The 69,060-nt window shown below is 56.4% G+C and overlaps 1 protein-coding gene across 1 annotated transcript; it reads left to right on the top strand.

Moving 5' to 3' along the window:
• The first annotated feature begins 11,834 nt into the window (after window positions 1–11,834).
• Window positions 11,835–54,447, top strand: GRM4 (glutamate metabotropic receptor 4). Its single transcript, XM_074163504.1, has 10 exons — window positions 11,835–12,353; window positions 20,622–20,838; window positions 32,236–32,371; window positions 34,857–35,011; window positions 35,318–35,458; window positions 41,402–41,602; window positions 42,474–42,610; window positions 43,187–44,122; window positions 50,390–50,636; window positions 53,847–54,447. The coding sequence occupies exons 1-10, from the start codon at window positions 11,835–11,837 to the stop codon at window positions 53,894–53,896; spliced, it is 2,739 nt and encodes a 912-aa protein (XP_074019605.1). The 3' UTR covers window positions 53,897–54,447.
• Window positions 54,448–69,060: the final 14,613 nt, after the last annotated feature.

Genomic DNA, 69,060 nt, shown 5'->3' with positions numbered 1-69,060 from the left:
ATGCCAGCAGCATCGTCCTGAGCCAGGATTCCAAATCTTAATTGGGTTTTGGCATTCTTGAGTGCTCTGATGATATTTTGGCTTCTGGCTGATGGTGGGGAGAGATGCAGGAGAAGGGGAGATGTGCAGTCCATGAGGCTTGGAGAAAAGAAGAGAGACTCTACCAGCTGCACCTGTGGCAGCAAGAGCATCCCCCAAATCCCTGGGACTCTGGTCGCCAAGGCTGGGTGTGGAGCGGTTGGATAATGACTATTTTCCACCAGAGCCAGGGGAGCAGTGAGCACCAAGCTTCCCCGGGCGAGCAGGCTGTTGGAGCAATTCAGGCAATGCTTCAGCCCAAACTTCTGCATAATTTAGCCCAGACGCCTTCCCCCAGCGATTCCTCGGGACCAGAGCAGGATGGACTGGTGTCAGCCTGGTATAGCCCTGCCCCGGTGCTGTGGGAGCCCAAGCTGTGAGCAGGATGCCCTCCTTTCTCCTCGAAAGCAGAGCACATGTCTCAGAAATCCCCTGGGGAGCCGAGGTCTTGAGCTCAGGGTGCCTCCGAGAGCTGCTTTTGGTGAAGGGATTTGTGCCCAGCTTATCCTACAGGGGCTGGACCCCCCTCAGCCCTGGCTCGTGGGTGATCCACGAGTGTGGGGCCCTGGCTGGTGCCTCTGGTGTGCCAGAGGCTCTTTCAGGCTTGGGACGGGGTTGGGGGGCTCCTGTCCTCCCAGGGGCTCAGTGGCCCTAGGCACCGATGGGTGCAGACCCCCCTCCTGCCTATGAATCTCTGCCCTACATCATGTCAGGCCAAATAGCCCCCTCGGGTCACCTGGTGGTCCCGGCTGTGGGTCCTTGGTTGGGTCTCGAGGGGCTCTTCCAACCCTATTGCAGTGTTTCAGCTGCTGCCCACAGTGGCGGCAAGGTGGTTCCTTGATGTTTGGACACCCCCCACCCCAGCCGCTCTGCTCCCTTTGCAGAAGGGCCCTGGGGCAAGTCCTCTCCCCCCTGAGAGCCTTTTGGAAATAACCAATGGAGCCCCCAAGATGGGCAGCTGCCACGTGAAAGCCACTGCCCTGGAGCCCTGAGTGGGGACTGGAGGTTGCCCCTGGTGGGGCAGGTCACAGCTAAGAGCTGGGCTGTCACCATCCTCCATCCTTGTGTCCCCCCCGCATTGGCTGCAGTCCTTTTGCTTCCATTCCTTGCATAGGTGCTGGGGTGGATGAGGGTTGCACACCCTGTGTGTGTGCATGGGGGGGCTGGATGGGGCTGTCCCCCTCCCGGGGCTGCCCTCCTCTGCATCGGAGCAGAATAACGAGGAGAACCACTCTGGCTCTTGCTGTAAATGAAATCACTGCAACAGCCTGGTCTCTCTGCAGGAGACAGTGCTCTGGGCATGATCCCGTGAGCATCTGAATCCATGGGAATACCGCCACTTATCGTAATGGCCGGAGGGCAGCCGGCCAGCTTTTCAGGGGAGCACATCTCGCTGGAGAGCACGTGGCTCCTGCAAAGGCCTGAGCTGGGAGCCGGGCAGCCCTGAGTGCTTCTGGAAAACCAGTTCATTTCCAGCCTCTTAAACAGGGGCTGGGTGACAGGGCGGTGATTGCAGCACCGAGCCCTTCACAGCAGCACCCTTCCTGCCCGGGACCTGGCTCACCCCACACCGGGGCTGGTATTCTGCTATTCTGAGCAAGCACAAACCAACCCGTAGGGAAGATGAGGCTGGAAATGCGTGTTGGAAAGGCTGTGCTTTGCTTTTTGGTGCTCGGAGGGGCAGGTGGAGCTGCAGAGAGCCCTCCCCGCAGCAAGGTCCCCCCCAACTCGGGGTCCCTCCATCGGCTGGGTGCTCTCGCAGCCCCGGCGTGCAGGCAGGTGTACTCCCTAATCGCTCCGGTGACCGATTATCTCGCAGTCATTATCGTGATGGATTGGAGCAGTTAATGTGTCAATGGCCATTACTAGGGGGCTGTGTTTTCTCTGGATTAATGAATCGACACACCACGACGGGCTCCTCGGAGCTGCCGGGGCCTGGAGGGGTGGTTTAATAGCAAAGGAAGGCAATGCATGAGCCGTGGGCACGCGTGCGGGGTGGCGTGTTGGCACCGTTTTATGGGAGGCTGAAGGCTTTTTGGGTGACAGCTTGGGGCAACGAACCTCATCGGTGCCCTGGGGAGGTGTTCTCACCATGGCGAGGGGAAATTTGGGACTGGCTGTTAGCGCACGTGGTGGGAACTGCCTCTCAGCAGCCTGGCGTGGGGGGACCCTTCCTGTGCCCCCCCCGCCCACGCAGGGTGCTCCTTGCAGGGTCTTGCAGGGCTTGGCAAAGGCTGGTGCGTTTGCACCCATGGGAGCTGTCGTGGGCCTTCGCTTCTGCGAATGCTGAAATTAGAGGATGTGACCTGCCAGAACCGCGGGGTCTGGAGGCCCAGATGTCTGTCAGTCCTGCTGCTGCTGCGCTGACGGCCGCAACGATGGCTGTAGGTGATGGGCAGGGAGAGAGGGCCAAGTATGAGCAAAATATGTCTGGATGCTAAAGGACCAGGAGGGGAGAGGTGCTGGGGGCTGCGGGGCAGGAGAGGGGCCAGGTCCATCCCCCTTCCCGCTGGCCGGTTCTTTTGCAGCCCTTCGTGCCCGGCGCTGCTCGGCGGAGGGGGCTTGCGGGGCTGCAGCCGTTCCCCCCCGCGCCGGGAACCGGGGAGGGGAAGCAGCCGGGGGCGGGTGCGGGGGTCCCCCGCCGTCTCCCCGCCGAGGGTGCGCTAGTGCTTTAAAAGGCTGGCAAAGCCGGCGGCGGGCTTCCCAGCGCTTCTTCATGCAAAACTTCCCCGGCCCTCCTCCTCCTCCTCTTCCTCCTCCTTCTCCTCCTCCTCCTCCTCCTCCTCGTCGCGGCTGCGGTGCGGGTCCCGCCCGGCTGCGGCTCGCTCGGCTCCCCGGGCCGGGGCCGGGGGGGGGGGGGTCGGGGTGGCAGGCGGGCTGCCCCCGCCGCATGCCGCAGGGCCCCCCCGGGGTGCCGGCGCCCCGCCGGGGCCGGAGGAGGATCTCGGTACCGGGCAGCGGCCGGAGACGGGGTCGGCGGCGCCGCCAACTTCGCGCTGCCCGCGGGTAAGTGCGGGACGGCGCGGGAGGGGGCGCGGAGCATCCCCGGGACGCCCGGTCCCCCCCCCAAACCTTACCGGAGGGGCTGGGGTGCCCCTTCCTCCCCCTCCCCGCAGCCCCACTGTTTCCCCCCCGCCCCCGCAACGATCCAGCAATTTTTCCGCCTTTTTTTTTTTTAGGGGGGGCTGCGACAGCGAGGGCTGCAGGAGGGAGCACCCCTCAAGGTCCAGCCCGTTCCCCCCGCCCCCGGCTGCCCCCCACCCTCCCGCGGCAGCTCCTCGGCTCCCCCTTCTCCCGCTCATTGCATTATTTATAGTTGTGGGGCTGCGGAGCGCTGCCGCTCGCCTCCCCGCTGCATCCCGCCGTGGGGGGCACTTGGGGGGGGGGACACCCCCTGCCCCAGTCCCCAAGCTCGCCACCTTTGTCCCTAGGGGTGCCTATGGCCCCGGCGTGGGCTGCGGGAGGGGAGCTGGGGGGCTCGTCGGGCTGGGAAGGGGCTTGGGGCAGGAGGCACCGGCCAGGGGCTGGTGGCTGTGGCCGAGCCGCAGGCGGGTGGGTGCCCTCGCCTCGCCTCGCCGCAGCAGGCAGGGCCCGCAGAGCTCGCCGCAGGGCAGGGCAGGGGGAGAGAGAGCCGGGGCTTTGCCCAGGTCAGCGGGCAAGGGGCTGCCCCTTCGAGCTTGGAGGGGTTTTGGGGGGTAAGACCCTTCCCCGAAGCTCTGGAGGCATCCCCGGTTTGGGGCAGGGAGCCCCGCTCCCTGTGCAGACAGAGGCTCCCGGGTTTGTTTTCCTCTCCGAAGCGCTCTCCCGATCCTCATCGCTTTTTGGGAGAGCAGATCCGTGCGGCTTCGGGAGCTGCCGGGGAAGTTGGCAGCCGTGGGAAAAAAACGGAGAACTCTCCCACCGTCTGCCTGGGGGCAGCCCTGCTGTCTTCCTCCTCGTCCTCCTCCTCGTCGTCCTCCTCCTCCCAGTGTGATGAGTTTGCCGTGCTCTGCCAGCTGGGTTATTTTCCTGTGGGCTGCTTTGGGCTTTGAGGGGGATGCCCGCTGCCTTCAGCGGCGGCTGCGACGGAGACGCTGCGGAGTGAGTCATTGCCATCGCTGCCGCTGCCGGGTGACCTGTGGCTTGGGGCTTGACGGGAGGGATGGCACGAAGCGAGGCTGGGGTGACCGGAGGAGCTCACCGGTGCTGGCCGCTCGCCTGAGGCAGGGCCCGGGGAGGGAGGGAACTGAACCGATCTGTTGAATGCAGCGAGGAGCTCAGGAAAATGCCAAGAGAAGAGCCAGAAGAAAAAGCTCATTTCCTTCCCTCCCTCCTCTCTCTGTAAGCCGGGCTTTATCTGCACCAGGGCAGCAGGCAGGGGGTGCGGGGGGACGTGCTGGGCACGGGTCTGGCTGGGGGGACAGCTGGGGTGAGACCCCCCCCCTCTCTGTAGTATATCGAGAGCCGTGGTCTGATGGGATGTGCAGAAATTCTGGCTGCTCCTGGCCAGCCTGGCCGAGCTGGGGGGATGCAGCACCAGGGGCTGCGGGGAGGGTGGGCTGTCTTTGGGAGGGTCCCTGCGGGCAGCAGTGGGCTCCAGCTGCCCCCGGCTTGGGGAGGGCAGCAGGCACTGGGCTGGTGGTGCTGAGCTGCACCCCCGGGGTGTCGAGGCAGCGGAGGGGGAGCTTCAAGAGGATTTCACAGCGAGAACTGAAGCTTGGGTGCAGCCGTGGTCCAGCCCCGCATCCCAGGGGCCAGCATCGCCCTGCGGAGGAGCCTGCCGGCTCCCCGAAAAAGGGTGTCACGTGCTTCAACTTTGGCATCAGGCAGGAGGAGGATGGATTTGTCAGCTCAGCCACCCCCTTCCAGCTCTTCCCAGAAAGGCAACGGCTTGAAGATGTGGCAGGTCCTAATTATAACATAGGCGAACCCGCTCCCGCTGCCCTCCCCGGCTTCGCGCCCGCTGCGGGCACTGTCTCTTCCTCTCAGGCTTCATGTCTAATGGAGGGGTTTCCTCTGCGGGGTGGTCGGGTTCCCCGTGCCCTGCACAAAACCCAGCTCAGGACAGGGGTCTCTGCCCCTGCTGGGGCTTTCCCAGGCTGGGTACGGGCAGGGGCTTGTGCTGCCAGACCCCAGTCTTGGGGTGTAGGTGTGATGGGGAGCAGAAATGCCAGGCAGTGCCGCGGGCACCGCCGGGGACCGGCAGTCACGCCGTGCTCTTGCTCCGAGCCAGCGCCGTCCCAATTTACAGAAGGTGATCAAAAATTAATTGCGGGATTTTGCCACACGTGGCAGGAGCGGGGATGAGCGCCGGCTCCTTCCCTCTCTCCCTCCCTTCCTCCCTCCCTCCGGCCTCTCCCGGCTGGAGCTCTGTGTGTTGGCTGCCGGCAGAGACCCCGCGCCGCCTCCCGCAAGGTGAGCCACTGCCATCTCCGCTTGTTCCGTGGCCGGATCCCGCTCGCCTTCCCCTCGTCATGCCATCAAATCCTTCACAGTGAGGGATTAGCGCTGGGCTGCTTGGCAGCAGGGAGGGGGAAGGAGAAAGAGCTTGCCTACAGTTAAGGAGATATATATATATCTATCTATAACGTGATAAATATTCCCTGGGTCGGATCCGCACCCAGTGGGAGCCTTTTCCTTTGAACTTCAGCATCCTTCGGGGGATGCTCCAGAGAAGCGAGGAGGGTGGTGATATCTGTTTGTTTTTTTTTTTTCCCGAGCCGGGCGCTGGTGGGATCTGGTTGCGGAGAGGTCGACCTGGCATCCTGGCGATGGGCTTGGGCTTATGCAAGCGTTGCCATATCGGTTTGTGCATCGATTGAGGGATTGCTGGGGGCGGGGGGAGCTGCGTCTTGGAGCACGTCAGGTGAGTTTTGATGGTGAAATCTGGGGGTCTCTGCTTTCCGCTGCCTGCTGAGCCGTGGCCTTGCTTTTCCTCCGAGCCAACGCTGGGGTACTTGACCTGAATACTTAAGGTTTTGCCTGTCGAGAAAGGACTTAACCTGGTGTCCCCTCCCTCCGTGTCTAAATTCTGATGGAGCTTTTGCAATGAAAAAAGGAAAAAAACCCAAACAACTAGGAGCCAAAGCGAAGTTCCCTGAAACCGCTTGCAAGCGGGGAAGAGCGAGCATGCGCTAATTGGGATATTGTGCTGCGTGCCGGCTGGCCCCGCTCGCCGAAGGAATAGCAGGTGGGGAAAGAAACGGCCTTGATTTTCAAAAAGATGCTGGCGAGCTCGCGGCAGCCGGCGTGGCAGAAACCAGCACAGCCCTCCCAGTACCGGGGTTGGGCTGGGGGAGGTCTCCTGGGTGGTGGGCTGATGGGTGGTCGGCTCCTTGGCAGCCGGGGATGGGGTCGTGCATGTGAGTGCCTCTTGGCCGCTTATTCCTGCATCTCCTGGACCACATCACTGGCTCAGCCTTCGCCTGGTTTAACAAGCCCCGATGCAATTTAGCGCAAAACCGGTGAGTGCCCTGGCTCTGAACTGGGAGCCAACAGGTCCTGCGCAGCCGAAGGAGCCCGGTCCCGCTGCGGGCAGAGCTCTGTGGTCCGTGGGAGCAGGGTCTGCTCAGAAGAGGGGTGGGATTCCTGGGCCACCCGGCGATAAGCCCTGGCTGGGATCTGAATAAGCCACCTCTTGGCTTTGCCTGCTGCTGGTGGTAATCAAACCGTGGTGATTAGCGTTTAGCCGGCGCTTGGGTTGATGGCACATGACACGGGAACTCACTTGCCTGCAGCAGCACGGGCTCCACGGAGCTAATGGCAGTAAAATGACTTGGTTTTGACTGGGAGTCCTGCAGGGAGTGGAGCAAGGGAGAGAAATGGGCTGTATCCTTCCTTACTTATTTATTTCCCCCCCCCTCCCCCAGAAGGAGCCTTTCCATTGCTGCAAAACCGCTGCATGGAGGGGCAGGTGTGGGGGGCTCCAGCCCCCCCTGTGCTGTGCAGCTGTGATGGGCCAGGTCTCCTCTGGCCCCAGGACTTGGGCTCTTGGCTCAGTTGGTGTGATTCGGGGGTCTCTCTGGGCTGTCTGTTCCTGGAGCTGTGACAGCACCAGGCTGGGGAAGGGCAATGTTGCAAACAAACCCCATGCAATGTGTGTAGGGGGGGCTCCAGCTGCCCCTCCTGGGGACGCACCAGCCCCAGGGAGTGACGGGGAGCGCTTGTCTTGGCTCCAAAGCCCTGGGGTGCAGACCCCCACAGCGGGACAGGCTGCCCGGCTCCAGGGCTGTGTCCCAGCGCCTGTGAGCATCTCTGGGCTCTGCGGGATGTGACAAGCCCGGATTATATTCTGGTGCAGCCCCGGCTGGTACAGTGCTTCCAGGGATGCATGGAAGGAGCTGTGGGAAGGAGCTGCAGAGATGAAGCCCAGGATGGTCCCTGCCTCTGGGACATGGTCCCTTCTCCGGGCACTGGAGATGGTTTTGCAGTAGGAGCTCTGCGCCGTGCAGAGGAATTTTTAATCAGCGTTTGATTTCTCCTGCCAGGCTGCTGCCCCATCCAGGGGCCTTCGTGGATGGTGATGCTGGTGCTGGCCGGTGGCTCGACCACCGCTAGAGGGGGGCAAGATGCCACCGTGCAGGACCGGCCCCATGTCCTGGGGTGCTGGCAACCCGCAGGGCAGGGGCACAGCCCAGAAGCTGAGCTCTGCCCGTGGGCCCCTTGGCTACCCCTGTCCTGAGGCAGCAGCCCCAGCACCCGCTTCTGCAGCTCCTGAGCCTTGTTAGATGAGTCTGGCTCAGGCTGGGCAATGGAGATCCGTTCGGTTTGATTATTCCATGTGCCACTTTCCAGATTGTGGATCCAGCTGTGGCATGCCCGGGATGAGGGCGGTGGAAAAGCTCGATCCTCACCGACGATGTGCTCGTGGGAGGTGGGAGGAAGCAGCAGTGCTCCTTTCTTTGCAGCTAAGTGCCACGCTGGGCATTTATCCCACCCTGCACCTCATTTGTTGCAAATCCACAAATATTTCTTCCCCTGGGGCTGTGGTACCCCTGCGGGGCTGTGCAGATGAGGCAGGAGGGCGGCTCCATCCCCTCGCTGCCCGTAGCATCTGGGTAAGGCTGTTCCCTCCTCCACCAGCGCCTGCTGTAGGCAGGTGTCTCCCTCCAGGTGTGCATCTCCCTCCAGGTGTGCATCTCCCTCCAGGTGTGCGGGACCGGCTTCATGGTGGAAGGGGGCTGCTTTGGGGAGGTGCAGGAGCTCCGTGGGGATGCAGAGGCTAGTCCCACACCTTGGAGAAAGGATGGGTTTCCCTCCTTCTTGCTCCTGAGCTCTAAGGTCTGGGTTCCTGCCTGTTCCCCCAGCCCCACGTGCTGCCCACCCCTCCGGGGGGTGATTTGGGCTGTGTGTGGAGCAGCAGCTTGTGTGAAGCCCTGGGGGGATGCTCAGGACAGGTGAAGGGTGATGGGGAGCAGGGGATGCTCATCTCCTGCCCCTTCCCGACGAGTGTCAGGCCGTTTGCAGCACAGGCTCATTGGGTAATTCAGGCTGCATCTCCCCTAATGATTCAGGGAGGGATTCAAACCAGCTCCCCCCTCCCCTCCCCATTATTTGCGCTTTCTTCTTGCCCGCCGTGATATTTTTACCTTCAGTTCGTTCAGATTATATGATCAAAGGAGGCACAAAGGGGAGAGAACAGAGAGGAAAAAGCTTAAAAGAAGAAAGGGAGAGGCTGTGGGCTCTGGGGGCACTGCCAGCTCTGTGGGAGCTGCTGTGGGCTCGGAGGATTTTCCTGGGAGCAGGTCCACGTGGTGACCCATCGCACCTTCTCTGACGGGCAGAAATGTCGTGGGTCCTGGGGTAGGATGCGAGAGATGACCTGATTTTGGTTGGCATCATGGGGGGCTGCGGTGTTTGAGCATCTCTGAGTCTCCCCATCATCTGCCTCCTCGCCACGGGCAGAGCCTGACCCGCTTCCAGGCTGTAGCAGGAGCCGCTTCTCCCTGCTCCGCTCCCTCTGCCGATGCACGGGATGGTTCTTGCGAAGGAGACGGGACCGTGAGGAGGGTTGATCCCTGTCCTTGATCCCCCATCCGAGCGGGGCCGCGCTGGCGGGGGCTCTCCCGGTGGCAGGCGGGTGTCGTGCCGCAGCGCTCCCGAGCTCCTGCCTTTCGAAGCAAAGAGCTCGGCACTGGGTAATTCTGGTTGCTTAAAAGCCCTGGCTGTCAGAAACGCTTTGGAGATGGGCCTTCAAGTGGCTCCGACGGGCAGGGATGTGCATAATTTATGGAGGTGAGTTGAGGCAAGGGCCCCCGGAGCTGGGAACCTCCTCCGTGGTGTAAAGGGGTTCGGCACGGCTGGCTCCGGTGGGCAGCCCCCCTCGGGGCCGGCTGAGGATCCGGCCCGGCTCGGATGGCCAGGCTCTGCGCTTGAGCTGAGATTAATTTAAGCTGTTTCTTCGGTCTCGCTGTTGCAGCCCGTCCTGCTTGGGGAACGCATTTGCCTGCTTGGCTCTCCTCTGCTTTTTGGTGCCTTGCATTAATCATGCGCTGCCCTCGTAGCATCCGTCAGCGGCTGCTTGGAGACAGCAGGGATGGGATGCAGGGAAGAGACTTCCAGAGGGGAAACTGAGGCAGGGGGGCTGTGCTGCTCGGGCAGGGGCAGCTCTGAGGCATGGGGAGGGGGACAAAAGGCTGTCCTGCAGTGATCTCGGAGCCAAGATGGTGGCATCACCCTGTGCCCACTTGAGGGTCTCTGTGGTGAAATCAAAAGAGATGAGGTGAGGGCACGGGTGGTTACGGGAGGATCGTGAGGGGTAAAATCCCCCGGGTGTCCTCCCAGCTGTGAGCAAGAGACTCCTGTGAGGGTGTGGGGCTGGGATGGAGGGGCTGAGCCCTCTCTGCCAGCTCCAGTGCTGGCTCTGGTGGAGCCACCACCTCTGAGATATGGTGCGGGCACTGGTGTGCTTGGGCAGTGGGGCAGGATGGCAGTTTGCGGATGGCAGGGGTTTCTCCACCTGGTGAAAGGACCAAATCCCACCCCATGCTGTTCGATGGTTAATGGGGACCCAAGGGTGCCTCCTCCCCGTGCTGCGCTGCAGGACAGGGCTGCTCTTCGATTGCTGCTTCCCTTCTTGAAGGAAAGCAGCTGGTGATGTTGAAATGCTCCCCACAGGCCATGCTTGGTGCCAGGGCTGCCCCGTGGCCCTCAGGGAGGTGTTGGGATGCTGGTCAGGATACAGTGTGTGGGGCACAGCCTGCGGGCATTGCCCAGGCACCGCTCCCAGTGCCTTCATCACCAGTTTTACCTCCAGTTTCCCAAGGGATTGTTTTCTCCCTCCTTCCTGGGCACCCAGCTCAGGGTTCGACAGCTTTTGCAGCCCGATGTGCTCGGCACCCAGCTGATCATCCATCCTTGCTTTAATTTGAGCAGACCCTCGGGTTGCTTGCCTGGGGTAGCCAGAAAGCCAAACTCCCCCCGCGGCTTGGGCGAGCCCTCGGTGCTGTCGATATTTGCTGCTGGAAGCTGTCGATAACGGATGCGCGCGAGGAAGCAGCTGCTGGTTCAGAAATCGGTGGCCCGAAGGAAAAGCGGGAGGAGCAGCGATGCTTCGGGTGGTGATTCAGATCCACAACGCCGGGTTTCGACAGCGCCTGGCTGCGCCGGCTCTCGCTTCACACACAGATCAGCTCTGAGCCCCCATGGTTTGCAGCGTGGTGCTCGAGACGTGGGGGCTCGTGGCAAGCGATTGAAAAGCCGGTTAGGAAACCGCCCCCCCTGCCCCGTCCTTCGGCACCTCCTTGCTTGAGCTGGGTGGTGCCAGGGCTGGGGGGGCGGCTTGTGGCTCTGACCCCCACCGAGGGCTCGTGCCTGGCAGACCTGGGAGGAGGCTTGGGAAGATCTTCAGCCTCAGCCAGCTTTGCTGGGGGTAGGAGCTTGTGTCAGGCTGGGCCATGGATGGGGACAGGGAAGGGGCAGGTGGGCACAGCAGGGGATGCCCAGGAGAGGAGGGGACTTGCCACTCGATAGAGGGACTGTTTAAAGAGCAGGTTTCTCCCCAAATCAGTTCAGGGTCTAAATTGAGCTCAGCTTTAAGGTGGCTGCTTGGTTCCCATGCCTGGCTGTGCCCTGAGCCTAGGGATGCTCTAGGAATGGGTGCTGTGGGTGAATGTGGGGTTTGCCCCCCTCCAAGCACAATCCTGGCTCCTGTCCCACCCTTGGAGGCTCCCTGAAGAGGGGACAGGATGGGACAGGTCCTGGGGCCTCCTTCCAGCCCCAAGCTGGCCACCGAGCTGGTCCTGCTCCTTGGGGCAGAGCGGGCTGGGGGCCCCTGCACCGGCATCTGCCTGGATGTGGTTTGGGCTGAGCCAAAGCAGCTGGTGGGAATCAAAAAACAAGTGAATCCCAAGTATTTTTGTTTGGTTTTTTTTTTTTTTTTTTCAATAGCCCCTAGTGTTAATTTCTGCTGGGCTCCCTGCTGAAAGCTGGGAAGAGCTGATGCCCTCTTCATCCTCCTGCTTAATTTTCTCTCTCTCTCCCTCCCTCCCTCCTATTCCCTTTCCCCTCCCAAGGGCTCCGGAGGAAGGACTCGAACCTTTTCCTGGGCTCACGTCTCCGCTGCCACCTCTTCTCCCTGGCATCGCCATGCAGACCCCGGCACCCTCCTGCAGCCCGGCTGCCTGCTGCTCCCCGGGGACCGGCATCACCGGCGGGAGCCGCTGACGGTGCCGGGAGAAGGAGCCCACCGGGAGCCATGCCGCCTGCCCGCACCGGCCTCGCTCCCTGACCGCCGCCGGGTTTTGGGCCACCAGCTCTGCCCCAGCACGGCTTCGGCGATGAGCGGGGGTTATTTTTGCATGGAGCGTCTCTCCTTCTGCCTCCTCCTGAGTGCCTGGAGCTGGGGGTGGGCGCCCGGGGGTGCCGCCAAGCCCAAAGGCCAGGGCTACCCGCACATGAACTCCATCCGCATCGACGGGGACATCACGCTGGGGGGGCTCTTCCCCGTACACGGCCGGGGCGCCGAGGGCAAAGCCTGCGGGGAGCTGAAGAAGGAGAAGGGCATCCATCGCCTGGAGGCCATGCTTTTCGCCCTGGACCGCATCAACAACGACCCCGACCTGCTCCCCAACATCACCCTGGGCGCCCGCATCCTGGACACGTGCTCGCGGGACACACACGCCCTGGAGCAGTCGCTGACCTTCGTGCAAGCCCTCATCGAGAAGGACAGCACCGAGGTGCGCTGCGTCAACGGCGGTCCCCCCATCATCACCAAACCCGAGCGGGTGGTGGGCGTCATCGGCGCCTCGGGCAGCTCCGTCTCCATCATGGTGGCCAACATCCTGCGGCTCTTCAAGGTAGGGCTTGGCGAGGGTGAAAATAACCACTCGGTGAAACCATCGTGGGTGTTTTTGCGGTGTTTTTGCAGTTTTTCTCCACTTGTGCCTCTTCCTCCATGGCTGGAGGTAGCTGGCATCTTTAAAACCCTTCTCCTGCCTCCCCCGGGTCCCCAGGGATCCCTTCCTCCATCCCCCTCCTGTGACGACACTTTTAGCAGGAGGATTTTTATCTCTTCTCCCCCGGCTTCGTGGCGACGGGGGATGCTGATGCTCCTGGCGTCAGCGGGGCTGTGGGAGGGAGGTCGCCTTGCGGGGGTTGGATGGGGATGTGGGCTGAGGATGGGTGGGAGGTGGGATAACTCAGGCTGGAAGGGACCGTGGGGGGCTCAGCCCACCACCCGTGCCCACCGGGGCCATCTCTGGGGTCAGACCAGGGGTTGCGCAGGGCTTGGTTGTAGCAGATCTTAAAAACCTCTGAGGCTGGAGAGGGTCCAGCCTCCCTGGGAGCTCCCCGAGGGTTTCTGGGGTGCAGCGCTCGCCCCCCTCCCTGGTTGTTACTTGAGGGGGCTTGGGAGCAGTGTCACCTGGGGGGGTCAGGCTGGGGTGACCCTGGCCGTCCTGCTCAGCACCCTGGGTGTAAGATACCCTTTGCAATCATTTAAGATACGCCAGGCATCCCCCTGCCTGTGGCTGTCACCCATGGACTAACGCTCTCTGCAAGCAGCTGATAGGTGGGACGATTTCAATATACCCCACCCCGACACCGGTTGTGGGGGGTGTGGGTTGTACCCCCAAAATGTAAGGTCACACCATAGCCAAGTGGCTGGGGAGCCATGGGGCTGCTGCGTTCGCTTCTGGGATGGAGGCAGCTATTGCCGATGGGGTGCGAGGATATCTGTGACCACCCAGGCTCCAGCCCAGGGGACATCAGCCAGGCTGGGGACATTTGTCCCGTGCCACCGGCCCTGGGGAGTGCAGGGGGGGACTGGGGCGCTGAGGGCTGTGGTGGGATGGGGGCTGGCTCTCCCTCCTGCTCTCCCTACCAGCTGTAGGAAGGCTGAGGAGTTTATAATTACTTTCCCCCTCGCTGTGCATTTATTTATCCGCAGCAGCGTCCCTGAGCTAGAGACAGTGTTTGAACAAGGGCCCCCTCCGCAGCAAATGCCACGGGGAAATGTAAATACTCCGCACTCCCAGCAGCAGTGGGAGATCTTTGCTGTTCCCAGAGCGGGGTCCCAGCTCTGCCTCCCCTCCCAGCGCCCCGAAACCCCTTGATTCTGCAGGGCTGATGCTGTTTTCCTTTTTCCCTCCTGCTCTTCCTCCGCCGGCCCGGCATGCTGAGAGCACCCGGCGCCCTCCTGGGAGGGCTGGAAGCTGTTAGCGAAGATGGAAAAAACAGATCGCTGATGGAGTTTGATTTTTCTGGGTCCCTTTTTTAAAAACGTGTTAATGTTCCAGGCGACGAGTGAGAGGGCTATTCAATAATTAAAATAATATAAATTAGAGGGAGCGGGAGGAACTTAAAAGCTATTTGCCGAGACAAAAATGATTGAATGCTTGCCTGGGAGAGGAGGAGGGAGGCAGGCGGTGGGAAGGAGGCAGGAGAGTGACGGTCAGAGGATGGAAGGTACCTACACCCTTTCCGGGTTGTTGGCTGTTTTTTTTTTCTCCCCTTTCTCTTCCAATTTTGATTCCTTGAGCAAAGCAGCCGTGACCTGTGCAGGAAGGATGTCACTGAGCTCAGATGCCTCAGCCTTGCGCTGGGGGCACGTCTGAAGCCCTGGGTGTCCCCAGCAACTTTAAAATCCAGAGCTGATCTCAGCCCAAGGTGACAGTGAGGAGGCGAGTAGGGGATGGAGACCTCAAAACCCCCGGCAGGGCAGGATGCAGGATAAGCTCAACCCTTCCTAGACAGCAGAGAATCCCCGTGTGTGGGTGAGGGGGTGTGCATGTTGGGGGGGGTGTGTGTGTGCACTCCCCGGTGGTCCCCAACGCAGGGACATCATTCCCATGGGACGTGGGGTCTCACCCCACCTCGCTGGGCACAGCTGCAAGGGCTTGGGGGGAGCTTCCCCCCCACCCCCGCCACGACCTGAGAGCTGCTGCCGCTCTTTGTTATTCAAATAGTGGGTTTATGGCAGGGACATGCTTAAAATGAAAATAAGGCAACTTCCATTTCACGCCGCCGCTGACCTTTAAGCGCGGGTGACTCCGCTCTGAGGTTCAGCAAAGCGTTTGCCTTCCCGGCCGCCGCTGCACAGGCAGTTGCCTTTGCCCATTCCCAAGGGAATGACATTTCCCGGGGCTCTGGCTCTGGCCATGGCATCGTGGCACCAGGCGAGTAGTGCTCACGTCCCCCTCAGTGCCCATCCGGGAGCCCCCCGCGTCCCCCCAGCGAGGGGGTGAAGTGCTGGGAAGCCGAAACAGGGGTGCTGGGGGAAGCACTGGGGGATGCCGGCCCTGGATGGGGCTGGGTGCCCCCTCCCCGCAGGCAGCTGGTGGCGGTGGTGGGGGAAAAGCGTGGGGGGGGTATTTTAAGTGCCCTGTAAGTACATTGATTTTTTTTTTTTTTTTTTTTTTTAAATCGCTGCAATGGTTCTCCGGGAGGGTTGCAGCACATCCAGCGAGCGGCACAGGCACAAAATCAATTAGAAAGTCCAACAAGGCGAGGAGTGAAGAGCTTCCCCGCTGTGACCCCCCCCCGGCCTCCTCCCCAGAGCCTGGGTGTGCGCTCACACCCCTGTGCCCATCAGGTGGCGGGCAGGACCCTCCCCTCCCTTTGATTTTCGCCCAGGGGTCCCCTCACCCTGCTCCAGCAGCCCTCGGTGGGTCGCGGTGGGTCTGCATCCCTCCGTGCGGATGCTGCAGAGCCCTCGCTGGGAGGGGGGGGTCACAGCATCCCCCTCCCCAGTTTATCCCTGGGAGCTCGGAGCTCCCCCATCTCTACCTGCATGGCGGAGGTGGCTGTTCCTGCCCCGGGGTGATGGTGTCCCCTCCGTGGTCCCTCTACCCATCCTACGCTCCCTTCCTGTCCTCCTCTCCCCGCTCCCCTCCCACACAGCCCACCATTCCCCCCCCCGCCCCCAGCAGTGAGCCCTGCCCCTCCCCGCCCGGGGTATTGTCGCTCCCGCGCTACATAAATAAATAACGTGTCCTTCGTTAGCTGCCACTGCCTAATTAAAGCTGTACATCAGTGGAACAACTTGCAGATGCGGCATCCTCTGTCCAAGCCGGTTTCATCACTCCTCGTAGCTCTGCCTGCAGAAAAACCTTCTCCCAAATCCCTGGTCTCGGCTCCTTGTGATAGCATCTCTCTGGCGTCACTGCCAGAGCTTTCTGGCACGCTCCCGCTCCTTCCCACCCCTTTCTGCCAGCTTTCCAGCCCCCGGCTCTACCCGCTTCCTCCCGAACCACCACAGCGATGATGCTGTGGAAGGTAGCGGGTCTGTCCCCTGCAAATGTGATCCCCGAAAAGCCGTGTCGGGGTCTGGGGTGCATTTTTTCAACCCCATCCAGAAAGAGCTGGGAGACGATGGAGCCCAAGCGCTCAGCCGGGGTGAGAGAACGGACTCGACGCAAGCCGGACACTTTGAGGCGCTTGTTTTCTTCGTGGCAGCGAGTGCAGCAGCTCTTTTTTAGCACAGGGGTTTGTTGTACAGCATGAATAATTCACCTCATGGAGGACGATGCCCGGTGTGGGAGCTGGGGATGCTCAGCACCTGCAGGCACGCAGGGATTTGCTGCCTGGGGCTGGGTTGCTGCAGCCGGGAGGGCACAGAGCTGGATCAGCGCCCCCCCCGACCCCCCCAAGTGCTGACCCTGGGGGGGGTTTGTGTCTGCTCCCCACCACAGGGGATGCCCCGAGGCTTTGGGGGCGGTGGGATGGGAGGGACGCTGCGTTCGGCACCACGTTTCCCCACTTAGTGGGTAAATAACCTTCATGAAGCTGGGAAGGTGGAAATCGGCCGGGGGACGCTCTGATTAATCACCCGCTCCTGCCACTTCATTTCCTTGTTCTTCACTGGGTTTATTAAAACAAATTGCAGCTGCCTGGTTCCCCCGGGCTGCCCCGGCCCTGCAGCCCCCGGCTGCGGTGGCGGTCCCCTCCTCGGTCCCTGGGCATGGCATGGCTTGGTGAGGAGGAGCGGGAGGCTGAAGGCAGGGGGGTGGCAGGTCCGGCGAGGAGCATGCCGGAGGGCAGCGTCCACAGCTCTGCATCCCGTGCTTTGCTCTAGGCTGGGATGGGAGCTGTTTTTTGGGAAAAAGGGATGCAACCCTCCTCTGGCAGCACCGGGGTTTTTGCTGGAGCTGCCTCCCTGGCACAGGGAGCCAGGGCCATAAGCCATAAAGAAAAAGCTTTTCTTTTTCATCTCTGCTTTTACATCTGCCTCCAGCACCCCTGGATGAGTGTCTCCTTTCGGCGTGAGCCCGTGCCAGGATCTGGCCGGGAGATCTTCCCGCCAGCTGCCACTTCCCAGGGCTTTATTTCTTGACAAGAGCCAGATTTATTGAAGGGACCGAGCAGCCCGTGCCCAGCCGGCCTCAGCCCCAGCGGAGGAGCTGCCTGACTTACACGCTCGGTTTAACAGGTTGCAGCAAAGGAGCGGACAGGTCAGGGGGGGGTTTGTCGCTCCCTGCCCCAGGCTGTGTCACCTCGAGCGTGGCTGTTGTGTCACCCCAGAGCGGCTGCATTTTGGTGGCACCGGAGCTGGGAAATGGAGGAATTTGTTATTGGCTCCGTGTCATGTCAGTGCATCGCGATGCCCGAGCGATTTGTCTCCCCTGTGCCCAGGGAGCAGTTCCCCTTCCCCCCCCCCGCCCCATTTTCAGCTGGGGAAACTGAGGCACGGAGACCTGTTGAGCAGCCCAGGGTGTGCAGGACCTTTATCGCTCTCCAAGGAGATGCTGAGGGCTGGATCCTCTCTTGGCACTGGGGCTGATCCTGCACCCCAGGGAAGGGGCAGTGGGACGGGGGGGGGTCCAGCTTGCCCTGCTCTGACGACAAGGTCTGACCATTCCCGCTCAGCCCCTCATTCCTCCAGCCCCTGCGGTGCTTTACGCTCTCCCTAATTAAAAGCTGTCGTCCAAATGGCTCGATGATGGAAATTCTAATTAAATCAATTCCATCTTGTCGGTGAACCAGAGGTTTGCATAAGATATGCATGAAATTAATAATTACAGTTAGGGAATTAGCTGCTCCCGACCCTGTTTCTGGCGGGGGGGGTCGGTGCAGGAGCCCCTTCTCGTGGGGATGCTCCTGACCGGCGTGTGTGGCTCTGGCTGTGCAATGGCCCGTTTGTTTTTCGGCTCCTTCCCTCCTCAGGCTGATGTTCAGATTGAAGGTTTAAGTTGGAGCATTGCAGCCCCTCAAACCTTGGCTGGGGCCGCACCAAAATCACCACTTTTTGCCTAATTCTCCCCAGTCTGGAGGGGATTCTGTCTGCCACCGGTAGATGAAATGCCACACCACTTCCTAAGCTGGTCATAATGAAATGAGTACGAAATCAAGGTGTGTTTGTGGTGCATTTGAGGTTGATCACACCAGTCCATTGACCCAGGGGCTGGGGGGAGCAGGATGACACCCCCAAGCCCAGCTCCTGATGACTCTCTTACCCTGAGGGATGTTTCTCCAGGTTGGGGGTGCTTCTGGATGATGCTGACTCTGTTTTTTGCTTAAAAAAAAGAGAGGAAGGAGTTTTTACCCCCTGCCCTGGGGTTACTCCCCACTCTTGATGGGACAAGGGAGCCTTGGGGTGCAGGAGAACTGGTCCTGCTGATTTCCCCCTTGCCACCATGGTATTTATCCCAGGCTGGAGATGAGGCAGACAAGGTGCCACCGGTGCCCAAATACGCAGCTGAGTTAAGTCTCCAGTTTCCTCTCCCCACCACATCCTTCTTTCTAAGAACCTTGAATTCCCTGCCTGCATTTTGCTTTTATGGACCTAAAAGGACTTTTGTCTTTTATCTGAGAAAATAGCTGGTGCTGGGAGTCGGGCTATTGTAGACCAGGAGATCAAAAAGGCAGAGGGGGAAAAAGGCAAAAGAAGTCTACGAAACGGTCATTTGGGAACTGGTATTTTATTTTCACTTCCATCCAAGGCAGAGGAGCGAAAGAGAAAAGCTCTTTCCGTTTGTTTATTAAAATGCAGCCTCCAGTTTGTTGCCTGTAGATCAACAGGTACTTTCTAGGCTTTGTTTTCCAGCAGGGGTTCCAGCAGGATGGGCAGCCCCAGGGGTTAAACCCAGAGGTGCCCCAGCTGGGATGGGGTTGGGATAGTGGAATAGCTGGGAAGTCTCCATCACCGTGGCCCTGCTAAGGAGGCAGGGATCTGTTTTAAACTAAACCACTTGGCAGAGGAAAAAATCGTTGGGAAAGGATCCTCTGGAAGGGCAGGGCTGCATCCCTGCCCCTAAAATCTCCTTTGACGTGGGCACTGCTGCCCTCTGTGCCCGCTTGCTCTCCTCGCATGGGCACGTTGCACGTATCGCCTCCATCCCACCCCCCCGTGTCCATCCTTTGGCCAGCGCTGCTGCAGGTGAGGCAAGGAGGAGGCAAAGAGAGAAGGCATGGAGCAGCCCCCCCCCGTTCCCTCCCCAGGATGAATGATTGCCAGACGAGTGCCTTGCCTGCTGAGCAGAATTTTAATTGTCTCATGCACCGGCTCCCGGTCACAGATACCCAAGGAGCAGATCACGGCCCCTCGCAAAGGAGCACAAAGCAGATTGTCACAGAGAGTAATCCTATTTGTGCCTTGATAAAGATTCTTTCCTTTCCCACTCCTTCTCCATCTCTCCCTTTTTTCATCTTATATTTTGCAGGTAGGTAGAAGGGTGGCTGCTCCTTTCCAGGCGCCTTTTAGCATTCAGGTGGAGTCGTGGGTTTATAACACCGGTATCGCATTTAATAGAGAGAGAGGGGAGTGGAAGAGGGGAAAATAACAGAGAAACAAAGGAGAAACTGTGAGATCCAGCCTGGGAGCAGGAGCAGAAGAGGATGGAGTGGGTCGTGGGGGCCGGGAGGGTCTGGGGGTGGCTCTGGTGCAAGTGTCCCCATCCTTGGGATGCTGCTACCCCAGCCGGGCTCCCAGCAAGGTGGATTGGTCTCATAGCATAAACTAGGATTCCCACAGATCCCAAACCTCTCTCCGTCCCCTCCAAGCCCACCCGGGTGTCCCTGCTGCTGGGAATTGGCTAATTGCTTAATGGGGAGCGGTGATGGGTGAGGCCAAAGGCATCCCCAGCTGATTTGGGCATCCAGCATGACCCAGGTGCCTGCTGAGCCTGGGCGATTACTGGGATCCATTGCAGTCCCCTGAGGCTCCGGCAGCGTTTGTGCCCCTGCAAGCTGCGATTACTGAATTATTCTTAAACTGGTTTAGAGGTAGCAGGAGAGGGGGAAAGCCCTCTAAGAGCTGGGGATGGCTGCCCCGTGCCTGCTTGCCCCCAAGGCACGGTGTGGTTTGGGATTGCCCATGTGCTGGCCTGCCCCTGGGACATGTACCTGCTTGGGTGTGGGATGAGGGGACGATGGATGGGGCTGTTTGGGTACTTGGTATGGGTTTGCCAGGGAGCTTCAGGCGGGTGGGGAGAACCTGGGCTTGATAATTTAATAAGCCTTTTCCATCTTTAAGATAAATTAACATCTGCGGTGTGTTTTGGAGATGTGAAGTGCTGTGTAAGTGTTAAGCATCGCGTGATCCTGCTGTGCTAAATCATTCTAATGTACCGTGCAAGGTGCAGCAGCTCTGGTTAATTTAAAGGGCTTATTTATGTCTTGGGTGGACAGGACCCGGCAGGGTGGGGTTGGCTCGGCTCTGTCCTTCCAGGGGCAGGAAGTCAAAGGGAGACCTTAGCAGTGCTGTCCAGGGCAGAAGTAAGGTTTTCTCTTTGGTCTCTCCCATGCTGGGCACATCTGATGCTCAGGAAACCCTTCTAACCCTTCTGGGGTCCTGCTGGGTGTCCCTGAGTTTCAGGTGGTCCCTGAGCCCCCGTTTTCCCAGGGGCTGAGTCACCAGATCAAAGCCTTTGGGGTTCCACCAAGACCCGGTAGAGCTGATCACCCTCCACTTTGTGGTCTCCCCTCCATGAGATACTAGTCCTGGTGCTGTGGAGCATCCAATGTTGGCTTGCTGGCTCATGCTTCCATCTGACCCATGGTCTTCCTTGATTTCCACCTTCCTCTTCTCCAGAGCAGGGCTTTGGGAGCATGGGTGAGGCGAGGGCATTGCAGTGGGGTGGAGACCACCTCTTTCTCCTGACACTTTGCCTTTTCCCCCTCCATCCCAGATCCCCCAGATCAGCTATGCTTCCACCGCGCCGGACCTGAGCGACAACAGCCGCTATGACTTCTTCTCCCGTGTTGTCCCGTCCGACACCTACCAGGCCCAAGCCATGGTTGACATCGTCAAAGCCCTCAAGTGGAACTACGTCTCCACCTTGGCCTCTGAGGGCAGCTATGGCGAGAGTGGTGTGGAGGCCTTCATCCAGAAGTCCAGGGAGGATGGTGAGTGGGTTTCTCCCAGGATGGGACCTTGGTGTGGGCTTTGGAGCAGCTGGGGCTGGAGGAGAAAGGACAGTGGATGGGGATGAAGGGATGCGTCTGGTTGGGCTTCTTGGCCTGAGTGGGGATGTGGCTGCGGTGCGTGAGCAGGGTGGATGGAAGCGTTTGGAGGATGGTGCTGGGGCGGGTTTTGGGGCTGCCCCGCTGATTGCAAGGGCAATGTGGTGTCCAGCAAGGATCCAAGCTCTCCAGCAAGGATTGCGACCAGAAATCCCAAGATGACTTGTTCTCTATCGGGCAGGCTGCTTTATTGCAGCCAGCTCCTTTCAGAAAACATCCTGAGATCCTGATCCCTGCTCACCAGGAGACCTCAGATCCACCGAGCCGGTGGCTGCCGAGCCATCTAACCCCCTCCCTCCACTGCTGAGCCACAGCGATGGGCGCGTTCCAGAAGAAAAGACTTTTACAAATACTCCCAGGTTTTAACAGAAAATAAAGTTGGCACCAACGCGCGATTCGCCCAATTTTAGCGGAATTATCCCCGAGGGCAGGTGCTTTAACTTGTCTATAGGCTTTGGACAGGCGGAAAGTCTGTGCTCAGCAAAACTCTTTGGGAGGATTTGTCTGAAGCCAGAAAACGTTTTGCTGACGGGAGCGCTGGGATGCTTAGGGGGGATTAGCAGCCTCGGGAGCGGCGGAGGAGCTCGTGGGTACCCGCTGGTGGCCGAGCATCAGTCCTGGGACCGGCTGGGATGGTGAGAACCCCCGGGTGCTGCTGTCGTGGGTGGTGGTACTGTGAGCCCAGAGCCACCCCGACACCCCATGGCACAGCGCTGGGGGCCCTCCTCACTCCGACATCGCTTTGCCTCCGCAGCACCGCGTTCACGGGGTGAGACGGGAGCTAAGGAGTGTTTTCCGAGGCAGTTAAAACCCTGCCGCGCACAGGCTGCTGCCTATTACTGGCTTAACTGTATCTGAATGGCACATTAAGTTCTGGCAAAATCGGTGGGACACCAGCCGATCTGGAGCTAGTCAAACTGTGTTATGGCCTTATAAATGGATAAAGGGAATAAAAACTTCTAGGTGACGAGCTCCTAATCAAAGCCCTATAAATAGGAACAGCGTTAATTCTGTCTCGCGCGCGCGCCCTGGCACTGGGAACCGGCTGTGCTTTTAATATGCAGAGAAACCCATCTGGGGATTCAACCTGGAATCTGCTCTTCAGGATTTTCACTTGAAAAGCAGAATATTTTCACGGGGCTGTGGTTTTTGCGAGGACGAGCGCGTGGGGATGCTTCGGAGTAGGCGGGTGCGATGCTTGTCGTATGGCGGGGGGGGGGATGAGGGGGGGTGGGACGTGCTGCCTGTGCGCCCCGTGATGGGGATGCGGGGGTGAGCGGTGCCGGGGTTGTGTCTGCGTGTGACGGGGGGACGGACGTGAGTGGCTGGTGGGGACACGGCAGGGCTGCAGGCGGGACTGTGTGGGTGCCTGGCAGGTCTGGCAGAGCTGGATGGGGTAATCCATGGGATGGGACGCCCTGTGAGGTGGGGTACCCTGTGGGATGGGGTGCCCTGTGAAATGGGGTGCCCCATGGAAGGGCTGCGAGCAAAGGGCTGCCTTGATGGCTCCATCACCAGCTTTGCCGCTAACCCAACCGGGGTTTGTAAATGCTAACAGCAGCCCCATCTGGCTAGTGGTGATAACGAGACTCTTATCCGAATGCGGGAGGATTAAGGGAAAGCAGCCTTTTGTGGGGGTGGAGGGGCAGTTTTTGCATTATCTCAAGTCTTTTTCCACCCCAAAAAAAGGGAGTTTCCTTGCCCGCCTTGGGCCGGCAGGTCCTGCCCCACGGGGTGGCCAGGGCAGGGCTGATGGGACAGCTGGGTGACACAGGGAGGTGACAATAATACTGGGTTAAGCAGCTTTGTTAGCCCATGCCTGGCCCTGTTGTGCCCTTATCCTGCAGCAAGCGTGGCCAGAGGATGCTCTGCCACCCCGTCCCCGGCTGTTGCTCCCCTGGGGGTCCCAGTGCCGGGCTGCACGTGGCCGGGAGGACGGGGCTGATGCACAGGCACGATTCGAACCCACACTCCTCCTCCATTAAGCACCAGTAAGGAGCGGTCGTCGTGACTGGTGGTCCCGCTGCAGCACGAGCACTTCTTCTTTGAGATACCTGTGGTTACCGCAAATTCCTCTAACCAGATGGTTAATGATATGACGGCGTAATTGCAGAGTAAACGAGTGTACATGGAGTCGAAATGCACGCGTATTAATCTGGGGCTGAGGCAGTCCTGTAATTTGTGTATCCACATAACCCAACGATTATGTGCATTAGTGATAATTTAGTTATCAAAAAGCATAATTCCACTGTAATTGCGGTATAACAGCGGCGTAAGTGCAGCCCGTGCGTTATCAGCAGTAACGCTGCTCCTCTGCTCGCGCCGCAGGAAGGCGCTTATTTATCAGAGCTGTTGTACATCAGCCCGAGCGCGGGGCCCTAGGGAAGCAGCTCTCCCTTGGGTGCTGGGTGGGCTCCGAGCTGCTCCCTAAAGCATCCCCCTGCCCTGGGAGGGAGCGCTGGGGGGTCAGCCTCAATCCTTCACCCATGGAAGGTAGCTCTGCAGCCGTGAATAATGGCGTGGTTGGACCAACAATGTGCTTTTTCTAATTTTTTTCTTTTTTATTTATTTATTTATTTGAAAGTCCCCCAGCCTTGTCCCCTGTGGTGGCAACTGCAAGGCTGGAAGGAAGAGCCAGGCTGTGCCTGCTTCACCTTTCAGTCTTCCCCCATAAAACCACCAAATACCTTTACACCGGCGCAGAGCCACTGGGAAGGGGTGAAGGATCCCTCCCCTTCTTTTTTTTAGCCTGTTTGTCTACACCCGGCTCTTGTTTGCCCTTCTCTGGGTGCAGGGGCCTGCAATTTATTGCCGCTTCGAGGTGCCTCCAGCCTGTCAAAGGGACGTAAAAAGGGCTGTTGCTTGACTCAGGATCTGGTCTCCTCATCGGGCTGGTCAGCAGTTTGCCAAGTGGTGTAATTTACCCGTACTGGGGTATTTATGCTGGGGGAAATAGCCAGCCGACCCTGGGATTGGGGTGAGCATCTCCCCGCTCTCCTCCGGAACAGCGCTGCGCTTCATTTTTCATGCCAAGCCTGGAGCCTTCAGAGTCGGTTTTTATTTCCATCAGGCAATAATGCTCATTGCTGTAGTTAGCAGTTAGCATTCAAGCTGTTTGCTTTCTGATGCATTATCAACTTGACCTTCAGTTTCAATTTTTAGCGAAGCCTCGTGTTAAAGCTGTTGTGGTGGAAAGTGTTTCTGCTCGAGGCACAAACCGACCCCTCCGCTGGCGGGGGGGTGAAGAAACTCGCCCTGGGGACAGGTTATTCTTGCTGCTGGGGCTGGCCCTGGGCTACTGAGACAGACTGACCTGGGCAGGCCATTATGTCTTATATATTGCAATTACTCTGGCAATTATGCTGTTGGCCCCTGGCGATTGCTGGTGGTGGCACCAATGGCCAGAGAGTCCTTATCCACAAGTGAAGGTTTTTTGGGCGCTGGCATTGCAAAGATGTTGTGTCTGCAAAGGATGAATTTCCTTTGGCCATATTTAAGTGTTTTAAGTGCTTCCCCAAAGCGTCCTGCAAAGGCAGTGGGTGTCAGCGGGTGTCCCCAGTGTCCCCATCCCTCTCTGGTACAGCATCTCCCTGTGGCCCTGACCCGTGGTGGTGTTTCGGTGGAGGGACAGAACCGTCTGCAGTCCTTTGGCTCCGCGTGCGCTGACATCTCTGCTGTCGCCGAGCTCTTGGGGATGAAGTATTAGATTTATGCTGATGTAATTTAGCTGGTGAGCGCAGCACGTTGTGCCGTGCGTCGTAATGTGCAGTGCTCGGTTTTGTGAAGAGGGTAATATTTCCAGCTGAACGCAGGACTCCTTAGTCATGTGTCTGGATCAATTTTACTCTGTCATTTCCCCCCCCCCCCCCCCCCCCGTTGTTTTATCCTTGGCTGAGTTTTCTATATTTTTAGTTAAGAGGCTGATACATATTTGTGATGCATTTGCTCATCCCCATGTGACATTCATGGCTGTCTTTCTGGTTTTAGCTGGGTTCATTACTTTTGGTTGATGTATCAGGATGTCACCCCCAAAAAGCCGCTCCCGTGTCTTAAGGCATCAGCAAGCATCAAATATGACTTTACAGCAGATTTGTCTACGCGAACCTGGAGGTTGTGAACCCTGGTTATTTTCTGGCCTTGGGGACTGTTCCATCCTGTGCCCTGTGGATGCCATCCCTGTGGGACAGCCGGGATGGACGGGAGGATGATGCTGGTGGCTACCTCCCCTTGGTACCTCCCAGTGCTGTTTGCAGGGAGTTTTTCCACCCCCCCCACCCCCCCATCAAAGCGTGCAGGAGTGAGAGCGAGTGACCTTCAGCCCCGTGACAGCGAGGTGTGATGAGCGGTGGGGCAGAGCAGGGCTGGCGATCCGGCTCCCTTTCATCCCCCAGGACGGCTGTTCTTGTGCAGTCAGCACTCAATTACCGCCGCTCACCGGAGGGCTGGGATTTGCTGCCAGCGTCTCGGCTCCTCAGCCAAATCCTCCCATTCAGCAGCCGCCACGGAGCTGCGTGTTTTTTTTGTGGCACGATGCCGAGAGCCTGAAGAGTCCCTGCTCTGCGGGAAGGCTGGGGTTTGGGTGACTCTTTTCCTGCGGGTGTTTTCTGGCTGATAACACTGAGGGTGGTGGCATCTCTTCTTCCTGCGGGGCAATCTCTGAGGGGGTCCTTTCACAATGTGGCTCAGGAAGGGTCCCTGGCACCCATGGGCCAAAATCACAGTTATACCCATCCCCTGAGTTTCTGTGCTGGTCTCTGTCATCCCACCCCCTGCCTAAAAATCAGTGCCAGCTCTTGCTGGATGTGGCGCCTCTTTGTACTGGAGGGACAGGTCTGGTCACCAAGGCTCTGCTGCCAGCACCACTTTGGGTCCTGAAACTCTTTCTGGCTCCTTGAAGGCAGAAACCATTCTGCCTTGAAGGCAGAATCCATTTCCTGGATTATTTTCCTATTTCTTTCCCCCCGCCACTTCTTTTCTTTTTGCTACTGCCCACAGTGTGTACCCCAATACAGCCTGAAGGGAGTTGTGCCTCAGTTTCTCCACCTAGAAACTTTCCCTGCCCTCAAGCTGGGAATGCAAAGTGTCCTGCAGGCTGAGACTGGGGAGTGCCAGAGCTGGACTGGGGAAAGCCAGAGCTGAACTGGGGCTGCTGAGCTGGGAAAATGCTCCCTCCAGCCCCCGGGGCTCTCTGAAATCTGCCTGTAAATAATGCTGCTCTTCACCCTGCTCCCTGTTTTCCTGTCTCCAGCAGTCCCTTTGTGCGGTGGGAGCGGGGAGGGAGGCGAGCGGGAGCCGGACAAAGAGGAGCTATTAGTTGTGGTCGAGTCTCTGGCTCGGAGCCCAAACCTGGGCTTTGGAGGCAGCCCGAGTCGATATCTTGCTCTCTAATAATTTTCCAGGAGTGTTTGGGGGGTGCCCATGGGGTGGTGATCTGGGCTGGGTTGTGCCAGGCAAATGCTGGTGGCTCCATGGGGCTCCCAGTGAGGTCCAGTCTGAGACGGGGTGAGATGGGAGACGCAGTCCTGGGGGATTGGTGAAGCAGTGATTAGGAGGGATGAGCTAAATCATTACGATAAATGAAGGAAAAAGCTGGCTTTGCTTTCGGGACTCATCTGGCACGTCAAGCCCCAGCTCCTGGAGTCTTGTGATGGGTGGGGGTCTCTGCTGCAGAGAATAAACTCTGACTGTAGAGCGATGCTCCCTTTGCAGAGCAGTAGATGGGGGAAAGACTGCAAAATCTTGCTAGAAGCCTCCCCCAGAATCCCCAAGTCTCCTGGCTCTTCCCAGTTCAGGGCTGGAGGAGGTTGAGGGGGCAGGAGATGCAGGCCAGGGAGCAGCTCACCCGCAGAGGGGCTGCAGGAGCTGGGGGGCTTGACTCGCCTGAGCCCCTCATTAGGTCTTTAGCAGAAGATCCTTCCCATGGATGCCGTCTGTGGTGTTATTACCTAAGTGAGAAACTTGAATTTTCTGCTCCCTGGCATCCCACCAGAGGCCCTGAGTTTGAGCTGAAGACTCGCTTTTTTTCCCCCCTTCTTTTCCCCATTGCAAATTCATTAATTACTGCTTTAGCCCGGCAATGCAGGCAGCTGAAAAGCAGGCACAAATTGCTCAGATTCATAATGTCTGATGAGATTTCAAAACACCAAAGAGCAGCAGCAGTTGAGCCGGTTCCAGGGATGAGGCAGGCGGCAAGTGCCAGGAGCCTGCGGTGATGGGGACGCGTGAAGCAGAGCCCAGGCCACCCGAGGAGGGACCCGCCACCCCCGAGGTGGGACCAGGCTGCAAAAATGGGGGTCTCGCGGAGCTGCCATCACTCCTTGCTCTGCATTCCCAGGAGGGAAGGGGTGAGATGCCCACCTTGCAGTGAGGTGCACAAGGAGATCTGGCCGCACCAGGAGATGCGTTGGGGCTGGTTTTGGGTCACAAAAGCAGGTTGGTGTCCCCAAGCACACCCGAGCTGGTAGCAGAGGTGTTTGCCGGCAGTGGGACTGGGACTGGTGAGATATTGCAGCCTTCGTGCCGGATAATCAGGGTATTGCTCTCATTAGGGGTCTGTCACAACAAAGGAGGGTTTAGAGCCGTGTGATGGGACCTGTGATGTCTCGCTGGTGCTCCCTCAGTTCCTGCTGTGGCACAGGACCGTTTCCCCATCATCATTCCCAGCCTGGCTTGCGTGTGGTACCCATGGGATGCAGAGAGCCTTCCCCAAACTGCAAAGCCACTTGTTGCTGCGGTGTTGAGGATGGATGGACGGACAGACGGATGAGGGGGTGGGTGAACGGATGGTGCAAACCCTTGCCCTGTGCAGGACAACCCCTGCTCCGTGATTAGAGCAAAGCGCACCGGTCCTAGGGTGGCACAGGGGCTTTGCCTCTGCGAAGCCACAGAACCCTGTCCCTAATGACTTCTCCTCTAATGAGTCGGTTCCTGGAGGCTTTGAAGTGACATGAATAATGAATCCCGGGGCAGGGGAGCAGCCAGCCGCTCACCAATTAAGACTCTGGGCTTGGGAATCTCATTTAGATGGCCAGGGTTAGGCACGCAGGGGAGCCGTGTAGGTGCCGCTCGCAGAAGCGGGGCTGTGCAGAGCCCCAGCCCCTCCTCGGGGTGCCCAGGGCTGCCCGGGGAGCACATCGTGGTGGGGGGGACATGCATGTCACTGTTCCCAGTGCAGTTGAGCTGGACCCGCGCTCACCCAGTGCTTCACAGCCACCGGCTCTGCGGGGAGCCCCGGCAGAGCACTCCCTGATTGATGGTGTACGTTAGCGCCAGCAAAAAGCTTATTATCTACCTGCAATCAAGAGGGCACTTCAGCATCGCGCTTCCCGGAGCAGCTGCGCTCCCACCGAGCCCATAATGGTGGAGATTAAACCCTGACCTGTGTTTGACAACACGCGTTAACCCCACCGTAATGAGGAGAGTCCCCAATGCCCCCGGTGAGCAGCCGGCGGAGCTGGGGGGAGGCTGAGATCCCGCCGGGCTGGGGGTGATGCCGGTGGGAGGGATGCAGCCATGGGCTTGAGGATGGTGCAGGCAACGGTTTGCTCCCAGTTTGCCCTGCCCAGGGTGGGGGTGATGCGCTGGCAGGCAAGTTTTGCACGGTTGGGGTGGGTGCCCGGGGCTGTTGGGTGGCACTGGGTGCAGACCCCCGTGATTTTGCCCCTGGGGCCGAGGTGGGACTGGGGTGCAGACGTGTCCCCACTGCCCTGGCAGGGGGGGGTGGGTTGTTTACTGGAGGATGAGCATCTGTGCCAAGACCCGCCTGGGTGAGACAGGGTGGCTGCTGCTTATTAACCAGGGTGGGCTCGTTACAGCGAGCTCTGGCAGGTGGCAGAGAAAGGGCTGCAAGCGGCAGTGCCGGGCACGCTTGGCCACCTCCCCTAATTACGTCCCCACCGTCAGTCTCTGTCAGTCAGTCTCCACTTCCCCGGATGCGGGCTGCTGAATATTTCATCCTTGGCTCTTGCAGCAGCCTCCCTGCGAAGCTGCTGGCTCTGCCACCGTGGGACCGGACTGCCACCGCTGCGGGGGCTCGGGCCAGGAGCCGAAAGCTGCTCCGGGTGCTCCCAGACCCTGGGGCTGCAGCTCCGGGTGCCTGGTTGCTGCCCCAGCCTGTGGGAGGTTTGGAAATGGGCTCGAGTTGGGTTTTTAAGGGTATTTCTTGCTGCAAACGCCCTGCATCCTGCACTGCCATCCGGCAGTGATGGTGTGCACTGGATCTCATCTGAGCATCCTTAAATTGGGTGCCAGTCTCCAAGCTGTCTCCAGCAGCTGGTGGTGAGATGCTGCCCCAGTCCTGGAGGCTTTCCTCACTATTCCGGCTCCTCTTTGGTCCTTTTCCAAAGCTGGAAGAGGGAAAGGGTCCCCATTCCTCACCTCATGCCTTCTCCCAGAGCCAGACCCTGGCCCGAGTCAGGGAGTGACGCTGCTCCGTCCCGCAGGAGGAGGGAGAGCAGCCGCCTCCTCCCCGTCGCTGCCGCCTCCTCGCTTTGATTTCTTGCTTTAAAGGAGTGTTTTGACTAAATGGATTTTTGTGCGAAGGCAGTAGGAGCATCGCTTGGCAAATCCCCCTGCCCGCCGCGGCGCCCGGGGGCCATGAATAACGCAGGCGCTGAGAGCCCGGGCTGCTGGAGGTGAGCGGGGCTGCCCCAAAATGCGCAGCTCTGCCCACCCCAGCCACCTGCCCCCGACCCCCCGATCTCTTTTTTTTTTTCATTATTAAGAAGATTTCATTAATTAAGAAGATAAAAACATTAGGCAGTGCTGTCAACATTGGTGCATGGGCTGGAGGAGGGTGCTGTGGGAATGTGGAGCTCCCTGACCCTCCGAGGGCTTTCAGCTGGGCTAGTTTTGTACTATTTTTAAGCCTGGAGAGTCCAAATGAGCTGGAGTAAACTGAAGGGCCCAGGCGGCGCAGGCCAGGGTTGCAGACGTCTGTGTCCATCCTTGAGACAGTTTTCTCCCAGCATTCAGCCACTTTTTTGGGTCCCATCACCTCTTTCCCTTCCCGCTGGCCTGGATGTGTCCCCCTCGTGTGCTCCATGCTCTCCATCCCCTGCGTTAATAAGGGCTTCATTATGTCCTAATTGCCTGTATCCCTTTTTTGTTACATTCCTCGTTAGTTTGATTTAACGGAACCGCTGAGTAACTTGGTCATTTCTGAATTGCCATCGATTTGGTCTCTTTTCTTATTTATTTATGGGCCCATCTCCTCTGCCTCCCCCTCTTCCCACACCTGCAAGAAGAGAGTCCTTGCCATGAGCTCACCCAGGGCCACATCCTGGGGGTGCTCAAGGTGGCTGCTCAGGGCGAGGGGAATAAAACACTCGTGGAGGACCCCAACGCTAAGCCTTGCTGATATCAAAGCTGGGTTTGCTCTGGCTGCGCTGGGAAGGGGCTGGTGCTGTGTGCCCAGTTACCCCAGTGTCCCTGTGCCGCACGCTCGGGGACACCCACGTGTGGGACGTGTCACAGCGTGTACCTTCGCACACTCGTATGAGCCTGGAGCCGAGCACAGGATCCTCACAGTGTTGGTGCCTGATGGCACGTGGGTGTGCGCTTGTGCCATCCCCGAGCTGTCCCTCGCGTGTGTGCGCACCCGCCCGACTTTGCCAGGGCTTTTGGAAGGCTCTTGTGTTTGCAAACTGCTGCTTTTGTTGCATTTTCGCCTTTTATTGCCATGGAAACTGTAATTAAGCTGCACCAGCTCCTTAGCCAGAGCCCTAGTCTCTGGCAGCGCAGCCGGTGCCACCCTGGCTTGGCCGGGGGCTCGGCGGTGACCGGGGACGAGTGTCCCCCAGGCAGGGATGTGCCCGTCCTGCCGGCGCTGCCTGCTGCTGCCTGTCTCGCCTGGCTGATCTGTCTGTCCGGGAGTCTGTTTATCCAACTCCCTCCTCTCCATCCATCTGGCTCCCCATATGGGAAACAAACAGCGAATTGGCCCAATTTCTTACCGTAGGAAAAAAACACAAAGAACCAAACCCTGATAAAACCCCCTCTCCATGGCTGGGGTGCTGGGGGTGGGTGAAGCCCCCCCAGCCAGTGGGTGTTTGCTGGGGGATGCGGTTATCCCCATCCCTGCGACCTCCCTTGCTGCATGCTCGGCACCCCCCATATCCCCCTTACCCCTCAGTCATTAAGCTGCGAAGGGCCAAATTATCCTAATTTTCCTCCAGCCGGGCAGGAGGGAGCGAACCCTCCCGTCCCTGAGGCCTCCACCTTGGTCCCTGTCCCCGTCCCCATCCTGCCCCTGCTCCTTTCCAGGGCCGTAAGCTGGGAAATCTCTCCCTGCCACCGTGTGCTAATTACTCTGACCTTTGCTTAAGCAGGGATCTTTTAGTGGCAGGCGAGGTATCAGCCGTGTCATTTACTATGCAAATTGAGACCATCAATTACATCCAGAAGGTCCCACAATGTTTAATTTCCTCTCCCATCTCTCTCTTTATTGGCATCTGCAAAAATGCAGGAGCAGGAGGGCTCAGGCTTTTCGGAGCTGGAGGCTGGGAGCCCAGCAGCCCTGTGTGGGGACTCTTCCAATTGCCAGCTTCCGCTTGTCTCTTTTAATTTTAATTAGCTGCTTTTGCAATCGCCCCGTGGAAAACTGGGCTGGGAGCTCGGCCGGTGCCGCGGGGATGGGAATAAAACCTTTTGCAGGGCCAGGGTGCTGTCTTGGGATGATGCGCTCGTGCTGGGGCTGCAGCCCATCGTCTCCTCTTCCCACGGGCTGTTTTTACCAGTATTTGGCCATTGCGTGTGCAGAGCCCTTTGGAAAACCCAGTCCTGGGCTGGGGAGGGGCTGGTGCTTGGAGCTGGCTGGAAAACCCTCTCCGAGCCACCGGGATGGGACAGCGTGTCTGTCGGGGGGGACGGGGCGTGATGTGGTTGTGGCTCGAGGTGACGGGTACCGAGCGGAGTGGGTGGAAGGTGGAGATGAGCTACGGGACTGCGGGATGGGAGGGAAGGTGGCGCAGAAGGGCTGAGCTGTGGGGGAGAGGAGGGAGGAAGGCAGCGACCTGGGAGAGGAGGTGTAAGGGGAGGGCTCGAGTGCGTGTCCTGGGGGGCTGGTGGTGGCTAAGGGGGCTCTGGGGCAGTACGCTGCGGGGGATGGCACTATGCCATGGGACGTGGCACGGTGCTGAGCCCCTCACTGGGGTGGGAGTGCGGGGGAGTTTGGGAGTCCCCCATTTGCCTGTCGTGGGGCTGAGGAGCCCTGGGAGAGGGGCTGTCCCTGGGGCACAGGGACTCGCGGGGGTGTCTCAGTGCCGGGTCTCTCTGCCACAGGGGGGGTGTGCGTGGCCCAGTCCGTCAAGATCCCACGGGAGCCCAAGCCGGGAGAGTTCGACAAGATCATCCGCCGCCTCCTGGAGACCTCTCACGCACGGGCCGTCATCATCTTCGCAAACGAAGACGATATCAGGTGCGGAGGGGCCAGCCTGGCTGGGAGGGGAGGACTGGGGAGCTGGAGGGGGGGTAAATGCACTTCAGGGCACCCCCACCGAGCCTGACGTGTGCTCTATGCGTGCTGCTGGCCGGGACTGGGATGCGGGATGCTGACGGCAGGAGCTGGGCACTGCAACAGGAGCTGACGGTGCCTGCAGCATGTAGATGTGTCTGCAACGTGGTGCAGGTGTGTCACGCAGCGTGGCATAGCCGTGTCTGCGGTGGGGACAGGCTGCTCCTGGCAGCGTGGCATGGCCGTGTCTGCGGTGGGGACAGGATGCTCCTCGCAGCGTGGCACGGACACATCTGTGGTGGGGACAGGATGCTCGTGGCAGCGTGGCACAGACACGTCTGCGGTGGGGACAGGATGCTCCTCGCAGCGTGGCATGGCTGTGTCTGCGGTGGGGACAGGATGCTCCTCGCAGCGTGGCACGGACATGTCTGCGGTGGGGACAGGATGCTCCTTGCAGCGTGGCACAGACACGTCTGCTGCGGGGACCCACCGGAGCTGACTTCAGAGCGGCCGCCTGGCACATTGCTGCCATCAACCCACAGCGACACAGAGCTCAAAGGAGGAGAAAAATCCGCTTTCTCTTGGCTTTGGAAACCCCCGCTGTCACAACCCGGCTGCTTCACGCCGCTCACGGGTGGCTCAGAGCTGGCGTGGGGCCTTGCTGAGCAGGATCCAGGCGCTGGTTCTGCTTTGCTGTGCAGCATCAGCCTCCAGCGTGGAAGAGGAATGGGTCCAGGGGGTTCTTTTGGGGACCCCCCCCCCTTGCCACCTTGCCTGCCTGGCCAGGCTGGGGATGCAGCCATGCTTCGAGGTGATGAGCCGCTCCGCAGGCGAAGCGACATCTTGCAGCTCCCGTTGTTTATGGAGCAGAATGATTCACATGGAACTACCCCTGATTTCCTAAGTATCTACTTTATTAATCAGCAAACATTATGTAAATGTGGGTAAACTGCGATTTTAAATCAGTTTACATCAGATGTGCAAACGCTCCGAGTTTCTTTTTTCCTTCCTTAATAGAAATGTCTGCAAACCTGACATTTACGCGGGCGTATGGTGAGAAACGGGGGATTTACCTCGCTGTGTAAATGGCAAGCCCCATTAACTGGGGTTTGTAAACATTTATCCACCCGAATGGGATTACATCCCATGAACAGTGGTTGACGCACACCCACCTCGCACCAGGTAAGCATGGATTTCCCCCCCGGCCATGGAGACTGCTGTGATCCCGACCCTCGTGCCGGCTTGGGCTGCGGAGCCGGGAAGATGCTGTGCTGCCTCTCCCGAAAAGTGCAGGGCTGTGAAAGGTGGTCCGGGATGGAATTCCTGCCTGGCTCGGATCGGGTGTAAATCACCAATCTTACGGGAATACCCTCGATTTTGCGCTAGAGAGATCCTGTCCCGCACAAGGACTTGCGAGCAGCTGGAGATGCTGCTTGTGCTCGGAGCAGGAATGTGGGCTTTACTGACCCCCCCCAGGAGCTTGGGGCAACCCGGGATGAGCACGGAGCAGCCGGCACGGCTCCCCGCCTGCTTGCTGGCCCCGCGGCTCCCAGAGCACGCCTGCCTCTTCCCGTCTTGTCTCCACTCTCTGCTCCATTTGTATGTTTTTTTTTATTATTTTATTTCCTTATTACGCATTTCAAACACCATCTGGACTTGAAATGATCAGCTCCCGACGGCGGGGGGTGAGTCACAAACCTGCCTCCTCGCTGCACGGGGAGACGGGGAGACGAAGCTGCCCTGGGCCCTGCTCCCACGGGGCTGGGGACACACACGAGCCCCCGAGGGGACAGCGAGCCCTGGGAAAAAAGAGCCCGGAGGGTCGGATCCGGGAAAGCTCCCATCCGCTACTGAGATTTTCTGAACTGGTTGATGCCGTCGGAGCATGCGAGTGTGTGCAGCTGAGTGTCTGGCCACGATGAGGGATGCTCGGCAGGATGGATGGCGTCTCTGGCTCCCCACTGCTGTTTAGCTCCCCAGTTGAGCCCAGCAGAGCCCAGTTTAGCTCTCGCCTGGGCACTGGCAGCACTGGCTGGATCTCTCCCGTGCCTTGCAATGCTGATCGGAGCTGGGAGCCCACGCGTGCTCTCCAGTGCTGCTGCTTTTCCTGCCTGCTGCAGCATAACCTGATTTCTTTTTTTTTTTTTTTTCCCTAATGTTGGGTAATTAAGGGGGAAATTCAATTACTAGTCAGCAAATATGCAAATGAGGTGGGAGAAGCAGCCTGTGTGCCAGGGCTGGGGAGGATGGAGGGTGTGGGAGCTGAGCACCATGGTTTGGTCTCATGTGTCCATATGTACTGGGTTGTGCATGGTGTCAACTGAGTGCCCGGAGCAGGAGATGGAAACAGCGCTGAGCCCTGCCCTGTGCCAGTATCTCCACTTCTATGGGGCTGGACACAAAAACCAGTGCCTCAGTGAGTGCCAGCGCCTGTTGCTTCTCTCCGCAGAAGGGTGCTGGAGGCGGCCAAGCGGGCAAACCAGACAGGCCATTTCATCTGGATGGGCTCGGACAGCTGGGGCTCCAAAATCTCCCCTGTCCTGCACCTGGAGGAGGTGGCCGAGGGCTCCGTCACCATCCTGCCCAAGCGGGTCTCTGTCAAAGGTAAGGGGCTGTGCTCGGTGGGTTTCCTCAGCTCCCCCCTGGGTCGGCTGTCCCCCCCCGATGGCATCCCCTTTCCACAAGGTTTTGGCTGTGAAAGACACTGTATTTTGCAGTGGGTCTTTCCTGAGTGGGTTTTCCAGCTGCGGCTTTGCTCAGGTGGCAGCTGGGGCACAAACCCACCGCACTTTTATGTGTCCCTACACCCCATTGCTCACGAGACCCTCCTTCCCCGCTGCCTGGGGAGTTTTGGGCCACGTTAAGCATCTCTCTGCCATCCCAGAGATTTGTCCCCTCTTCCCCGGGCAGGTTTCGACCGCTACTTCTCTAGCAGGACGCTGGACAACAACCGCCGAAACATCTGGTTCGCTGAGTTTTGGGAGGAAAATTTTCACTGCAAGCTGAGCCGGCACGCGCTGAAGAAGGGCAGCAGCATCAAGAAGTGCACCAGTAAGAGCTGTGGGGAGGCTGTGGGCTCGTGGGTGTGTGTATTGCTGTATTTTATGGGGTGCAGGGGGACATGAAGGTGATAGCAGAGACCCCAGGGCCGGCATGAGAAAAGGTTTGGTTTCCCTTTATGGCCTTTCAGCTCAGCCACCTCCTTATTGCCCTGGAGCTGCCAGCCCAGCTCCAAGGCAGTTACGTGGCAATTAATGCTCCCTGTGTGGTAGTCTTGGTTGTGAGTGTGGGGTTTTTTGTTTTGGTTTTTTTTTTTTTTTTTGACTAAGCATCAAAGCCAGGTGGGAATTTGGGGAAGGCTGGAGAAATGCTAGAGTTTCTGCAGCGTGGGGAACGTGAGCGATGCGGGGAACGTGGGTGATGCGGAGCCACTCGCCTGCACTCGGGTGTCTGCTGGGCTCGCGATGGCGGTGTCTGGCTTAAAAGTGGACGGGAGAATTGCACAGAAATGTTTTTTGTGCACCCTGCTGTGCTGTGTGTGCCCCAGGAAGCGTGTGGAGCCCACGTGGTTTACGTGTGCGTGCGAAGGCGCCGTCCCCGTGCAGAGCTCCCAGGGCTCTCCCTCTCACACACGCTCCTTGCAGTTCTCCCTTCCCTTGGCCTCGTCTTCTGCGGGCACAGAACCAGCCAGGACTGGGGGATTTGGGACTGAATTCGGCATTTTTTTCGCAGCACTTGGGCAACTGCTTCTTCACACAGTCACAGAATGGCAGGGGTTGGAAGGGACCTCTGGGGATCATCCAAACCAACCCCCTGCCAGGGTCACCCAGAGCAGGTTGCACAGGAACACGTCCAGGTGGGTTTGGAATATCTCCAGAGAAGGAGACTCCACACCTTCTCTGGGCAGCCTGTTCCAGGGCTCTGTCACCCTCAAAGTGACCCTCTTTCTCACCATGCGTTTGGCAGAAGCACCATTGTCCCATGGAAGGTGTGAAGCCACCGGCGTGTCCTTGCTCCCTTGCAAACAGCTCCTCTCTCACCTGCGCAGGCTAAAAGCCGGGGTGGTTGCAGAGAAATGTGGCCAGTTGATAGTGTGGGGTCAGGATGTGGCTCGTGCCCATGCTGGGAGGGAGGGTGCTGCCCCACAGGAGGGTGCAGGGATGCCCGGAGAGGTGACGATCACCCCAGGACATGTGCTGGAGCGCCGTTTGCCCGTGTCTCCTTGCAAAATGCCGATGTGCCCCTGTGCCACTCCAGGCAGGAAACCTTGTCCCAGCAGAGCCTGACCCCAGGTCCCCTCCTCACCCCCCCCTACTGTGCATTTTTAGCCATTTGCAGCTAAAAGAGACTTGTAGGGATTAACGCAGTAAACAAGGCGACCAGGGGATCCGTCTTGCTGACAGCGCTGCCGCCGAGGTGATGGTTGGAGGCTCAAGGAGGTGACATGTTTACTGAGAGATGGGAGAGATTTACTGCCTGCCTGGCACCGGCTGAAGACAGATAACGATGCGGCAGCTCGCAGGCTGCCACGTGGCAGGACTTGGGGACATTCGCGCGTTCCCCCTGTCCCTTTGGATGGGATGTCTGTGGAAGCCGTGCTGTCCTAGCAGGCGGATGGACCCGGCTGTTTGATCTGGAAAGTTTGATCATTAAGGGTGGGTTTTTTTCCCCCCGTTTCACCCCTGAGGATGAAAGGGATGGTGCTTCCACATCCTCTTGCAGGGACTTGCAGGCAGTCCCTGATGATTTGGGGACAACTCTTTGTCCCCGCAAAGGCTTTCCAGCTTCTCCAAGTAGTCTTGTGGCTAATGCGTAGGTGTGAACTTGGCAAGCAGCAACAAAACTTGCCCGTGGGCATGGCCTTGGGTAGCTGAGAGCTCCTCATCATTCCCGGTTGCATCAAAAAAATCCCCCAGCACCAGGAAATGCATGAGCAGATCCTGCAGATCGTTGATCTCTTCATCTTCATAGTAATGTAGCATTTAAACAAGCAATATTTCAGGGCCAAGGTATTAGTGGAGGCAGCTGAAACCACGACATGGCAAATGTCCTAGGAACTGCCTTTAAATTATCCGAATTTGTCAGCAAATAAATTATCTCCCAAACGTTTGCTTGGCAGATAAACGGAGAGGGGAAATAACGCACGATGAAGCAAATAACCTGCCTGTGCAGATCCATGAGCTCCTGTGCTCTGCTCGGCTTATGCAAATGTCCTGTTTGGGGCTGTTTCATAGAGGAAATCGTACTGACTTTCCCCACGAGCTTCAGGTTTGGGTATAGCCCAAAAAACACAGAGAAATACTGGCTTTTGCATCCCCAAAACCAGACCAAAGGGTCCCACCACTGAACAGGACAGCTCACGGCTCCTGTTTGTGTATGGGAGAGCTGGGAGGAAGGTGATGGGCGAGGGCTGGGGTGGGCACCAGGTTTTGGGGTGATTCCCACTGGCAGCTGCCCGCATCATCCCCGAGACCATCCCTAGCACTCATCAAGATCTGCACACTCCATCCCCAGTTTGTCCTGCTGGGACCAGGATCAGGCCGGGACCAGGGTCAGGCTAGGACCTGTCTCCCAGCTGCTTTTGCAGCAGGATCTCCTCAGCATCCTTCCTCACCTCCAAGCTCCCTCCCCTGGGCTGCGTCCCCAGCCCTCCTGGGTTGGGGGAACGCCCTGGGGGGTTCTTGGGGGACAGCCAGCCCCTGCTCCTGCTGGAAAGGATCCTGCCGGAAAGGATCCTGCCAGCCCCCTCTTCCTTAACAATTCACGCACGTACGGATGCAGATGGGGAGGTGCTGGGGTGGAGGTGGAGGAGCTGATGGAGTGGCAGGGGCAGGAGGACCAGGCACAGCTCTGGGCTGTGTCCCCCACTGTGATCCACACAGGGACAGCAGGATGCTCCAAGACCCTGTGGGCTACTCTTTTTTCCAGAAGAGCTAATTAATGGCCTTCGTTTAGCAGGGCTGGATGGTAACTCTGCTTTGAAGCAGGGCTGGGGATTTCTCTGTGCTCTCACCTCTGCGGATAGATGCAGAGCAGCAACGTGGGCGGAGGGGAGAGGAGCTTTTATTTGATTTTCCTTCTTTATTTGTGATTCTTCATATTCTTTTCCCTTTTTGTTTTGCTTCTCGCTGGTCTCTTCTTAGTATGGGGTTGGGGTTTTTTGTGGCGCTGGCTGTTTTCCAGCACAGTGTGCCCCAGCCGGGCCAATGGGGGAGGATTTGCACTGCTTGCCTGGTTGTTAAGATGATAAAAGGCTGCTGTTGACCAAGGCCGGGTCTGAGCGGGCAGGGGCATCCTGGCAACGTCCTCTGCTTGGTTTTCCTTCGTATCTACCAGCTCTCCAAATGGCCACTGCCAGCCTCGCTGCAAGGGCAGCTCAAGCCCGCGTTGCAGAGAGCCGTTCGGAGCGAGCATCCCTCATGGGGGGACAGTCCCTGCTCCCCATATGGGCTTACCCAGCCCTAAAACATGGCAGTGGGCACCCGGCACCCATGCGATTTGGGAATTCAGAGGCGGCACCATCCCCCAGCTTTCTGGAGCAGCGCTGTGAGCGATTTTGATTAACTCCTGCCGAAAGCCGGCGCCGGCGATGTGATGGGAATTGATGCTAATCCCGTCTCATCCACCGCTTGAGAAGATAGCAGCGTCCATCCTCCGAAGGGTGCCCGTGGAGGCTCATCACGCACTTGAAAATTAATTACCAGCCCTGTAGAATGATGCACGACCCTGCTATTATAATCAGCGGGGTCACATCCCGTTTGCGGCCTTAATCTGCGGCGAGTTTGGCGGAGATTTATTGTCTCCATATTGGGAAGGAGCCTCGGCTTTCTGCTCTGTGTTGAGCCTCTGTGCACCAGCAGAATTCCCGTCTGGAAAAAGCAGCTGGGGGTTGGGGCAGGGTGCTTCTCCCACCACACTGGGCTGATGCCGCTCACTGCAAGCCAGAGGGATGTTTGGGAGGAAAATCCAGCCTCCCCAGGCTGTGTTAGCACAGCGGGTTGTATTTTACTTGCTGGGACCCGTGTGGGATTTGAGGTGCCTGCGAGGAAGCCAAGGAGCCGGGAAGGGACGAGTCCTGTGTCCCGTGTGTCCCCTGGGCTCAGCAGCCTCTGCGGGGTGGCAGGATGGTGCTGGGACAACAGCGGGGCTGGGACATCCCCGCGGGCTCAGCTCCCCTGGACAGTCTCTTACACTCTTTTTTTTTTAATGGGTAATTATCTTGGCAAGATAGAGTGGCTTGTCTGTGCCTTGAGAGATGTATGCAGGGAAAGGCCCAAAGTTGAGGGAGAAGATTAATAGCCCTTGTCAATAACGTGGAAGAAAGGATAACTTGACGGGTTTCACATGAGTAATCTTCACGTAGTCCAAAAGCATTTTTATAACTTTGAAGGATGGGCTATAAATTCACCTCCTTGATATCATCTTTTCTCGTTGGTCAGTTCGCTATCAATTCGCTTTAGTGTCTTGTCAGTGGCACGTTCTGCTCTCTGTCCCGGCCCAGGGATGTCACCGCTCGGCAGAGACCTGCTCCACATCCAGCGCTGGCTTTGTCCCACCTTCGCACAGCAGGGAGGGAGGGGATCAGCGACCCCAGCTTGTCTGTGCCTTTTCTGTCCCCATGTCCCCACCTGCACAGGCTCTGTGCTCTGGTCCCCTGCAGTCACCGTAAAACCCCACCTTGCATCAGGGAGCATCGGTGGAGCCGGAATTAATTTTGGAAACCCTTGGATGGCTTTCTAGGATGCCTCTGCCTCTCCGGAGGATGAAGGCCATGCCTTGGGCTCCCTGAGAAACCCTCCTTCCCTTTGGCTGTTGCAGCAGGAGCTGTGGCCTGGCGGGGTGCCCGGCCGTGCCGCAGAGGCGGTGATGGAGGTGCAGAGGCCACGGCTCTCCGACGCGGCGTCGCCCCTTGGGAGACGCTTTCTTAGCTGTAATTAACAGCGTGCTACATTAATCGGTGTCTTTTGCTAAATGATTAACATGTTTCTAGTCCCATTAAGGGCGGTTATGACAGGAGAGGCAGGCAGCTGTCGCTGGTAATTACCAGATCCTTGCAGGATCCTGCAAGCTGGGGTGGCCGGGGAGGCTGCTAAGGGCTGTGGGGTCAGTGGGGTGGGTGGGTGGCAGGGGGTGACGAGGGGAGCAGGGTGACAGGAGGCTTCAGGAACGTGATGGAGGACACGCAGGCAGTGATGGAGGACACGCAGCCAGTGATGGATACTGCCTGGGTGGTCCCCTGATGCCGCTGGTAGACACAGAGCCAGTGGCAGCTCCTGGCCAGATGAAGGAGGTCAGCCTGCAGGGGTGAGGATGGAACATCAGTCACAGCCCAGCCCGCATCCTGCCTGGGGACCTGGGAGCATGGGGATGTCCCCTGGCACTGGGACGTGACATCCCAAGGGCTCCTGGAAGCACAGCTGGGTGCCAGCACCCACAAATTGAGAACTACATTCCAGGGAGGTTGGTTGGGTATTTCCCCTGTGAATGTGTTTCTTGGCTGCACATCACCCTCCTCCTGCCCGCAGAGGCTGGCTCATGAGCCCCAAACCTTCCTGGGGCACTGCTCAGAGGGGCTGGGGTGAGAGCCACGGCATCTCCATGGCTGTCCCTCCTGACCCCTCAGGATAAAGGCCACATAGGTGATGGGAGAACTTTTGGCTGGTGGAAAAGCTCAAGCCCTGAGATCCAGGAGTGCAGACACAGACGATGCATTGGGCTGACACTGGGAAATACATCTGCAATGTGGGGGTTGTTCTGGGAGGAGTTTGGGGTTGTTTGAGATGTGTTTCTGCCCTGCTGCTCCGTCCTGGGTCATCCTTCCTGTTGGGATAGAGGTGCCCCAGCTGGCTGATGCGTTTGTAGTTTTGGGATTGGGCTTGGTGTTTCCAGCTGCTTCAGTCCAGAGTGGGCTTGTTTGCAAGAGTTTGGCTGCAGCAGAAATGTCCCTGTGGGGATGGCAGGGAGGTGGCAGCCCTGCTTTACGTGTACCCGCAGACAGAGAGCGGATCGGCCAGGACTCCTCGTACGAGCAGGAAGGCAAGGTCCAGTTTGTCATCGACGCCGTCTACGCCATGGGACACGCTCTGCACAACATGCACAAGAACCTCTGCCCTGGCAAGGTGGGGCTGTGCCCCAGGATGGACCCAGTGGATGGCGTGGAGCTGCTCAAGTACATCCGCAACGTCAACTTCTCAGGTCTGTCCGTCCCGCGGGGCAGTGGGGAGGAAGGGCTCTGTGAGGCTGGGTGTCTCAGGTTGTCCCCCGTTATGGGTCACGCAGCAGCACCCACGATTTATTCGTGTTACCGGTTGGCACCCGCCAGGCTGCAAATGCTGGGTGGAAAGACGGGGTGGTTTTGCAGCAGCTCAGCAGAGGAGGCGGCCTGAGCTTCTACATCTCCTGGGAGCCTTTGGAGGGTAACCCGGCAGCAATCCTGCCCTCACCCTGTGGTCCTCCCCCCTGCCACCTCCGGCTCAGGGCTGGCAGAGGTCCCACTGAATCACGCCGCTGTGTCCTTGTCTGTCTCCAGGTCTCCCCTGGAAATGCATCTTTTGCTCTGCTCTGTCTCCTTAATAAACATTTTCTGTCTTGTCCTCCTTATTACTCCTATTTATCTCCACTCTGTGATCTCCCCTGCAGTGTCTCTTTTATTTATTTTTCCTTCTTGCTTGATTTTTCTCTTCCTTTCTTTCATTAGCGTTTATCTGCACAGTTCACTTGATTTAGCTTTAAAGCTTCTTCCCCCCCCCCAACCCCCCGCCACCTTTCTTAAAAGAAGTAGTAAACTGGCTGGTGTAACAGCACTCGGTGCCTGCCATCACTCAATGAGCTCTGGCTCCTGGGAGGGTTGATAGAGGTCAATACCATAAGATCCCTGCACCAGTTTGGGGTTGGGGTTGGTTTTCTTTTCCCCGATTCCTTCCTCCACCCTGTGCCCGTGCTGGCATCATCCTGGCAGCTTGTGACACCCCCAGCAGTGAGAAGCACCACACCAAGGGGGGAGCATCAAACCAGAGCCCTCTTTGACACCCCGTGCTGTGGGTGCTGAGCCCTCCCTCTCTTCCAGGCATCGCTGGGACTCCCGTGACGTTCAATGAGAACGGAGATGCGCCGGGGCGTTACGACATCTACCAATACCAGATCAGGAACTCCACTCCTGAGTACAAAGTCATCGGGCAATGGACCGACCACCTCCACCTAAAAGTAAGGCTGGGGGCTGGCTGGTGCTGGAAACACGGCCGTGCCAAGGGGAAGGTCCTGCAGGTTTCTCCTGCACCCTTTGAGGCCACGTAGGGTGTAGCAAACCTGGTTGAGAGCCAGGGAGACCATGGGTGCAAAGTTAGGGAGACCATGGGTGCAGTTAGGCAGCCAAATCTGTGGGTAGTCAGAGGGAAGGGTGTCCCCCAATTACACACGTGGTTCAGCCATGGTGACCCACCATCAGCACGTGTGATTGTATCCCATGGGCTCTGGGCATCCGACTTTGCAGCTCTGGTAAGGGAAGGAGAAACCAGAAGAGAGCAGAGGGGATTTTTCCAGAGAAGGAGGGACTTTGTTTTGGGTTTTTGGTGTTGAATCTTCCCAAAAGGCCAATGGAGAGCTTCAGCGCCGCCCTGTCCCCATGCTGGGTAGGGCTGTGGTCCATCATGGGTTGTACTGATGGGGCAAGGGGCTGGATCGGGGGGCGAGCAGGGGCAGGCCATCCCCCCCATGCCCCAGGGATGCTTGACAGATGCCCAGCTTGAGCGTCAGTGGGGCTGGTGCCATCTCGCCCCGCAGGTGGAGAACATGCTGTGGCCGGGGGGCGGGAGCCAGCTCCCCAGCTCCATCTGCAGCCTGCCCTGCAAGCCAGGCGAGAGGAAGAAGCTGGTGAAGGGCATTCCCTGCTGCTGGCACTGCGAGCGCTGCGACGGCTACCAGTACCAGCTGGATGAGTTCCACTGCAAGCGGTGCCACTTCAATGAGCGGCCCAACGAGAACCACACCAGCTGCACCCCCATCCCCATCATCAAGCTGGAGTGGAGCTCGCCCTGGGCCGTGGTGCCCGTCTTCATCGCCATCGTGGGCATCATCGCCACCCTCTTTGTGGTGGTCACCTTCGTGCGCTACAATGATACGCCCATCGTCAAGGCATCGGGGCGGGAGCTGAGCTACGTCCTGCTGACGGGCATCTTCCTCTGCTACGCCACCACCTTCCTCATGATCGCCGAGCCCGACCTGAGCACGTGCTCCTTGCGCCGCATCTTCCTCGGGCTCGGCATGAGCATCAGCTATGCCGCCCTGCTCACCAAGACCAACCGCATCTACCGCATCTTCGAGCAGGGCAAGAAGTCAGTGAGCGCCCCCCGGTTCATCAGCCCCGCTTCCCAGCTGGTCATCACCTTCAGCCTCATCTCGCTGCAGCTTGTGGGCGTCTGCATCTGGTTCATTGTGGACCCATCCCACTCTGTCATTGACTACGAGGACCAGCGGACTACAAACCCCCACTTTGCCCGGGGCATCCTCAAATGTGACATTTCGGACCTCTCCCTCATCTGTTTGCTTGGGTACAGCATGCTTCTCATGGTCACCTGCACTGTGTACGCTATTAAGACCCGCGGGGTCCCGGAGACCTTTAACGAAGCCAAACCCATCGGGTTCACCATGTACACTACTTGCATTGTGTGGTTAGCTTTCATCCCTATATTTTTTGGGACGTCGCAGTCGGCGGAAAAGGTAAGGGAGGAGGGGAGAGGTCTGGCTGGTGGCTCCGAGGGCTGCAAGGAATGGGGCTGAGAGAGCCTGACTTGTCCTAAAGCAAGGAAGGGCGCTTCTCTGCCGTCCTGCCGGCTTGGGAATTGTGGTGGGAAGCATTGGTTTGGAAACATCTTGCTCTACTGGGGAGCAGAAGCCACTGCCTCCAACCCTGTTTTCCTTTTCCCATTTTTTGTGGTTTTCCTCACTCCTTCCTTCCTGGATTTCCTGTTTCATTTCCTCCTCTCCCTCTGGTTTGCTGTGTCCGGTTGTCCCCATTGCCCCTTGCCAGACCGGGTGGCCGTGTGTAGCAGAGGCTGCTGCCCTGTGGGCTGGGGGAGGATGAGTCCCCAGGGCAGATCCAGGTGCCTGGTGTCATTAGCATCGTTTCTGGATGGAAAAGGGACCGAGTGCTGCCCAGCTGGCTCCTTTTCCTGGTACTGAGTCAGGCCGGAGGCTGGAAAGATGGACGTGCCCTCCGAAATCCCCAAGAGCTGGCAGCAGCGGAGGGCAAGGGCAAAGGAGAGGGAACAGAGCAACCCCTCGGCGTGTCCCCTCCCATGCTGGGGCGGGTGGCAGCTTGTGGCTTCTCATTTGATTACTGTTTCACTGCGATTTTCATTAACACCTGTGTGTTTGGCAACGCGGCACTGGAGACAAATGGCTGGGCTGTGGTGGGCAGGGTGGCACGGAGCTGTGGGTCTTGTGGTGCGAGCATCCCCCTGCGACTCCGAACGCGACTTTGCACACAGCGTAGACGAGGCCAGGCCAGATAATCCCAGAGGTGGATTTGTGCTGTAAAACAACCTGTTTGTCTGTCTTCCTCCTCCTCGGCCCCCCGGGCTTGGCGTGGAGGGTGGTCCCGGTGCCAATACCCGTGGGAGCGAGGCCAGCCCGGATGAAGCTCCGTGCTCAAGTGAGAGGGAGCGAGAACAAAGAAGAAAAAAAAGAAATCTCATGAATGAGACCCAAATCCCCTCTGTCTGCCAGCCAAAACAAGAATCGCGTTTCCGTTAAATGCGAGCAGCTCACGCCTGCCAGCGCGGAGCTGCCTGTGACAAATAAACCTCAGTGTTGCTATTCCCTGGAAATCCCCAGGGTGACCCACCACCGGGATTCCCTCTCTGGACTCATCATGATTGGGATAATGTCCCTGGAGTGTGTCCCCTGTGTTGCTGAGCCGCTGAAAGCACGGCTTCGGGAAACACCTATTGCAAAAGGGCCAGGGGTGGTTTGCTGAGAGCTGTTTTGCTGAGGATATTGGAGTTCCAGGCGTGTCCTGGAGAGCTGTCCCTGCTCGGAGCATCAAACCCCGGAGCTTGAGGAGGCCGGGTCTGAAGAGGCACCTTTAACCTTGGCTCAGCCAAAAAGCCTCGACCAAGCCAGCCCGCGCTGGCTGGAAGTGTGAAGGAGAATTAAAGGAAATAAATGGAGCCTTTTGCAGCATTTCCATTTTGATGAGATGGCAGGGGAGATACTAACAAGAAAGCAGGTTTTTTAAGAAATTATTGCAAAACAAAAGCTCCCTTAAAGCCTCCTTAATGTGCTCAGCATACTGTGGGTAATAAAGATGGAAATGATAATGATTGTAGATTATGCGCAAGGTTGCTCACCTCTTCACTGCAGCTTGTCATGGGATAATTTAGGGCTGCCGAAAGCTGGCTGTCAAGCAGCAATTCGACAATAGGCTGTGCCTCACTTCGGGGGTTTGTAATGTGCAGGGCTTCTCTGTTATTAGGCTGCTAACAAGCTGATTAGAGGCGGAAAAAGTGATGTTCCCAACTCCCCTTGGACGCAGCTCTCTTTCTCAAAGCCTGCCGCTGCCGTGGCGTCCGCTGAGCAATCCCGGGAGGGGTTTGATGGTGTTTCAGCTGGGCCGTGCCGCCGTGGGATGGGAGCTCTGAGCCTCTCCAGGCTGCGGCTGAAGGACGATGGATGCGCTCAAAGGGGCAGCCGGAGGAATCGGGTGCTCAAGTGCCGCCTCGATGCTTTAGCTGCTGGTTTGCAGTTCTGGAGAGAAAAAGGTCAAAAAGGTGGTGTTACGCAGCCTGCACCAGAGGATCTGGCTCTGAGCATGTCCTTGGGATGAAAACTGGGGGTGTTGGCATTGGCATCACCCTGTGGTGGTGCTGGTGCTGCCTGGGATGCTCAGTGGGGCATCCCCAGGCCATTGAGGGGAGGGATTCCCTCGCCTTTGCCCCATCGCTGCTGGGACTGAGGCCCCGCTGGGCTCCGTGGAGGGTCAGCACACCTGGGAAAAGAAAAGCTAGGAGCCCAGGCCGGGCTCTTGTTCTCCCCGTAGAGCACAGCTGGAGTTTCACTGGAGTCCTGAGGATGCCACGGGGCAGACCCACACCTCCAAACAGCGCCCGGCACCTCAGCCCGACCCCATCTGAGCCTGTGGCCAAAGCTGCCTCACGATCCGGAGGAGGTGGATAAAAATCTCCTTTTTTAAAAATTTTATTTTCCTTTACCTCGTGCCTACAACTTTGCATGGAGGTGGCATATTATTATAACAAGTCCCCCAAGCCTTTTCTCAAAAGAACCTCTTATCCCTGCCGATCCCAGCGGATTACAGAAATAGCAATAACAGAGGATCTAAAGAAAGAGACAATTTCCTGCGCTGATAAGGCGGCAGCTGAACAGTGGTGTCATTGTCTGGTTCTCTGTTTATCGCATTTGCTTTCAGCGAGGGAAAAGAAGGAGAGAAGAAGAAATGAGGAGGACTGTCCAGTAGTTTGAGCAGTTTTTCCTTTCCCTGGTACCTGTGGCGGTGCAAAATCTCTCGTAGCTGGGTCAGGCCTGGATTTAGAGGAGGGGGTTGCTAATTAATAGCAGAGATTTGCTTTAGGACAAACATAAGCTGGGCCAGGGCTGTGTCTTGAGCCAGAGGCTGCTCCCCCCAGGGCAGGAGGGGCTCATCCAGCCCTGGAGTGAAGGCTGAGCCCAGCGCTGGGCTCGGGGACTTGTGCTGGGTCATTTGGGGTTGCTGCGATCCCTTGACGCGGCGTCATCATCCTGAGTCAGAGACGGGCTGTGTTCTTTGATCCCATCCACGAAGCAGTGGATGCTGCTGAACCCGGAGCTGAAACTTCTTTTATAACCACCGCGCGCAGCTCAAAGGGCTCTGGAGGAAGCTCGAGTGTCGTTAACGGAGGGGCAAAGCGGGGTCCTGGGTTGGAAACCAATTAAGAGTGTAGGAACCAAAATCGTGAGAAATGGTCATTTTTTTTTGCCGTGGCCAAAGGTTAACTGTGCTGTGCTTCATGGCTGTGTTTAGACTCCAGGCTAAAAATATTTCTCTCCAAGTTGAAAAGGGGCTTGCTGTGGCGTGACGTGAAGCTGTTGAGGTTAGTGCCGGCTGCAGAAAACGAGGCTGTTTCTGGCAAATTGATCATTAGGGTGAAGGCAGCCCCCTGAGATCCCAAAAGTGCTGCAGGGGTTTGAGGAGGGTGAAAAGATGGGGGGAGCCTGGAGGTGGTGGCACCCGGCGTCTCGGTGGAGGGGAGTACCCCCGCGGGGCTGGGGGCTGGAGCCCTGACCGGGGTGCGGAGGAGGAAGAGAGCCCGGAGACGTCTTGTCTGAGCTCCAGCTCAAGCTGCTCTCTCCCTCTTCACCAAAACGCCTCCGAGTCCCGAGACACGGGTGGGAGTCGCTGCAGAGGCAGGAAATATGGAAATTGCCGGATTGAAAAGTGAGGCTCCTCCGAGAGGCATCTGCTGAGGACCAGGAGGGCGGGCAGGCGGGGGAGCCGGGGGGGGGGGGGGGGGGGGGGCTGAAGGGCTGAGGAGCCCCAGCCGTGTCCCACAGGGTGTCACGCTGGTGCCAAGCAGAATTGTGGCAGTGCCAGGGGTTGGGATGCCTGGACTCGGTGTCCCAGCGCTGCCCTCATTCCTGGCAAGTCCAGGACACTCGCGGCAAAGTCAGGAGAGTTTCAGCCAGGGAAAAAAAAAAACAGAAAAGGGAAGAAAAATAAAAAAAGAGCAGATACTCTGGCACAGAGATGTGTTTTGACTTTTCCTTGATGAAATGACATTTTTATTTCCAAAAACTGCCTAGATTGACTGCACGCATATATAGAGAGAAGGTGGAACAAACAAACCAGCGCATGTGACAGCAATAGGTGTTATTCTGGGGACAAACAAAACTTTTCTGTTGACTCAGAGCAAGCTTTGCTGCCTTTTTTTTTTTTTTTTTTTTTTTCCCCTTTTGGGTTGAGTTGAAATGCTTTTGGGCATGTGTTTGTTTCTGAAGCAGGAGAAGAGAGTGAAATGTTTCTTTGAGTGGTCACACCTGGGACCGGCAGGTCCTGGGATGGGGTGACAGCCCCGGCCGGGGGCTGCTGCCTCCCGCTGGCTCTCGCTCATGGCTTGAAACTGCCTCCATGCACCTTCTCCCCAGGGAGCCATGTGGAGCCTCTGTGCTCAGCTCCTGCCCTTGGGCACCTTTTCGCTCTATTGATCACAGAATTACAGAATGATATGGGGTTGGAAGGGACCTCTGGAGGTCATCCAGTCCAACCCCCTGCCAGAGCAGGTCCACCCAGAGCAGGTCGCACAGGAACGTGTCCAGGCGGGGTCTGAATGTCTCCAGAGACAGAGACTCCACCACCTCTCTGGGCAGCCTCTTCCAGGGCTCTGCCACCCTCAAAGTGAAGAAGTTCCTCCTCATGTTTAGATGGAACTTCTTATGTTCAAGTTTGTGCCCGTTCCCTCTTGTCCTGTCCGTGGGCACCACTGAAAAAAGACTGGCCCCATCCTCCTGACACCCGCCCTTTAAGTGTTTATAGGCGTTGATCAGATCCCCCCTCAGCCTTCTCTTCTCCAGACTAAAAAGACCCAAGTCCCTCAGCCTTTCCTCCTAAGAGAGATGCTCCAGGCCCCTCATCATCTTTGTAACCCTTTGCTGTGCCCTCTCCAGCAGTTCCCTGTCCTTCTTGAACTGGGGAGCCCAGAACTGGACATCTGATCTGATCTGATGCCGGAAAGTGAGCTCCCACGTTAAGCGTGGGGAGGTGGGGAGCTGCTGGCCCCCCGATGCTGCAGCCCCCATGCTTCCCCTGGCTCCCCCAGGTCCTGCCACTTTGCCCCGCACTAAATCCCATGAGGGAACAACTGCAGGAGAAACCCCGGACACCACGCTGTGACTGAGCCATGGGGGAAAGTTCAGAAACTGCCTTAAGCCTCCTTCCAAAACCTTGTTAGCAACAAGTAGAAACAGTAGAAAAACAGTAGAAAAGAAAAAATGTGCTTGCAAAGGCATCCAAGGACCCAGAGCCCTCTCCCTGCTCAGCCTGGAGAGGCCCAACAAGTGACATCCACGGCAGAGGGGAGGATTCTGGAGAGGACAGAGCCCTGTGCTGGGAGAAGGGATGCTGATGGAGCAGGGATGCTCACGGAGGGTCTTGCCCAGTGTTGCTCAGGGACGAGAGGTGGGGACAGACGAAGGGAGGAGGGGGTCTCTTTGCCTTCCCGTTGCCACCTGCTTCAGATGCCCCTGGCTTGCGAGGAGCCTGCCAAACGCTTTCCATAGAAAAATGGATTATTCTACAGTCAGATTAATGGGCTTTCATTTTGCAAAACATCTGTCACTGTTAGTCCTGGACAGCGAGCGTGAAATTAGTTTTGACTGCAGAAAGGCAACGTCGGTGTGTAATATGTGACTTACATGACAACGGCCCAGGGAGCCAGCTGGGGAATGGGAATTACCTGTTGAAGGGAGACGGGGAAACTGGGGGTGCCCAGGCTGGGTCCTGAGTATGGGTGCCCATCACTGTGGCATCAAAATTCCTGCGCTGTGGCTGGTGGAGTGTGCTGTGGGTGGTGGGGAGGAGAGGGAGGGTGAAGAGAGTGGGGGGCTCTCTTTCTGGTGATGTTTTTGAGTCAGGGTGCTGGCAGGTTGCTGCCGGAGCATGGATGGGTGCTGGGAGGGCTCAGCACACAGAGAGGCTGTGCCAGGGCCCTGGAACGTGGGTCAGGGCACCAGCACAGCCTCCCCATGTTTGCAGGTGGGGAAACAGCAAAAATAAGCCAGAGGCTTCTCTGGGTCCACCTTGGCTCATGCAACAAGTCGAATTTGATGTTTAAGATCCAATACTGCCAACATTTTCAGCCCTGGCTCCCTGCCCCTTCATTTATTTAACGCCAATGTTTCCACCTTCCCCTGTTTCCTCTCCTCCTTTCCCAGCTGACCCTTTCTGGATCCTACAGAGCCGTGATGGGTCTCAGCTCATGCCCTTGTGTCTTGCAGATGTACATCCAGACCACGACACTCACCATCTCAGTGAGTCTGAGTGCCTCGGTGTCCCTGGGCATGCTCTACATGCCCAAGGTGTACATCATCCTCTTCCACCCGGAGCAGAACGTCCCCAAGCGCAAGCGGAGCCTCAAGGCAGTGGTGACGGCAGCCACCATGACCAACAAGTTCTCTCAGAAGGGTGGTTTCCGCCCCAATGGAGAGGCCAAATCAGAGCTCTGTGAAAATCTGGAAACACAAGGTAACGTGGCTCCCCGCAGGGTTGGGGAGCTGGTCTTGCTGGGGACTGATGTGATGCCTGGAAGCCCAACTGTGTGCCATAGCCATGGTGTCCTCCATGGGCACAAGCAATGCTGACAGTGCTGCGCCTTGGCAAAGGGACATCTCAGCTCCTTCCTACCCCGTGGCATCCCCCAACAGCGGATGCTGGATCCTTCCAGGATGGGAAGGGCTGTATCCCACAGGCTGGGGGCCACTCCGCTCCCTGCTGTGCCCATAACACCTGGAGGAGGGAGGTGTGCTCCGGGTATCTGCACTGCAGCCACATCACGTGCAGGGATTCCTGGCTCTCGGCAAGGGGACAGCATCATCTCCTGTCCGTGGGCAGGGGAGGTTGCCCCTTCATTCATTTAACCCGAGAAAAGCTGTTTTCCATCACTGCAGCCACGTGGCTGAGACAGGACATGTCTTGCCCCTCTCTGATCTGGGTTGCTCCTGGAGATCCCATCCCTCTGCGGGCTCCCACATTATCCCATGGGAAATGCTGCTGAGGGGCTGTGATGGGAAATAGGCTGGAGACACGCTTGTGCTGCTGGTGGGTGAGACGTTGGATGGGGAACATGGAAATCTGCTCAAACACTTGCAGAAAGATCCTAATGTCAGCCCACCCTGGGCGCACGGAGCTGCTGCTGGGAGGGTTCTTGTTTGCAGGAATGGGGATGGGGAAGGGTGTTTGGTGCCTGGGGGCCGCTCCAGGGGCTGGGCTGGAGCTGACACAGGGACAGAGCCATCCATCTCCCCTGGGAAGAGAGGCTGGGGGCTTGGGAAATGCTGGGAAGGTGGGTGCATGCCTGTTCTGCATTTGGATTTCCAAAAACAGAGCCTTGGAGGAAGAAATGATTGGAGTCAAAGGTGCTGGGATCCTTTGAGAAGGGAAATCCCGTTTGGGCTAAATCTGAAGAAAACCTCAAGGAAATACAACTGTTCCTCATGTACCAGCAGAGTTTCTGGGTTCCAGCGTCAGTGGGATGGAGACCAAACAGCATTTCCATGGAAAGCCATGATTGTCTTTGTAATCCCACACTTGTTCTCTCTCCAGCCTGAGCTATTTAATATCCCTCAGCATCTCTGTATAACCTCCGTATCCTCCTCGCTGTGTGTAATGGCTCTTGCTGGCGGTGGCTCTGTATGCGATGTCTCTCCGTAGGCAGCCTCTCTGCATAATCGACTCTTTCATCTGCCTCTCTGCATTGTGAAGGGCAGCTACACGGTCAGAGCCCCCCTCGCCGCCTGTGCTGGAGGTGGCTTTTGTCAGCCACTATCGCACATCTGCGTGGTCTGCGCTCCTATCCCAACGTGGCAGTGGGTAGGGGTCCCTCTGTCACCCCCGTTTTGTCTGTATGAGGGATGCTCCATGCAAGGCTGGGGGTTCCCCGTGGTAAGGGGTTGCCCAGGATCATGCCAGCCCTGTCCTGGGGAGCCACCTGGTGTCAAACCCTCCATGGCATTGGTGTCACAGGCTGTGAAGCTGCAGGAGTGTTGGCGTGTGTGACCTTCTCTCCCTCCGGCTACAGGCAGCTCCCCAGCCAGGGCTCTGCCAGCACGAAGGGCTGAAACACCCTTTGCAGCGGGGCTCGGAGGCCCAGATGCAGCGAGCATCTCGGCCGGGACCCGAACCCAAACATTTCCCATACGCTCTCTGCTGCGCTGAGCATCATTCTCCCCCGCGGGACTTGCAGCAGGAGCCTCTGAGGATCCTACGTGCCGGGAGCAGGGAGAGCTGAGCCTCCCGTCTGCCGCATCTCCGGCTCCGATGTGTCTCGCATGGGGAATACGGGAGCTCCGTGCAAATGGGGCTGGCATCGCATTCCCGAGGTGTGCCAAGGCGGGAGCTGGGCACGGCATTGATGCTGGGGGCAGGAGGCACTGTGGGGTTGTCAGCGGAGGACCGAGGGACTGTTTTTCACACTGTCACTGGCAGGTCACATCTCCTTAAATAAACAACAGAATAAATAATTCACAGGGCTTTGATATGGGCAGATTGGCTAGGAAAACATTGCGGCTAACAAATAGCTCTGTCAGCTCTAATTTCTTATAACCTATCTAATTGTTATCTGGGAATACCAGTCTGAAATCTGCAGCAAGGTTCATTTGTCAGCAAGGCACCGAGACGGAGGGAGAGCTGCTGTGTGTCCCCTCTGCGTGGTGCCATAGGGATGGTCTCCACAGAGGACACATTTGTGCTGCTCGTGGTGTCTTGGGCTTTGCTGTCTGTCCCAGCACTGGTCCGTGCCCTTGGCTGAAGGGTGTCCGTGTGTCTCCTGAGCCCTGTGGTACCCGGGGACCTCGTGGTGGCATCTCCGCAGAGCATCGTGCTCGACCGAAGTGCTGAGACAAGCCGTGGCGTTGCAAACTGCTGCTTCCACCTCTGCCCAAACTGTGGCTGCTGCTAAAAGCAAGCGACGTGCTGCAGCCTGCGAGCCCGAAGGCAGCGGTGCAGCCCTGCGGGGAGCAGGAGGATTTATTGCTATCTGGCGTTTTCCTGGCTCTGGGCCTTGCTGCGGCTCCCCCGGTGTCAGTCTGGGACACGCGGTGGCTTTGTAGCCATGGTTGCCTCCTCCCCTCCCGTCTTCAACCCCTGTCCCCGGGGCTGGTGTGTCTGGGGAAGATGGAAGGTGGCAGCAGGTTTGTGTCCGTGTTCTCCTCCACAGCGTGGGCACAGGGATCTTTGGTGAGGGACACAGCCAGGCTGGATGGCTTTGTGCCGCCCGTGCCCTGCTGCTCCGCTCCCAGCAGCCATGGAGTGGTGTCCAGGGGTGCAGGGTGCCCATCTTGGACCCCAAATCATGCTCCTGAGGGGATAGGGCAAGCTGAGATTTCGGGAACATGGAGCACCTGCGGGTTTTCTGTTAGAGGTTGCCAAGAGAAGTGAATGGGAGCCTGAAAGAACATTCCCTGCGGCTCATGTCACATCCCGGGGTCTCTCTTCAGGATGAACTGTCTTTAGGGAGTCACCTGGGCTGCTGTGGAGCTCAGCCCCTCTGCCATGGCTCAGTGCCCTTGCAGGGAACGATCCTGAGTGCTGGCACTGCCTGAATCCATGAGCAAACCCCATGTCACGTCCCCGCCAGCATCTCCTGGCACGACGCTCAGGGCAGGGGGACGGGATGGGAGCCAGAAGGGGAGGGTGGACTTCATTAATGACACATGTGGGGTTTGTCTCTCTTTCCAGCACTGGCTACCAAACAGACCTACGTCAGCTATAGCAACCACGCGATTTAGCTCCAGCCATCGCAACTGCCTGGCACAGAGGGAAGCTGCAGATGCCACGACGCGGGAGGGAGCCGAGTCGCATCACTCGTCGCAGGACGCTGGAGGGGGACGCGGATGGGACAGGGAGGTGGCAGCGGGGGAGACACGCTCCTGACCGGGCCGCTGGGCAGAGCTTCCGGGCAAGATGGTGATCAACAGCAGCAAAAAAAATAAAAATACAGAAAGAATAAAAATAAACCACCGACCAAGCGACCACCGTGACAATGCATGCCTCCCCACGGAGGAAGAGGAACAGTTGAGCAGGGGGGACGTAGGGCGGGGAAGAGGTGACGGACTTCGGCAAGTCTTTGGGGTTTTTTTCCTGTATCTTGGCAAACTAAAAAAAAAAAAAGAGACCCAACATTTTCCCTTTTCTGGAATTTGTGAGATTGTTTGTGGTTGTGCAAAACCTTCTGTTTTCTCTTTTCTTTTTTTTTTAACTCCTCCATTTTCTTTTGTTCCTGTCTTCCTCCGTCCCTCTTCACTCTCTCTCCCGTATCCTACCAAATTCTATATGTTGCAAAAAGGAAAAATAAATAAAAATACATAAAATCTAAATAAAAAAAAAAACAGACAACAAAATAAAATAAAATAAAACCTAGACTGTGTTCAAAGTGCTGATTTCTATAGGTGGTTAATTAATGTATGTGATGACCATATGGATTGAAATATGTCTGCTTTATGTACTGACCAGTCAAAAAACAAAAACACACACAAAAAAAACGAAGTTCAGTGCCTGGATGTTTATGAATTATTCAATGACTGTGTAGAGCATGATCATTTTTATACGAGGAGATTTCTAATAAAAAACCATGGTTTTGCACTCAGCGTTTGCTGTCTCTTGGTGACTGTTCGTTCCAGGCTCCAGGAGGTGACTTGGTTTTGGCTGACGGGGTAGGTTGTGGGTGGCCAAGCCCTCCAGACCACCATGGGGCTTGGTGTCCTCCCTCTCCAGGCCATCCTGCTGCAAACAGGGTCCTCCCGAGGAGACGGGACAGGGGGAGGAGAGCTCAGTATCCCCTTGGCACATGCTGTAGCCTGTATGGCCCCAGGGGTTGGGGCAGGATCCGGGACAGAAAGGGCTGATTCCTCCTCCTTTGCTCTTCCCCGAGGTGTGGGCTGAGGCTGGAGGGACAGAGCAGAGAGGAAGGGATTTTTCCAGGGCTTTATTTTTCCCCCCTTCAGAGGCAGGGCCAGCTCCACCCTTCTCATCAGGACCAACTTGGGCTAATTAGGGAGTTACCAGCTAACAAAGGCAGCTCTGCCCTCCTGCGGGGAGGGTTCCTCTCCCTGGTTCCAGCATGTCTCTTGGGATAGCACACCCGGGTGTGCAAGGTATGGGGCTCTTCAAAGAGTCTTGATTTTTTTTGTCTGTTTTGGGGAGGTTTGGTCTTGAAAGGGGGTTGACTGGACTTGTTTGCTGCTGGGAAAGGGAGAGGATGGTCTAAGCTTGTCTTTCTTCTGGAGAGCAGATGGGAGGTGGGGAAAGGAGGAAACTCTGCTGCCTGTCCCAGAGCGCTGAGCTGCCCCCAGGTTTTGGGCAAGTTGTTGCTTTAGGTCCCTGGCAAAAGCACTGGAGCTGGTGAAGGTGTGCTGACCTCGCAGAGGCAATAAGGGTCCTAGAAGAGCCTGGAGAAGAGAAAGCTCCAGGGAGACCTTCAAGCCCCTTCCAGTCCCTAAAGGGGCTCCAGGAAAGCTGGGGAGGGACTCTGGATCAGGGAGGGGAGCCACAGGACAAGGGGGAAGGGTTTGACACTGAAAGAGGGGAGATTGAGATGAGATGTGGGGAAGAAATTCTTTGCTGTGAGGGTGGTGAGAGCCTGGCCCAGGTTGCCCAGAGAAGCTGTGGCTGCCCCATCCCTGGAGGGGTTCAAGGGCAGGTTGGAGGGGGCTTGGAGCAACCTGGTGTGGTGGGAGGTGTCCCTGCCCAGGGCAGGGGGTGGCACTGGGTGGGCTTTAAGGTCCCTTCCAACCCAAACTGTTCCATGATTCTGTCTCCCCTTCTTTTTACTTGTGTTCTTCCCGGCCCAAAGGTGCCCATGCATTCCCTTCCCTGAGCATGAGTGATGTTACCCCTGTGTTTTGCACATTTCTAGATGTATTTGTGTATTAATCGTGGCTCTGCTCTCACTCTGGTGGGTCGCCCAGGCTGCGTGCCGTGGGGAGGGGAGGTCTCAGTGCTGCTCTGAGCACCACAGGGAGCTTCAGCCATTGATCAGGGAATGTGAGTGTTCCCTGCTGGCATGGAGAGGACAGAGCACAGCTTGAAGGCAGGAGTTAAAAAAAAAAAAAGAAAAAAGAAACATAATGAAAAGCTTGAAACTTTGATAAGATCATACTTGTCAAAAGAGCTTCTCGGGAGGAAAAAAACCTGCTCCATTCCCACCGCATCCATCACTGTCGGATCGGATGTGAAATGCCGCCTGGTTCAGAGGGCTCCCAGAAAACCCAAGATGATGTCTCTGGTGCTGTTTCTAGCTCTGAGATATAGCTCTGCTGTTTTTACAAGCAGTTTTCTACTCCCAACTCAGCCTGATAATGACTGGCAAGGCTGGTTCTACCTTAATTACAGCATCCCCCTCCCTCCCCTTGCAGCACCTGTGAGGAGGGATGTTCTGAGTCCTCCAGAGAGGTGGTGGCTGGGGACTGACCATGCTGTCACCGAGCAGATCTTCCGGGCTTGTCTGTCCTGATGATCTGGGGAGTTCTGCAGGGCATGGTGGCGACACCGGAGCTGGATGGGATGCAGGAAAGAGGAGACCTGTGGTAGCGAGGTGTTCTGCCTGGGTTGATGCCTCCTACCAGGCAGGACGCAGAGAGCTGGGCTGATCGCGCTGCTCTGCTTCAGGAGCTGGATATACTATTTTCTTTTCATGTGGAAATACTTCTTCAAGGTGTTGCTCTGTGTATCTCTCTCGTTCTCAAACATTTCTGCCTTCAAACTGCTTCCCTCGACGCGCAGCCGGCCCCGGAGCGTGGCCAAAGATGTGCAGAAGGGAGAGCTGTGCCCAGTGGCTCCCAACCTGCTGCCTGGGAGGAGGAACCGGGGCGTCTGGGCTTCAAGGGCTGGGACATCCCAAAGGGGTGTTTGTGCTTGGTGCTGGGGGAAAAAGTTGCTTGGCTAAACTTCAGACGTGGTTTCCAAGCAGATTCATGTTCCCCTCCTGCACCAGGCCCTGTTTAAACACAATAGTTCCCCCGATTTCTGGATGGATCTGTTGGAGTGTTAAATCAAGAGAGTCCTCGTGTGGGTACTTACTTTGGTGTAAGTGTGCTTTACAGTGATTCAGTCTTATTCCTTACAGACTTTCGCTTAAATGATATAAAGATGCTCTTAAGCAGATAGGCAAAATATTTGCACAAACCCAACCTCGCTGGTCTTGAAACGGAATTTTAATTGGCCCCATTTTTTTTATTTTTTTATTTTTCCTTAGCTGAAACCTCGGCTTCCTGGCACTGTTCCGGCGCGCCGCTAACCAGACCTGTATCCCTCCCGGTGCCAGGTGCGTTTCAGCGGCAGACGCGGTGACCTCCGCACATGGCTGGTTAATTTTATACGGCATTTCATGATGCAGTGCTGTTTAATTCGAGACACTTACTTGATTATGAAAGCTAATTAAAAGGGAGCAGTCTATAAGCAATTGAGATGGATGGGGAGCGCTGCGGATCTAGGCAGGCTCTGGTGCTGATCTCTGCAGAGAGGTGAGAGCTGCTGCCGGGGCAGTTTTGGGAGGTACCTGGTGTCTATTAGGATCAGGTTTCTGCTCTCCCTCATATTTTTGAGGGCAATTCTGCTGCCTGTGGCTGAGCAGAAGAGCAGAGTAGATGCTGTGTGATCTATTGAGGGAATTCCTAGGTTTTTTTGTACTTCCTCCTGAAATCTGTGCTGTTGTTTCTCCTCCTCGCGTCCCTTACAGCCTAAAAGCACTTGTCTGATTTTCCCTTTATTTCTGTGAAGGGTTGTTGAATTTAAATAGCAATAATTGCCTGAGTTTCCTGAGTGGTTGACCTCCATGTTTTTCACTTTTTCTGGGAATCTGAGAAGTGGGGGGGAGAAACCTGAGCTGGTGCTACCTCCCTCCATCCCCTGCTCATATCTCCCCCCTCCTGAACTTTTTGTTGGCCTTGGCTGTTGTTCCTAGTCCCAAGTTCTTCTCCTGAGCTCCCTTCTCCAGGGACAAGCAGGAACTTTTGGGGTCCTGCTGTCCTTTCCACGGCCCAGCTGGAGGTTGGAGTGGGAGGCTGCGTGCGTGCTCATCTCCCCAGCCCTGCAAAGAATGGCAGCAGCCTGGAACCTGTCATTAGCTCTCTTCTGTGAGAGGCAAATTACAGACTTTAGCGGCACAATTAGGCCAACTCGATAGGAAATGGAAAAACAAAATAATTTCTCTGTGAATTTCTCCGTCTGCCCGCCACCTCGTCCCTTGCTCCTGGCTTGGGAAGAATTGCTCCCCCTCCACCTGGGTCTGGAGACCTCCTGTTGAAGCCACAGCAAAGCTCCTTAGTCGCGAAATCTGGAGGAAGGGGATGGGAAGAGCAGGGCTGGGATATAAAGTGGCTTGTTCCTTGCTCACAGACAGGTCTCCATCCAGCTCCTCTGCCACAGAGTCCTGGTTTGGCCCCAGGAGATCCGAGCGCTGCTCCAAGCAAGGTGGGACGTGCGTTTAGAGCAGAAGGCAGCAAAGCCTGTGACAGATGTTGTGGTTCGTTACACAGTGGGGGACCAGCTCTGCAGTGAGCAAGTTGAGCTAATTTCTGTGCTAGGAAGCATTTTTTCCCACTGAGACCTGCTGCTGGCTGAAACCTTTGGCCTGGGCACCAGGCCATTGTTGGGCCACTGGGAGCTTTGAAGATGCCAATGGAGACCTTGAATTGAATTTTGCTGGGCTGTGGCAAGCCAGCAAGGAGGATGGAGAGCTGTGATGAGCACATGGGTGTTGCTGAGAAGACAGATGATGCCTCTGAGTGGTCTCGGGGGGCAGTGGGCACCCAGGAGGAAGGTGGAAGTCCCCAGCTCTGCAGTTGGGGAAGGACCAGAGGCAGAGGGGAGTCCTGTGGCTGGAGCCCACAGCCATGGATGGAGGTGTGTGTATGCGAGGTTCTCTCCCCAGCACCAACGTTCTCTTGTATGGCCGAGCAAGTCAATGGCAGATTGTGTTGAAATCTCACTTCAGCAGTGAAAGCTGCAATTAGCATTTAATGAAGCTTCTTGCTTTTATTTTTAGGTAACCTCCGATTCCCTGACTGTGTAATTTAGTCCTCCATTGCTTGGAGATAATTAAAGTATGTCACTATAATTTGCTTTTTTTAAAAGCCTGTAATTATGTTTTTATTGAGAATAAAAAAGGGGGGGGGGGGGATGAAAACAATGTTAGGGGAGGAGAAAGCTTTGGATGGGCAAGGGGGATTTCTTCCAGCTTGAAGGCTTAGGAGATCTTTCCAGGATGCCGGGTAGACTGTGGACGGAGGAAAGGCTTCTTCTGTATGAGCAGGTAATAGCAAAGTGCAGTGTTTCAAGTGGAGGTGTGAGAGTTTGGAGTGTCCACAAGCCCTGACGTACCTCCACGTGGTTTAGCTGCCGTGTAACTGTGGTGTGTGTGTGGGCTGCGTGAAGTACCGACGCTGCTTTCTCTGCTGCCTTGTTTGTGGTCTTCACCATCGGGCTCCTTCCCGTGCCCTGGGAAAGGAGGGGCCAGCCCTTTTCCATCTGTACCCCAACCTGCAGGCTCCAGGTCAGCCCAGGATGGGTTTAGCCTGGAGCAGAACAGCTGAGGTCTCATCCTTGCAGCCTCCCTCTCCCTACAAAGCCCAGCAAACATCTGTGTGCACGCTCGGTCTTCACGTTTCAATCGCAGGCATCTGGTCTCCGTGACAAAACGTGCTTTGCTGATGCGGGGCTATGTAGCTCATGCTATATATCCTCCCTGCACAATAACTAATTAATGGGGAGGAATTATAATGTATTTTCCCAGGCCTGGCAGGACCGGGCAGCCTTTGGGGGATGCTTCTTGTAGCTTGGGCTGTATTCGCATCTGTAAGTGCTGCTGCTGGGTGTCAAACAACCTACGTCCCTCCACATCCCCCCGGCACTGTCTAATGCTGGACGTGCCAGCTAAAGCGTCCTGCCTTGCTCCAGCCCCTCTAATGCTCCACATGGCCCTGGGCCAGGCCTTGCCCCCAGGCAGCTTGGAAAAGCCACTGCAAACTGGTCTGAAATGAGAGCGTGGCCAGCGCGGGAGGAACTGCTCACCTACAATTCACAGCCTGGAAATTGGCTGTTGAAGGGAAGTTGAATAACGAATAAATTCAAGATAATTGATTGGCCCGTGGCCAGTTCACAGCCAGAGAGAGCTGAAATGAGTTGGATTGTTGGCTTTTTCTTTAAGTTATTCTTGCTCAAATTTTTGAGCGCTAAGAGGTTGCATTTAGTTTAGAATATATTTAATTCATTAAAACGTTGATCTTCTCTGCTGCAGAGTTCAGATCTGATCCCAGGCTTTATTCCTTATCTAAATGCTAAGGTTTCTTGCCAGAAATACAAAGCAGAAAAAAATCTCGGTGCTTAGGAAAAGTGACGTGATGAAGGGAGCACGGACTGGACTGCCTTCCAGTGCTGGGAACCCGCTGTGTCCTGAGCTGACATCCTCACTGGTGTGTGCCCGGTTTCCTTCTTGCCCATCCCTGGGGGGGGTTCAAGGCCAGGTTGGATGGGGCTTTGAGCAACCTGGTCTGGTGGGAGGTGTCCCTGCCCATGGCAGGGGGGTTGGAACTCAAATGATCTTTAAGGTCCCTTCCAACCTGAACCATTCTATGATTCTGTGATTCTATGATAACTGGGATGCAGTCTTTAGGGAGTCTTGCCCAGTCCCACATTGTTCAACATGTCCTGGGTGTTGCAAGAGCACCCCAAGGTCCCTGTGTCCAGCCCTTAACGCAGGATGCTTGTATGCTGGGATGCTGTGAAATTTGGTGCAACCCCCTGAAAAACCTGTTTGCTCCTTATGGAGATGGGGCCAAAGTGACTCATGAAAGTCTCTTTGATAGAGCAGTATCGGGTCAGGGATTTATGTTCAAGTGTGTTCTCGGGCTGTGCATCCACCTCCACAGTACCTGCTCTCCAGGTGTCTGAATTGAATGGCGCCGTGAGTAGGATCAAGCCCCCCCCTACGCTGGCAGCACGTTCTCATTCCTCCTTGCTGTGCAGAACCCCCCCTCCCGAGCCAGGTGTCACACCACCTTCCTTGCGGAGCCTTTGTTATCTGCTGGGGATAACAAAGGGAAGGAACAGCACTTAAAACCCAATAAAACCCACACACCATCATCAGCTTTTGTACTAGTTGCTATGGGAACCCCATACATGCACCGGAAACGCTGGAGTATGCAAATGAGCTTCTTAATTAGTTCTCCTCAGTCTTTCATGCTCCTGGTGCAGCGATTTGATCATTAGATGAACATGCCACTTAATTATCGGCAGCTTAACCAAACACAAGCTGGGGTGACCTTTGGGGAGGGCAGCGTGTCTTGGGAGCTGGTTGGCGGTGGAGGGAAGAGGGAGGCCAGCAGCTGCTGGGAGTCTTCTCTCACAGCTTTCGTGCTGGCAGGAGCTGCTGGTATGGTCTCTTGGTGAGGAGCAGCAAGTGAGGGTGGCTCTGTGTCCCCAAACCACCCCAGCCTTCCTGGAGAGGGGCGTCCAGATGCTGGGTCACACGTGGAGCGGGCTGAGATGGTGTGGTCACCTTGCACAGAAGGACCGAGGTCCCTCTTTCGCTGTGGGGCAGTGGTGGGGTGGAGGGACCGGCTGGAAAACCCAAGCCCTCAGCCCCTCTGAGCTGTGGGGCAGGTGGCAGCGTCACCCCAGCTCTGCTGGCCCCGGGGACTGGGGTTGGACTTGTTGTCTCCAAGCCCAGTGTGCCAGTTTTGCAGAGCCAGATGCCAGCCGGGTGCATGTGTGAGCTCTTGCTGTAAATGCTATGAGTTTTTCACCAAACAAGCTTCATTAATCGTCTAATAACCGGATTAATTAAGGACACTGAAAGTAAACAGCAAGAATGTAATTTGCCTCTGATTGCCATGTAATTGCAGGAGTATGGTCCTATTTGCATATGCAGAAAGTGTTGTTGACAGAGGCACTGGGACCGAGAATAACAATTTATGGAGGGCAAACGTGCCCCTGGGCTGTCCAGAGCCCTTCAGCCATACTCTTTGCTGCCTTCGGTGCTGCCTGCATGTGTTTTTCTCTGTGGTTCTCTGACTTCTTCCCAATTAGCCAACTCTCCTGCTATTTGTGGAGCTTTCTGAGCTATTTGCTTAGGCAAACATCGATGCTCCAAATAGACTGGCAGATCAGCTTGGGAACACTCTCCTGTGTCCTGCAAGACAGGAGAAATACTGAGAAGAAATCTCCTTTTCTATCAGGGCTGTCCTGCTAAAGGTTAGGACATCGAGTTCTCCCTTTGACCTTGCTTACTTGGGATTCAGGGATTCTGGTTGTGCTTGGAAGAACTTGCCCTTGCAAGCCCCAGAGAGCTTCCAGTGCCCCAAGAGGAGACAGAGACCAAGAGGTGAACTGGGGGCACGCAGAGAGGAAAGCAGATGCTGTGCGGCTGGGAGGCAGAGCCTGCGACTGAATACCAGAGTCCGAGTCCCACACCATCTTGCGTCTCTCATGGCCTCCACCCCTCCTCAGCTGGTCTTTTTTTTTTTTTTTTTCCTTTTCTCTCTCCCTGCAAACGCAGACATCTGGATGGTGACTAATCTTCCAATTCTCTGCCTCCCCTTAGCCCAGGGTGAGCTTTCCTCTTGCATTTGACCTTGTCAACGCTGGATCTGGGCTGCTTGAGGAAGGGCAGTATGGGGTGCTTTGCAAAGATGACTACGTGCTCTCTCCACGCAAGCATGCGTGTCCAAAGGGGAGAATTTGGAGGACTAATTCCATCTTGGAGACCCCCAGGATCATATGTTTCACTCTCCCTGACAGACACGACTTGGTGGAAACCTACAATGTGGAGTGACGTGACCTTTCAGGAACAGCCCAGAACTTGCTTACAAGTATCTAAAGGGTGGGTTGAAGGAGGAAGGAGCCAGACTCTTCTCAGTGGTTCCCAGTGACAGGATGAGGAGCAACGGGCACAAGCTGGAACATGGGAAGTTCCACTCAAATATGAGAAAAAACTTCTTTCCGGTGAGGGTGACAGAGCCCTGGAACAGGCTGCCCAGGGAGGGTGTGGAGTCCCCTTCTCTGGAGGTTTTCAAGATCCACCTGGATACAGTCCTGAGTGATGTGCTCTGGGCAATCCTGCTTTAGCAGGGGAGTTGGACTAGATGATCTCTAGAGGTCCCTTGCAACTCCGACAATTCCGGGATTCTGTGATCTATGGTGGGTGTGATTTCTAAGTGTATCCATCTTATTTTTTTCTCGTGGTGGTCCGTATGCTCCAGCTATTTCAGCCTGTTCTTCATGTGTAGATGGACTTGGATTAAATCACTGCACGTTCTTTGCTTGAAATGGGCACCTGCTGCTCACTTGTGTGTCTTCGCACTCAAGCAGGATAAGAAGCGGCGAATACGATCCTTTGAGCGATTGTTTTAGAAGAGAGCTCGCTGGCCAAATGGATGGGGGCCGGTTTGCCAGCAGAACGCTGGCAACAAATATCTGTGAAGGAAAATGGGGACTTGGGGACCTCCCCTTCCCTCCCCGCCTCTCTGTGGGCATCTTTCCCATCAACTGTTTGTTTCCTTGCAGCATCTGAAGGTTTTGGGACAGTTTCCCACAGCTTTAAGTGCCATACCTGTCCCGAACAGCTGCCAAACTCCACTCATCACAGACAGTGTTTTGTTTTCCTCTTCTGGAAACTTGAAACGTTTAGAAAGAAATCAAATTTTCCCGTGAAATTCAGTGGGGAGAGGGGTGGAAGGCAGGTAGCCTTCTGTTTATTTTGCGCTGCCTTTCTGTAAGCTGCTATAAACAACCTGTCATCATATCTCCAGTGAAGCAGTTGAGCAGGCTCCCCAGGTGTCTGCATTTGGTTCCTTGCCATGCAAGGTCTTGTTAGAGGTGGTGGTTGTTTCTGGTTAGCCATGGACTCCCCTTGAGCTTGAAGAGAAAGACAGGGAAATAGCAACAATTGTGATTAGGGCTTTATTTTGAACTTCTGAAATCTCTCTTTCCTGGGGTGAACAGCATCCTAGAGCAGCTGGAGGCCGCACCCCACTAATGTTTCACAGTGAAATTTTCAAAGCAATAAACAAGGGAGGCAATCAGCCCCTCCTGAATATCAAGGGGATGTGGGTGGTGATGCCTGCTGTGCCTTTGAGACCTCTCCCGTTGTCGGCATGCTTTCTTCAGGAACCAAGGGCTACGTGAGGGCTCTGCCACTGCCGTTGCCTGCTTTAAGCTGTACCTGAATGCCTGCAGACTTTCCCTACAACAACCTGGACTTCTTTTGGAGCTGCAGTGTCACTGCCGCTGTCTAGGGTAAGCCGGTGCTACTCAGTTTTGAGAGCAAGCCTTTGCTCCCGCTGCACGTTGGCTCCTGAAGATCAAGTATTTGGTTGGTCTTGAAACCTGTGGACATGAGTCAGTCATTAAGGCTTAACGTTGTTCTCACAGATGTCTCTTTCCCCACCACCGTCCCTCCTTTCCTTGTGTAGTGGAATAGGTGTGAGGAATCTGCAAGAACTTGAATCAATGTTGGTGAACCCAAAAGAATGGACATGTAGGCCTGTTGCTCTTGGCTTGGGTGATCTTTGGACATGTAGGCCTATTACTGTGTCCTGGCTTGGGTGATCTTTGGCTTTGATGATACTGAGATTCTGATTTGATTCCCGCATGACCTCGGCATGGACAATTCATTATTTCCCTGGTTTCAGTCTCTGAAATCCCTCTCTTTCCAAGCGGGCTCTGTGTTCTGGTGCTGTTTTTCAAGGCTGATGGGGAAGCTGCCTCCGGTCTGATTGTCAGTGCTGCTGCTTTTCTATTATTTTTCAGTTGCCTTGTGTTTTGGGGGGAAAATAAAATTCCAAGCCCTGCTTTGTGATTTTTTTTCTTCCCTGTAATTAGATGTAGCAGTGATCAAAATATGTTGCATTGCACTGCAAGCTTCTCCAGGCAGATGTTTCATCACCGGAGGAGAGATGACTTCATCCTTTACATTTGGGGAAAATTAAGAGAGAAGAAAAAAAGAAAAAGGCGAAGGAGAATGTTGGATTTCCTGTTGTGTGAATACATCTCGCTCGGCTTCAGGGGAGGGACATGTGAGAGAAGAACCAGGGCCAGGAAAGAGAGGCAGATTTTTTTTTTTTTAACCCTGCTGGCATTCAGATTGTGAGAAATGCACCCCTTGGTACTTATTTTCCTGTAAAAACCAGGGACGGTGGCTGTGACCCACCTTGCTGTTTCACTGCAACCTCCCTTGGGGAAGGGCTTTTAGCACAAAGCAGGATATTAGCTCCATATTTGACTTTTTGGGGTGCACAGAGCCCCTCAGCTGCTGTTACAGCTCTTATACACAAGCTTTCAGGGCAGCTGGAGGAGTGCAAATGTATCATAAAGTCCACTTTCTGTCCTTCAGCATCTGGAACTCTTTGGTGCATGGTGCTTTGTTTTTAAGGTGAGAATGGATTAATTCCCCAAATATGACCAGTAGAGAAAGGTGAGGCAGAGAAAAAAGATGTGAAAAGTCCTGTAAATGGCTCTTTGTTTGGGGAGGCCAGCGCCAAACGCCACCAGCCTTGGAGCAGAGACTTGAGTTTGGCTGGGGAGAGGGTGAGCGTGTAGGAAAAGACATCTCCCATGAAGGGAACACCAAGCACAATTCCTCAAGCTCAGCTCAATAAGAGAGCCATCAAAAGTAAAAATGACAGCAATTCTGCAGTCAATATAATGTGGCTGCAGGTTAAATAAATAATGTTTGAATGATAATAATTGCAAAATGATACTATTTCATCCGCCACAAACATGTGGTTAAGCTCTCATTAGCAGAGCCTACGAGCTGTGTAGGGAGCACAGGCTCTCTGAAAGCAGAGCTCTTTGGATTATGCCACTATAGAAATTCCTGGACTGCTTTTGCAAGTGTCTAATAATGCCCCTAAGTTTGCTCATGGAATTGAGAGGACAATCGGAAAGTGAAGCTGGATTTTCATTTATTTATTGGAGGTCTGCTTTTTTAGGTTTTCAGGGCTTCTGAAAAACTGAGTTTATAATTAATGGACTACATTATCGTCCTTGAGGTCTGTAGGGGGGAAAAAAAAAAGGTATATATTTTAAAGTATGTTTTACATATCGAGTTTTTTTACTTAGAGATGTGTGTATACAGGCAAATCCAGCCAAATCTAGCATAGTTTTGTCTGAACTTCAAGTTTTAGCAAAAAAAGCTGTTCTGTCTTTCCACGTCTTGGTCCCTGTGAAGCCATCCTGGAGCAATGCTCTCTGTGTCCCCCAGGGACAGTGCTCAACCCCAAACTGGGGAAACTGGTGTGCTCAGCACCTCGCCAGACAGGGCTGATTTCAGACTTGGATGCAATATTGATCCTCACTTAACATAATAATGAGAATCTGCTTCCCTAATCAGCAAGGGAAAAATCTTATTTTCCAGCTGCTAGAAGGAAATGAGCTTTGTCGAATCGTGTTGGATGTGGGATGGTATGGAGGTGGGTGAAGCTGGTTTAGCTTTGCTTTGGTCTTCTCGGTGTGGACAGAAGCATGTTGTGATCTCTTGAGTCGTGTGTCCTTCTCGTCTTGGCTTCCCTCACACACCCTGATGTTTGGGGAGAGCCTTCGTCGTGCTTATCCTGAAGCCCAGCTTGAGTTTTTGTGATGAACCCCATCATTCATAGTGCCGTCATTCATACCCCTCAGGGAAGGTGATGGCTCTCCAGCCCTGTTGTGTTGCAGAGACGTGGGGTGGTGTCCACGCTACCTCCTCAAATCCCAGCCTTGCACCCCATCTCCCTCATCCAGCACATTATTGAGGGGAGGAAAAAAGCCTTATTTCCCCTCCATTCCTGTCTTGGGCCTCCCAAAACATGGGTGAACAAGCTGCCTCCCTCCACCGAGTGGCCTCCCTTTTCCTCCGTGGTTCTCCCCAGGCCGGGCGCCTCGCTGGACCGTCTGGCTGACGGCAAATTGTTTTTTGATGGCTGAGTCGGTATAACTGAACTCAATTTGCCTTTCAAAAGCAGCTAATAGTCGCATTAAAAAATCCATTTTCACTTGTGATTGAATTTGACGGCGGCTCAATCAATAAGCGAATGGAGTGTTTCACACGCTGTACTGAGCGGGCGTTACCACGGTAACAGTGTAAGCGAGCACGGCCGGGTGAATCCCCCCTCAAATGGGTGTCACTCGGCCCTGTCACCCAGCCCTGTCACCCCACGAGGGGCTGCCCCAGGCAGGCGCCATGTTGGGAAGGGAGGCCTTCCTTATCCTCATGGCAGTGATGCCAGCCAAAATTTTCTTCGTTTTCCTCTTTTTTTTTTTTTTTTTTGCCACTGTGGAGGGGGATGAGTGCTTTGTTGGTAGCCGGAGGTGGCCAGCCTGACAGGGACTAGCTGTGGCGCCACGGCCAGGCCTCGTGAGGGGAGGCAGCTATTTTGTGGTGGTGCTGGCACTGAGGGAATGGCAGCCCGGCATGGCCCTTAGGGTGGAGATATGCCCATTCCGGCGCCTTTCCTTCCCAAGTCTCTTGGATCTGGGGAGAAAGGCAGGAGGAAAGTGGCCAGAGTGGCTCTGGGGCAGCAGACGAGGGCGGCGGGGTTGGGAATGGAGCTGGCAGTGAGCTGTCCTGAGGGGACAGTTTTTCTGTGGGGGTAAGATAATGAAGTGAGGAAATGGAATTTTTTTCTTTTTTTTTTTTTTTTAATAGGGTTCATCCGTGTTTGATGAAAAATGAACGTGGCACTCTGCTTCATGACAATCAGAGTGTTTCCTTTCAGCTATTGTTTGCGTTCCTCCTATTGTAGTATAAAATGAAAATGAAATGGTTCAGTCAGGAATTTTGCAATTGTGATTTTTTTATTCTTTTTTTTTTTTTTTTTTAGATTTTTTTTTTTTTCACTTTCCAAAGCAGTTTCCTGGGGAATTTTAATTAGAAACTCTCCCTCTACGTGCTCCACGGCAGCCCAGCTTCTCGCTGTCCATGCGGGGAGCCTACCTGACGCTGCAGCCATTTTGCTGGCATGGCGCAGGGGAGCCCACCCGCCCGGCCACCTCCACCGCTTTCCCTCAGCCTGAGGGGGGGTCCGCATCTGGAAATGAATAAGCAGCTTTACAACACGTTGGTGTTTTCTCGGCAGGGAGTTTGCCTGAGGCTGCAGGATGCCGGTTGGTTGCCTTTTACAGAGCCATCTCTAAAGCGCACGCAAACAACGCAACCCTGTCTTGGAGCTCATTTCCATAGATTGATCTGCACTAGAGGAAGAGGGGAAAAAAAAAAAAAGTCTGTGCTGAGTTTGAGCTAAAAGAAGAGGAAAGGCAGGCACCCTGGGCTTAACTTGAGCAGGCAACTGGAGTTAACCCCCACTGAGGACTGAACTGGGTTGAACTTTTGCTGCCCACCTGAGTTAAATCCAAGTCCTTTTCCTTCCCAGCTTACCTTCCTGGCCATCCCTGCTGCTGCACCGGACTTGGATGGTTTCTCAGGGCTGCCCTGAACCACGGAGGGCTCTTGGCCCTGCCTGCCATGGCATTGCATTTCTCACCTTCCTCTCCCTTGGGGCTGGTGCCGTGTCCCATGGGGACGACATGCTAGAGGTCGTGGCACTCTCGCTGAAGAAGGCAGGAGACCCTCCGAGTTTCCAGCCCTTGTGCAGAAGGCTTCTCTGCTCCTTGCTGAGGAGAGAAGCCATTTCCATTAATTTCACAGGCTGTTTCCACCACGTCTGTGTTTGCTGCTGCTGGTGGCTGAGGACGATTCTCTCTTCCCACGTTCGCAAGAAGAAACAAAACCTCTAACAATGGTGCCTGAGCAATCTGCGAGAGCTCTGGAGACAGCCTGGAGGGTCAGGGCTTTGTTTCCTGACAGGTACGGGGCTCCTCGAAGCTGTAATTTCATTGTCACCAGGAGCTGACATCTCTTTGTTTTACAAACTGGAAGGAACTGGCAACAGAGCTGGTTTCGGCGTGTGAAGGGGAGCTG

Source organism: Numenius arquata, chromosome 24, assembly GCF_964106895.1.
Source record: "Numenius arquata chromosome 24, bNumArq3.hap1.1, whole genome shotgun sequence".
Taxonomy (NCBI): Eukaryota; Metazoa; Chordata; class Aves; order Charadriiformes; family Scolopacidae; genus Numenius; species Numenius arquata.
Note: the sequence above shows the minus strand (reverse complement) of the source record. Positions and strands in the feature narration are given on the sequence as shown.

What these genes read in the sequence shown, in the direction of transcription:
- GRM4 (XM_074163504.1), top strand. Translation starts at nt 11,835, where the DNA reads ATGAGCGGGGGTTATTTTTGCATGGAGCGTCTCTCCTTCTGCCTCCTC. An exon ending in CCGACCACCTCCACCTAAAA is followed by an intron (nt 42,611 to 43,186) that starts GTAAGGCTGGGG and finishes CTCGCCCCGCAG; the next exon opens with GTGGAGAACATGCTGTGGCC. An exon ending in TGAAAATCTGGAAACACAAG is followed by an intron (nt 50,637 to 53,846) that starts GTAACGTGGCTC and finishes CTCTCTTTCCAG; the next exon opens with CACTGGCTACCAAACAGACC.